Source organism: Mytilus trossulus, chromosome 7, assembly GCF_036588685.1.
Source record: "Mytilus trossulus isolate FHL-02 chromosome 7, PNRI_Mtr1.1.1.hap1, whole genome shotgun sequence".
In the NCBI taxonomy this organism is placed as follows: Eukaryota; Metazoa; Mollusca; class Bivalvia; order Mytilida; family Mytilidae; genus Mytilus; species Mytilus trossulus.
In genome coordinates this window covers 38552086-38624174 of record NC_086379.1, presented here as the reverse complement: position 1 = coordinate 38624174, position 72089 = coordinate 38552086, and the positions used below count along the sequence as shown (strand labels likewise).

The following is a 72089-nucleotide window of genomic DNA, read 5'->3' as shown; positions in this document are numbered from 1 at the left end:
TTTAATCTTACCAGTTTGGAATATATTCATTTTGTTCGGATTCATAGAGATAATTAGTGTATGAATTGAGCTGGCTTCATACAAATTCCTTGTGCATCGAAGTATTGTACAAGTGTCATTGTGTCATAATTGTGTTATTGTGGTTGAATGAACATTCTCAAGGTGATGGTGGTGGATATTGTTAATAAATGGAGTATATATGTGCTAATGTGTACATACATCAATGTACATTTTGTGTGATATTTATCTCATGCGTGTTGCATAGTAATCCATTGGTGACATTGTGTAGATAAGTGTCTAATGCATGTTGCATAGTGATAAATTAGTGACATTGTGAATAATCAGTCCTAACACATGTTGCATAGTAACATTGTGTATATATTCTGTTATAAGACATTGGTTGTTTTTACATTGTGAATGAGAAACTTCACATTGTAATTTAATTCACGTGCATTATGTGGTGCATATATTTGACATTGAGAGTTCATTTAAGGGTGAAATAACAGACAACTTTCGAGTTCGATGAATTTCTGTCAAAAAATGGTTTTAGTCATTCGTGCATTTAGGGGCATCGTCATTTCCATTCCAATGTTAAGCGAGTGGTTGGAAAATTATAATTCTATATTGCACTATGTATTCGGCAAACTAAATTCTAATAATTGACAATCAGCACTGCTGTCATTAGGGAATTGTGCTTAAGTATTTACAAAACAAAAGTTATTTCTAGTGTATCCTGCACAATGACGATCACTAAGAAGCTTGATGAACGTTGATAATGCAGGGATACAGGCAATCCCCTCTATCTTGTAAATGACATCACAAAGGCGCGCCTAATTGAAGAGGTTTTTTTCGGTGACGGATGAACTCGAAAGAGGTCTATTGTTTTGAATAGGACAACTTGTTGTGGTGCAAATTTAAGTTGAACACATTAAAGCCTGATTTATTCAGATACAGATCCATTTATCGCCCTTTAAACGTTAAAATTGTTTGCCAATCCTCGACTTCAAAGAACTTTTTTGGTAACTAATATGACTAACAAACACATTTTATGGTCCTAAATCTTCGTGTAATGTTGGCAAAAAGTAAAATCACAAAAATACTGAACTCAGTGGAAAATCAATCTGGAAAGTCCATAATCACACGGCAATATCAAACAACAAAACGCATCAAAAACGAATGGACAAGAACTGTCATATTCCTGAGGACCTTAGTAGTCTATACGATTATTTACCTTTAAAATTTGAAAGTGATAATTAGAACTCTTATTGTGATGATTGTTGAAGACTTTTTCTTTTGTCGGCTTTATCTCCAATTTAAGGTTTATCATAACAAAGTGACAAAAATGGCTGTTATTAATCATTAAGGACTTTTCTCTTATTTGACTGTGTATTTTTTTCTGAAAGTGTTAACCTTTTTTTTTAATTGGGGGTTTCAAAACTAAAAATGAATAGATGCAAATTTACACAGCAAGTTCTCCTTTATGAATCGCTGATGTCTCATGTTTTTCGACTATATCCTTGATTTCTTTTATCTAATGTTTCTTGTCAATCGTTTGTTTAATAAAGAAGTCAATAATTCAGTACATCTACTTTCTCGACATGTCACAGGATAATATAATGATACACGTCGATGCTAAGATATGTCAGCTGCAACGATTTACGTATTTGCAATCTAGTGTTTAAATAAAAACAGGCAAAACTACAAATGAACTGCGGGGATATTAAAATTGGAGTCACTTTTAAAATGGAAACATCAAAAGCTCAAACACATCAAACGAGTAGAAAACAACTGTCATGTTCCTGACTTGATTCAGGCTTTTCTTTAGGTGAAACACTTCTTTCATAAACAACATCGAATACATGTCTATGTATAGTCTACTGATTGCATGTATTCCTGAACGCGTGTGTTTATCTGTTGATCTGTTCAAAAACCGCACAGAAATAATTAACGTTAATCGAACTTCTAGGCTAACCTCCTATTGCAATTTTTATTATTACAAATTGCCTATCAGGTGTTGCAAAAATAACAATAAACCGATAGGTGCAATACCTGCGTCACACATCAGCGAAAAAATACGACTTATGGTGTGTTTTCGGTGTGCGAGAAGCGTACCTAAGCCTTTACGTTTGCGTATGTCAGGCGTTTGTCAAACGTAGATGGAATGCACGCTGCGAAGGAAACAGTTTCTTAAACGTATTTCAGACGCGTCCCGGTCGTATTTAGAAAGATAATCCCTGCTTTCGGCGTGTCTGGGACGTTTAATAATGGTGTGTTTGTTATACCGGCGTTACATATCAGAGTATAGCTCCGACATACGCCGAGCGTGTTTAAAAATTAAAGTAATGTAAGATGCCAATACGCTAGTAATTTTGGATATCTATTAGTATTATGATGATGCTTTTGCAAACTGGTTTCTTTTCGCCAACGTATGACGCCGGCATTACAAACACACCTACATACGTTGAATTAAGTCGGACGATCTTGAAGGGTATACAACGTGCCCTAAACGTGTCTCAGACTTAACTGTAGAGTTTTAACATGCTTGAAGAGTATGTTTTACGTGCGTGTAGCGTACAGGTAAACGCTAGACAAATGCTTGAGCTGAATGATTTTTTTATACAGCATACAGATTTTCTGGAGTTATAGCGTCCACCAAGCGTATACCTTTGCATTTCGACGAACTTCAAATTTATGCAACGCGTGTTTAACAATTGCTTAGCATTTCTCTGGCGTGCAACTAACGTATACGAACTTTGTCAATTTTCTCTGTACGTCTGGTGCACGCTGGTCTATAAACCAATGTGTGACGCCGACGTATTAAATAAAGTAAATTCTATCTACTAGTATTATGATGATACTTTTGATCAAACTGGTTTCTTTGTGATATTCGGTGATTAATCAGGTATATTCTCTATTTAGGGGACAGCAGTTAATCGATGTCCGAATATTTAAATCAATTTGAATGATATAAATCAAGTAATTAAACCAAAATCGAGACTCGGGCAAGATTGGAAACATGTCAATTTCATGATATTTGGTTTTAACAAAAGGCATGTGATTCCGAAAATAAATTTGATGGCATTCACATATTTTCATGACTTGCTGTATACATTTTGAGGATAAAAAAACAATATATGCTAAATTGATTGATGTCAATACTTGATTGTTAATATCAGGTCAAGATGAACATATTAAATGTATTAAACAGAAAACATTGACGTGACATTATCTATGGGATCTTTTAAACATACTCGCTAACACAAATGAGAAGAATTATAAAGCAGTAGTTATTAATCTAAGAGGTAAGTCATTAACTTTTATTGGATTTGAATTTGAAAAGTGTCACTATTTAAATCATTTCAGCAGTCCTACCTTACATTTAATCTTTTCATCATGAATTACTGGTATATTTGAATTTGAAAGATGTAAATTAACTTATCAAATGTAAGATAATTGAGTTAGTTATATTACTTATGACCGCCGCTATGTTTTTTTTTATCTAGTCCAGCAAGCCATAGTAGGTTTTCAAAAATAACTAAAATCTCTTCTTGAGTAACCTGAAGGTTTTTTGCAGACATGTGATGTAAAAATAATTAGAAATACGTTAATTTTTATTTCGAGTAGTAATAAAAGCGGAACTTCGAATAATACTACGTAAGAAGCAGTCAGTTAGGCACAAATTTTTAAAGGTAAGTATAACACCGCTGTAGTCAATAACTAGTTTGACAGTAACTTTGTTCATGTCGCTTTTGATTCAACCCATTAGATGAAAATTAGTTGCGCATGCAGTTGTTCAGCTATAAAAAGGTTACAGAATACCAACATTGAAACCATTTAGTTTACTGATTCAATCCACAAAAATCCGTCTCAAACAGCTAAAACGATGATTGAAATATTTTCACCCTATTCGATAAAATCAATCCTACATTTACAAAAATCCAATTGCACGTGCTCGCTATCACTGTATATTGATATTTACGTTTATAAAGGGTTACATGACCGTTGACAGTCTTTGAAGGTTATCTCAATTAAATAGATGGCGTCAAGACTAAAATACAAATACAATGCTTACACATATTATCATGTCCATGCATTGTTATTGCAATGTTTATTTTAGACCTTTTAAAATTCGGATCAACGTAATATGAGAATTTGAGAGAAACCTATGAATATTAAATTGACAGCTATGGATAAAAAAAAATCATGACCTCAAGGTTGTTGAGGACCCAAACACAAACATTGCTGCGTTTTAACCCCAAAATAAATGTTTAGTACAAACATACCTGAACCTGTGCTCAAATGTTCAAATTCAAATGTTCTTTTTTGTTTTAGAATATTGAAAGTTATATAGACAGAAGGTGCTTAAACGAAATTGGGAAATAAATATGAGAATTTCCCTATATGTACGTCTACTGTTTTTTTCATTTTATAATCTTCTGCAGGGACATAAAAAATACATTACAAAATCCAACTAAGTTTTTTTTTATTTTCTGAACGTTAAACAAATTTAAATAACATTTATCAAGGGTGTATCGGGCCTTACAACGTTTCCAGATGCAGAGGTTCGTCTGTAATCAGAGTAGCTTTTTAATTAAAAAAGCAACTATTTTAACCATAGGATCGACATTAAAATTCAAATAGTAAAACATACAATTGTAATTCTTATAAGAATGGCGAATGATAATTACAAGTATTCATATACATAATACTTTAAATCAGTTTGTAAACTGTAAAGATATATTTAAGATTTAATTGCAGATTTTATTTCTTATTTGACACTTTAAATTACTTGGATATTTCCCAAGTTAAAATCGTGTAATCCTTAATACACTATAAGTTTCTTTCAAATTCGAAACATTATTTATTGGATGATACTTATTTGGTGATTTTGTTGACATCAGAATAATTCTTCTAATACCAATGCAGTAAGACAAATATCTACTTAAATTTGTCGATAAAACAAATAAAATTGGAATGGTTTTACCTCAAAATACAATGGCTGTAACAACTCTCTAGTGCGCTAGGTTACATTTAGTCTTGAATCAAATGGAATGCATGGCTTGTAATAAAACCGTTATGAGCGTTTCCGTAAATATGAATACTTGATAACGTTTGAATTGAGGTAGTGTCTTGCTCTAATTGTCAAAGAACCAGTAACACTTACGTCCAGTTTAACTGCGTTCCCCGTCATTGGACGGACAAAAAAATTATCATACTTTTCAAACCTCTCATTTAAATCAATCTAAGTGTTTAAGTCGTCCATAATTTAAAACTAGAAACCTTTGTCAGTTCTGCATTCACATAAACAGTAATTGAATTACAGGAAAATAAAGACAACAGTTGAATACCGCTGTTCAATAGTTACAAATCGATAAGTCGATAACAATTTAGGGTCACAAATCAAAACCGCTTAAAACACGTCATTAACTATAAGAGGAAATTAAAAGAACAACAAAAGCACTCAAGTTCTACAGAATTAAACACCAATTAGACATACAAAACGAACTATTTGAAAACAACGGCCTTATTTCTGACTTGGTATATGCCATTCTAAGAAAAAAAATGGATTCGATCTAATTTTATGGCTAGAAAAACCTCCCCTTTATATGGCAATATTACAAATACCACTAAAATGAAACATCACGCCAATACAAATAAGCGCAATCTCACTTAGGTCAGATAATGCATAAATCAATTATAAAAAAGAAGATAACAATATGTTAACCACAGAATAACCCCCAAAAACTTCCATTAATTAACGACAGTACACCGTTCATCACAATACAAGTACGAACTGTGCGTCACAAGAATGTATCAACACTATAAAAAGTGTAGTCATTCCCAAAGTACAATATGAAATAGGGATTTATTTTGTTATGGTGTTATTTCCTCTATATTCTATCAATTGCAAGAATATCAATATAAAATTGTGTTAGTATAATATACGTATATGTGTAATCATCTGTATTTTCTAACCCCGACGGCTTTACTTCTCAATCAGAACTATTTCAAAAACAAATAAATCTTGTTTATATAACGCTTTAAAGAAAAGCATTCCATTTAGTTGTGCACAATTTCTATCCAAAACAAATTATCATAGTGGTAAAGTTTAGGTTTTCTCTTCCAATTATTGACACAATTGATCATTATGAACATCAGATTACGTGATATTCATCTGCAATTTAAAAGGATTTAGAACTGTGTGTTACACCTAACAAATGTGTTCCTATTCATACATGACTTCAAAACAAAACAAATTGTGCCTTCAATTGGACTTTAAACTATATGTTGTTTCGGACAATTAAGTATTTTTAAATTATAATTCTTAATAGGCTCATTAACTCATTAGAATTACAAATTAAAACTGACACAATTTTGGCAATCAAACATATATTCGTACACAGATTAAAGTTCTATCAATAAATTAATATTTGTATTCGCTGATTTGACAGATTTTGATTTCATGATTACCAGTTACAATAATCGGCCATATAGTAGCAATATAAAACCAATCAAAGAACCGAATTATCGTCTGCAACCTTTAATAAATCTACGACATATGTACGCGTATTCGAGTACTTGCGACGAGATACATGACCTATTTTATTCAAATACTTTTAGTAAGAAATAAACTTCATTAATCTTCAATGTGGTTTTTCTTTTATTTTAGTTCATTTATATATATCGGAGTTTAGTATGTCGTCCATTATCACTAAACTAGTACACATTTTGTCTCGGTTAGAGGATTTTATCGCTGTATGACATACCTATTTGTGTTCTTTTGCGGTTTTCCGTTACTAGTATTTGGTCGGTTTGTTGTTTCTTTGACACAATCCGCATTTCTATTCTTAATTTAATTGAAAATATTTTATCCTTTTGATGATTTTTTTTTTTTAAATAATTTCGTGATTTTTCTTTTTGATATTCACTTTCAGTTTAGTTTTCATAGTTTTTCATACAATAACTACTTTGAAATATGCTTTGCACATTACACTAATTTAGGGGATTTGATTCCAATTTTACCTTTTAAAATTTCTACATGCTTAAATAATTTTAGAATATAAAAGACAAATTCAATCTATTTTAATGAGTAACGATTTTTTTTTTTAATCCATATTTTAATATATGTTGCCTAACTCAATGAAGAATTTTAATTTTGCATACAATCATATACATAAGTAGAACTACTCATAATGGCAAGTAAGACAAAACATTATTAGATACCCAAACTCACCTATTGCTTGTCAAAATTAGAAATTTGAAATACTTAGCAACACCTGTCAAGCACACGTGTGTGTCAATTATGTCCTCACAGACAAAAAACGACTTGATCGTCAATTTTTTTTTAAATATTGTTTGTTCGATTTATTTTGATAATTGAAGATTACCCAGGGCTTAGATTTTGTAAATACAATGCTATATCTTGAAATAACCTGACACTTGCTATCAAACACTACATATGCGACATGGCCACCCTGGTATGAGTTCACAATACCATGAATATGAAGATATACAAAATTAACGATACACAAGTTTAGACTCAAATTTTTCATATCATATAAAATATTAAAACTGTTTAACTGTCAAGAGAAAATCATTCATTTGCAAAGCAAATGCATATGGTTGAATGTAACTGACTAAATTGGTAAGTGATAAAATAACGTGTTATTGAACATAGGGTTCAAATTTATTTTGCGGAAAATGTCGGTCCTTAATTTTGAAGATGCTTATTCAAAAATCTTCAAAAACATTAAAGATTTTTAGCAGATCAAGATAAGACAGAATAATTGTATTAACCAATCATTAACCAAACCAACCAAAAATTTAAGCAACATAATAAAATGAATTACAAAATAAAGCAAAGTAAATGATTAGAATGATTAAAGTACATTTAAACAAAAAACCTAAACAGACAGACCATGATTAGTTTAAAGTTCTTTTTTAATTCTTAAATCGATTTTTAATTATACTGTTTTTGGATGAAAGTACGATTTTTAAAATTACAAAAAATTCAAAAACAAATTGCCTTAGATTAATGATTATGATAAGAAAATAACATTCTGTTAATATTAAACTAGTTGAGCAATTTTTAATAAAAACAATCTCTTTTAGTGAGAATATATATTTTTTTAAATCCTTTCAAGTCATAGAACAATTTAAAGATTAGTAATCTAAAATAATCATGATTACTTTAAAGAAATGTTATATCGTTTCATCGAATTGTAAAATAATCGATTAAATTTAAAAATTCCAAAGTAGTTAACCCGATCCTTTAGAGTACACAATGTATTTTATTCATAAAGGCAACTTTTTGTTAAATTGAAGAAGAAAGACAAATAATTGTCAATAGGTTGATTATAAGCCGATAACACAATCCAAAATAGACAAACAACAGACTGCAACACATTAAAACGAGACCAAAATTTAACATCACGTATCTATTCAAAGCAGAACACTTTTAACTATAAAAGGTTTTACCAAGACAACCAGTAAAGACCTTTTAAACCCAGAAAAACTTTTGGACAGTTCTATTCTTAAATTAATTCAGACAGTTTTCCCTTAGAATTAATTCTGACAGTTTTACCCTAGTATAGAATATTTGACAGTTCTATTTCATAATCTGACAACTCTGTATATATTACTATCATCATTTTTCAACATATGCATAATTCAGGAAAAATCTTGTATGTAAACATTCCCCGCGAAAATGATGTGAACACTCTGTTATACTCAAGCTGTGTAAAGGAGGGACGAAAGACACCAAAGGGACAGTCAAACTCGTAAATCTAAAACAAACTGACAACGCCATGGCTAAAAATGAAAAAGACAAACAGAAAAACAATAGTACACATGACACAACATAGAAAAATAAAGAATAAACAACACGAACCCCACCAAAAACTAGGGGTGATCTCAGGTGCTCCGGAAGGGTAAGCAGATCCTGCTCCACATGCGGCACCCGTCGTGTTGCTTATGTGATTACAAATCCGGTAAAAAGTCTAATTCGGTAGGTCAAATTCATGAAAGGGAAGGGGATTGTAGTTACGACGTAAGGAACATATCCGATATCATTTGTGAAACGGTTATTCCATAACGGTCAACCAACTCGTGATGGTGTAAATGTCTTTCTGAAGAAAACATATATCATTGCTATTTTCTAGCATCACATAAGAAAAGTCACTGGTTGACACCTTATAAGGGTATATTTATAAGATGATTGCTTAACACAAAAATTTAAAACTGGATATATACATCAAAAAAATAACATATGTACTGAACTGTGTCACAGTCCTCGACAAACATATCCATATTATAGAACTAACCATTTAAACTTCCATTTGCAGTGTAGACAGTCGAGTGAAATGTCGGATAGCAGTAGGGACAGCCAGGAATTCCCTCTTTCATCAGGGAGACTGTAAGTAAATCAATCATTTATTTTATATTTCGTCTGATATCATTGACCTAATGTCAATATATGTGTGAATGCTTACATACAAACAGAGAGATTTGTCTTATTAACTTTGATAAATGTAGTACTTGAAGACTCAGAAACATCTTACCGGAAAGCACGAACGGATGCCTTAAGCCTCGGTTACACTTTACATGATAAGACGAACTGACGCCTAACGGATGAAAACAAAAGTTGTCCGTTGATAAAATTGTTATCCGCTGGGAGTCCGTTGACCAAATAAAACGGAAGCTAACGAAAGCATGAAGGACATGCAACTGATATGCAACGTACGAGAAACGGAAACGTACCGGACATAACGGATGTCGAACGTTCATCAAACGTATGAGTACCGCATAAAACGGAAGCGTACCGGATAAAACGGGTGAACAAGATTCAAGCCTCGGTCACACCTTACCGGATAGCTAGAACGGACGCCTAACGGATACCTTTTTTTCAATACTTTCATGTCCGTTAGACGTCCGTTCATATCCGTTGCATGTCCATTCTATCCGGTGGAAAAATTTGAGCCTGTTCAAAACTTTGAACGGACGTCCAACGGATAAAATGTTCGTTGAACGTCCGTTAGGCGTCTGTTTTGTACGGTACTCGTCAGTTTCGTTTCCTTTTTGTATCCGTTACGTGTCCGTTATACATCCGTTAGAGGTCTGGAAGATAAATTCACCAACGAACTTGAAATTCAATACCGGACGTTTAACGGATAAAACGGATGTTGAACGGATGAGAAACGGACTGCTACCGGACGTATAACGGATAAAACGAATGATAAACGGATCTGAAACGGATAAATGACAATTGAAAATTTCGCGTCAGAAATGCCAATTATCATTATGTCAGATTTTTTAAGGTTCATGAATTCTTAAGATTCATAATCGGTCTTAGAGTAAAGGCACATCTTCACAATCAAGCAGCTCTTATTCAGGTCAGACACTGCCCTTGTCGGCATTTTGAAGAACAAACCAAAACCAGAAACACAGAAACATAGTGAATATTTTTGCGATTTACATGTATTGTTATTGTCGCTTTTAATTTTTCCGTATATCTTGTTCATCTGTTTTATCCGTTACGCTTCCGTTAGGTGTCTGTTTTATGCGTTACTTGTCCGTCGGGTATACGTTTGACATCCGTTCTGACCGGTACGTTTCCGTTTCTCGTACGTTGCATATCCGGTGTGTGTGTCCGTTATGCATTCGTTACACGTCCGGTTTATTCGGTCAGTACATCAACGGACTCCTAATGAATAATAATTTGGTCAACGGACAACTTTAATTTTCATCCGTAAGGCATCCGTTCGTTCTATCCGGTAAAGTGTGACCGAGGGTATACACAAAAATTAAAGGCGACAATAAAATATATGTAAATCGCATTAATATTCAAAATGTTTCTGTGTAACTGGTTTTGTTTTGTTCTTCAAATTACATGTATTATTATTGTCGCCTATAATTTTTTCGTATAACTCTTTTATCCGTTTTATCCAGTACACTTCCCTTAAATTTCCGTTTTGTAAGGTACTCTTCCTTTCGATATCCGTTGTGTCCGGTACGTTTCCGTTACTCGTACGTTGCATATCCGGTGTGTATCCGTTATGCATTCGTTACGGACAACGGACTCCCAACGGTGAACAAGTTTGTCAATGGACAACTTTTTTTTCAACCGTCCGTTCGTGCTATCCGGTAAGGTGTGACCGCGGCATTTCTAACTGAAAGATGAATACAAAGACGTTTCAGAAAAATTGTCATGCAAAATTGACAAGAAAAGACGTTGTTTTATAACACTTAGAATTTTGTTTAAGAGCAATCAAATAAATACTTAGCATCAATTTTAACATCGTAGCCACAGCTGTAGTAGTAATATATTTTTTTGTTGCTACAATTGAAGTAAATCTTATATGCATTATATCAAATCCAACAGAATTATAACAATCAACAATAAATATAGCATAGATATATTATTGACATAATTCATTATGCAGTATACTTAATTTTGTAACTAGTATTGAAATATGAATACATAAGTAAAGATTGAATACTATTAAATTGGTATGTCTAGTAATTGAGCTCTGAATCACACCATTAGCATTGAATATTTATACCGTTTATAAACCACTTAACATTCTTTGAGACGTTTCGACATTTTTATCAACACCCTCATTGTTTGTACAACATAAATTATGATTCTTTAAATCCATACAAAGACAATGTCTACGGTTTCATTCTTCCTATATAGTGCATAAGTAAAACTTTGAGTCGTATAAGTATATTTATTATGCAAACTAAATCATGCATCTGTATCTTACTAGCATCTTATATATTGCCACAATTATTTTTAAACTTAAAAGAACAACATAGTCAGACCCAAATATCAAATCTGATCTTTTCCACATGTTGCAATGACACTGTGATAGCGCAACTACAAGAATTAAATAGTCGGAACATTAAAAAGTAATATCTCCGGTGAAGGTTTATCAGAAGGAATGACATAGTTTGACAAAAGATATTGATAGAAAATTGAAAAATCGTTATGATATAAAAATAACCAATCAAAACAATCCCCAATGTCTTCGCAACAACAAATAGATCATGGTTTGGGTGAAGGTTTCAAAGAGATCAAAAAGATCATTATTTTACAAAATCAATCTAATTAAGACCGAGATATAAGCTCAACAACAACATGAATAAAGCAATATCAAATCTGTTTTGCGAAAACAATAGAAAATCGTCCCAACAGCCATATATAGATGGTCTAACCGATCTGCATATCAAATTATTAAAAGTTTATAAGGGTTTAGATATCGGAGAAAATGACACAAAGGGAAAATCGAAATTAGTAGTCAAATTTGCCATAACTGGAGTATGAAGGTATGTCCTTTTTCCAATAAGGATAATAGGCTTTTTTGCAAATAGTTTTAAGAACAACGTCAGGGAATCGAATTTTATGTTCTGCCTTGTTTGATAAAGTATAGATAGTTCAAACTAGGTGCAAAACATCATCACATTGTGTTAATTTGAAACCTTATATTTCATTCTTTCTAAGACAATCATTTCTTTATAACATTTAGAAAATAAGATGAAAAAAGAAAATGATAGTCGTCCAGATGCATACGTATAACGTAATGACTGTTTTAATAATGCTAGTGTAATTATCATTGTGTATGATTCTTAATTGTCTTTGATTCAAATATAAGTATTCATTTACATATTCAGATCTAGATTTTCAGTACTACCTGATATTCCTGAAGGCCTACAGAAAACAAAAGATAACGAAGAAACAAATTCAGAAAGAACATCAGAGAATAAAGATCACAATTTTCACAGGTAATAAAGAGAGAATGCTAGGAATGCTAGGAATTCATGATCGAGTTACAGCTACCAGCAAAAGTTTGATCCCCTTTACGTGTTAAACCCCGCCACATTCTATATATTTGAGCCTTTCATTCAATGATTGTCGTTTGTTGATGCGTTGCATACTTGCAGCCTTACTCTGCGATATGGGCTTTGTTCTTTGTCATTTGGTCTGTTGTGGAGACTTGTCTCATTGACAATCACACGAAATATTCTTTTTAATATGTAAAAAAAATTAATTATTACCATTGAGACAATCAAAATCTTAAAATTACATCATGGAATATGACCTTAGATTTTCTTGACATGAACAAAAAACGGGCACATTTTGTAGCATTTGAACTACTCACAATAAGTGCATCATAGCGTCTTTACTTTGAGGTTCGATTTAAAAAAAAAAAGCTGTGAAGTGTTAGTAATCTTGACATTAAATTTTTTCTTTTTTAAATTTTAGCACATGGTTACAATAAATTTTCTTACAATAATCAGCATTTCTTGTTGACATGAATTATCATTGATATGACAAACATTATGAATTGACGTTTTACAAAACTACTAAGTTTTTTCTACCTCAGGAATAGACTACCTTAGCTGCATTTGGCAAAATATGTAGGATTTTTTTTTACTTTTTTTTTATTCCAGCCACACTGATTAGTCTATTATAAACGCGCCTCTGACGCAAATACAAAATTTCGATCCTGGTATATATATATCATTGACCTTCTAAATACCGTTTCGATCCCTAACATCACTTAATAGACATTTATTGTCGAAATCCGGATCTGGTTTAAATAAAAAGATATTGACACCTTATGTTTGTGGCATACCATCTTGGCCACAAGTTTATATTTTTCTGTTTAGTAAATGCTGGTTATCTTCAAACGCAGAACATTTGGTTCTGCTATGAAAACCGTGAGAGGATTTTCCGGTTGTGCTTGAGTGGAGTAATTTTCACCGGTTCAAAAGGTATATACATTTCAAAATCGCAATTTTTTTTTCGACTGATCTTAATATTGAAAACCGGAGAATGCTATGCTGTGGTGAATATTTAAACGAAGAGATACATGTATCATTTACTGTTTTACGTGGAGTTGAACTCCTACAAAATCAGTTGCCGCATGAGAATTTGCCTAAAAAAGTGACATTTAGATTTTAAAATGGTTCTTTTAACAGACCTACAAGTTCAAATTTACTTTTTATTCGGTCAATGGGTATGAATGTCGTTTTGGGCGGCGTGGACCTTGTCCGCTGTTGAAAGACATCTTAATAAATCTAAAAACCTCATATTTTCATTTTGTCATGCGTGAGGGGATCAGTTCTGATTGAGGACATCGTGAATGCGTGAGGGGACTTGAAATCATATCTTGATATACAAGCTATCGTCGTTGAAAGTTGCCTTAATATAGTTAGATTGTTTATGAAAAAAACAAATCTGTCTGCATCAATAAAAATATTAGATTGAGTTTTGAAATAACAATAACTAACATTGTATTTATATGTAAATCGAATTACTACGAGTGTCTAATAAAAGAATTAGGAATAAATGAGCACTCAGGTAATCCCACAGACAAAAACATAGAATTTGACAAGGATGAGATTTTGGCGAATCATAAGTCCTTCATCGCTTCTATGAACATTGCATTGAACAACAAATCGGAGGACTTACCTGGTTTGTATTGGATAACTAAACTTCACAAAATTCCGTACACACAACGGTAAATTGCCGGCTCATCTGCTTGTTCTACTAAAGAATTGTCCATTAGATTGACTTAAATTCTGTCCGCAGTTAAAGAGTGTCTTCAGATATACTGTGAAACTGTTTACTCACGTAGTGGTATTAACCATATGTGGATTCTTAAAAACTCTAAAGAACTTTTGGATAATTTTAAATCTCGGTCTTTTTCTGAAATTAGTTCTATTAAAACTTTTGATTTTTCAACCTTGTATACAACCATTAATCCCCATGTGAAATTGAAAAACCGTCTAAAAGAAATAATCCACAATGCTTTTCATCACAAAAGTGGTAGCATACGCTATAAATTTATCACTTTGAGATACCATAAGGCATATTTTATTAAAAAGGAACAAAAGGGTAAAACATACTACACAGAGGAACAAGTGATCAGTATGCTGGAGTTTCTTATTGACAACATATTTGTAGAATTTGGAGGTAGACTTTTTCTACAAATTATCGTCATTCTTATGGGAACAAACTGTGCGCCTCTCCTTGCCGACCTCTTCTTATTTTCAAATGAATCGGAGTTCCTTTAGACACCTATCAAAAACAAGAAGATCAAAGAAGCCAGGTTATTTAATTTCACTTTTAGATATATTGATGATGTTCTTTCCATTAACAATCCGAACTTTTCTGATTGGTTTCCATTAAAATACCCACCAGAACTAGATATTAAAGAGACCGCAGATACGGCTTCTTTCGCCTAATTTTTAGACTTATACCTCGAATTTGACATTCAAAGTCATCTTAGTACCAGAATCTATGACAAACGAGACGATTTTAATTTTGAAATTATCAATTTCCCCCACCTTAGTAGTAATATACCAACTTCACCTGCAAATAGAATATACATTTCCCAACTTATTAGGTATTCAGCTCCTATTCAGACTTTGTAAAACGTCACCAGTGTCTGAGCAGAAAGTTGATGAACCAGGGGGTATGTCAAAGAACGTCTCGTCCTTTTTCTAAAAAAAGTTCATCGGAAAATATCCAAAACTTGTTGATAAATATTCGGTATCAACTTCACAAATAATACAAGATGGTCTTGAAGTATAGATTTTGCGTACTGACGTTGGTTATCATCTTAATAGCGTGTTATAGTATTCTTTTATTTGTCTTTATTAATATTGCTTGTATTGTTAAGTCAGTTTTTAGAGATATTCTTTTGAAGTGACTCTGTGGATATGTCAAACATCATACTTTGAACGACAAAATTATTTCATTTATCAAAATTACTTTTACTTATGGATCTTGACATAGTCTGAATGACAAAACTATTTTATTCAATTATACTACTTTTTCTGTTTAGTCTGTTTTTTATGATATACATTTGACGTGAAACTGTACTTATGTATCCCGTTATACTTTGAACCACACAATTATTTTATTTATTATTATTACTTTATGTTAAGTCTGTTTTTTTGTTATATCTACTTTACGTGACTCTGCATGTATGTATGCCGTAATACTTTGAACGACAAAACTTTTTTCAAGGTCTACATGTGCAAATTTCAAACGCGCAATTTTACACCAGCACTGAAAACCTTCTATCCTTTACGGGTAGACTTTACATAGATAAATTAAGTCGTATAAGAAAAGCAAAATAAGTATGTTAAATTTGATGTATACCTCTTTTTAAATTCTTCGTTACATTTGTTGTTTTTATAGTGATATTAAGATGATAACATAATATTGACTGCTATACCCCTATTTTTGACATTTTTACTTTTTGAGTATGTTTGTTTTGTTCATGCATCGTTGACAATGTAATGGAATTTGATGCAACTGTCATACAAGTGAGAGGTTTAGCTCGCTATAAAACCATGTTTAAGCCACCATTTTCTACATTAGAAAATGCCTGTACCAAGTCAGGAATATGACAGTTGTTATCCATTCGTTTGATGTGTTTGGACTTTTGAGTTTGCCTTTTGATTTTTGATTTTCCTTTTTGAGTTTTCCTCGGAGTTCAGTATTTTTGTGTTTTTACTTTTCACCAAGTTTTCTTTTTATGAATAAAAGTCTAACCAATAAATTTCAAATATGTCTCCAAATTTGTGGATTTGGGCAAATAAACGGTATAGTTTACTACCACAATTGATAAATGTTATGTCAGTATTACAAATCTAATCCTGAATTCTGTCTATCCTATGTTTGGGATATTGTTTAAGAAATGTCACTCTGTGCGTTTAATTAATATTGTAATTTTTATTGTTAATGATAAATGTTATATCAGTATTGCAAATCTAATCCTGAATTCTGTCTATCCTATTTTGGGGATATTGTTTAAAAAATCATATGTGACGTCACTTTGTGAGTTGATGGTTTTGGCTAACTCGGCTGTGAATTTTTACGTGCTGGTTAAGGTTGTTTTATGTATCCGTTTATATGGTGTAGTTATTCCTTTTTTCGATTTTATCATGTGTATCTATTATATAGTCATTTTATAAAAAATCACTGGTTGCAAAATTATGAATTATTCGAAATAACAAGAATGATCTTATTCCAGGCAGAAACCCTAGCCGTATTATGCACAACTTTTTGGAACTTTTGGTCCTCAATGTACTTGTCTTGGCTTTCGAACTTCTTTTCATCTGAGCGTCACTGGTAAGCCTTGTGTGGACGAAAGACGCGTCTGACGTATAAGTTTTTTTAAACCTGGTACCGTTTTTTAGCTACTATTGGAGTGTTTTTCTGTCCTATATGTTCTCTCATTTATTTTTTATTCTAGTCCTGCATTTTATGTTGTCCTTAAATGATATATTTACCATTGTCGTAGAAGCGGGAGGTTTGGTATGTCACAAAACCGGGTTCATTCTACCATTTTGTCTTAAAATGTCCTGTGCCAGGTCAGGAAAATAGCCATTGTTAAATTGTGTGTGTTAAAGTTTAATGTTCTGTTTCTGTTGTTTCGTAGTTTTCTTCTTATATTTGATGTGTTTCCCTCAGTTAAAGTTTGTAGTTTAAATCAATTTATGAATTTCGAACAGCGGTTTACTACTGTTGCCTTTATTGGAGAGATATTTGCAATTTATTGGTTAGACTGTTAATTCATATTCAAGAAAAATTGTGATGTATTGTATCAATCAAAATATTCAAACAAATATTAAAATTTGTGTTTTCGCTATCCATTCTTTTTGAAATACGCAATACATTTTTTTCAACTTTTGTTTGTAGGTAGTTTCTTGGCAATATTTTTCCTTTTATTGTTCGTAAAACTATCTTCCCACAATGTATTTCAAAATTCTGTCTCACTAATTTTGTTTATGCACACAAATGTGTTTTTTCATGAACAATCAGACCACATTTAAGCAACTTTCAAAGACTCATAGTTTGGATATAATATTATGATTTCACGTCCCCTCACGCATTTACGATGTCCGCAATCAGAACCGATCCCCTCACGCATGACATTATGAAAATATGAGGTTTTTAGATTTATTAAGATGTCGATCAACACCGGACAGCGTACCCGCTTCCCAAAACGACATTCATACCCATTGACCGAATAAAAAGTAAATTTGAACTTGAGGGTCTGTAATTAGAACCATTTCAAAATTTAAATGTCACTTATTTAGGAAAATTCTCGTGCGGCAACTGATTTTGTAGGAGTTCAAATCCACGTACAACAGTAAATGATACATCTATCTCTTTGTTCAAGTATTCACCGCAGCATAGCATTCTCCAATTTTCAATAGTTTAATCAGTGGAATAAGAAAATTGCGATTTAGAAATGTATATACCTTTCGAAGCGGTGACAGTTGCTCCACTAAAGCACTAAAGCACAACCGGAAAATCCTCTCACGGTTTTCATTGCAATCGCCAATGGCAGTCAGCAGGATTAAAGAACATAAGTTGTTCGACCTGTTCGTCAAATGCGGTTTGTTTAAATATACTTTTTTTTTGTCTTTTGAAAAAATGTTGTTCGTGCTGTATTTAGACCCTTCCACAATAAAATTGTTTTACATGCACACGTATAAAAAGTAAAATCCCCAAAATACAGAACTTAGAGGAAAATCAATTCAGAAAGTCCATCATCACATGGCAAAATCAAATAACAAAAAGCGGTTTTTATCCAACGCAATCGTAGGTTTGAACGTAGTTTTTAATTTAAACTTGTATATTTATATATATATACATTATTTTCTGTGACTGTATCTTGTACTAACTTGTAGGGTCCGTTACTATAGATAATTGTGCTAATCTGTAACAATCACGTCTCCATGCCTTATATATCATGTACTGTAGTACGACACTAGATTAAAACTGACCAGGAAAGGTAATACACGGCCACTGAAAGTTTTATTTTTGTGAAGCCCAGGTGGTCGTGTGGTCTTGCGGGACGGCCACAGTGCAGGCAATTTGGGGTCACGATATCTCAGTAGCATGGGTTCGAATGCTGGCAAAGGAAGAACACAGCCATGCATGTATCATCATCATTGCTGGTGATCCGATGGATACATCTGTTGTAGCGTTGTCACTGACTCAGATGTACTTATAAATATAATTCTTTTCTGTGACTGTATCTTGCATTAATTTGTAGGATTCTTACTATAGATAATTGAGCTGATCTGTAACAATCACATTTCAATGCCTTACATATGATCATGTACTGTAGTCCGACGACAGGTTAAAACTGACGAGGAATGGTAACACACGGCCTTCGAAAGCTTTATTTTTGTAAATCCCAGGTGGTCGTGTGGTCTAGCGGAACGGCTACAGTGCAGGCGATATCATAGAAGCATGGGTTCGAATCCCGGCGAGGGAAGACCATGACATTTGCGAAAGAAAATTTACAGATCTAACATTGTTTGGTTGATGTTTAGACAAGTTATATAACAAGTCAAAAAGGGTACCACATCACCATTTAATAACTATAAAATGAACAAATATTAGATATTTCGGATACAAGATACCCTACTTCGGTAATAGCTAGATGTCAAATGAATCATTTCAATATATTCAAATTGAGATTCTATCAAAATCTTGATGTTTATACAATTTAAGCCGAAACCACAGACGCCTGTACAATTTTAAAATTTCCAAACACGGCGCAAAGATTACAACGATACGCCCAATAAAAATAGTTATTTGCGATGTGAACTGGCACAACCCTAAATTTACATATTGTGACAGTTAAGATGTGAAAACTGCATGGAGGGCAGTCCTCAAACCAAAAATTCAAAAATGCCCTAACCGATTCACGTTGGTATGATATTTCAAAATTGACAACGTTAGGTCAATTGCAACAGAAACTACATATGTAAGCCTCCCAAACGAATGGCAGTTAAACAATGATAAGAAAAATAAGTTTTATCTAATAAGGTAAAATAATTGAACGTGGCTAGGTACTTATACATCCATCCGAAATGAACGAAGCCCTGTAATTTAAACTTAATTTGACAAAAATCTTCAATCTGTCAAGCCAGTACAGAAGCCAGAGCTGGGACAGTGTTGTTTATTCTTTGGTTTTCTGTGTTGTGTCATGTATACTATTGTTTGTCTGTTTATCTTTTCCATTTTTATACGCCCGTCAAAATTTTGATGGAACGCATTATGGTATACACATGTCCGGTGTTCGTCCGTCCGTCTGTTTGTCTGTCCGTCTGTCTGTCCGGCGTTAACATGTCGCACTGTAACAAAAGAACGACTTATCCAAATTTCATGAAACTTAATATAGTTGTTTCTTATGATGGTCAAATGATCTGTATCTTTTTGTTGGATATTAGATTTAAATTTTTTGATTTACGGCACTTTGTAACTAAAACAGGGGTGTGTTTATTTCACATATCGCACTGTATCTCAAAAACGATTATTGATTATGGCTTAAAACTTTAAACACTTTTAAGTTATATTAAACTTAATATCTGTATACTTTTTGGTGATGATTAAAAATTTTATTTTTGAGTTATTGAGTATTTTGTAAAAAAAGGGGGAGGCTTTTTTTTTACATGTTGCGCCATATCTCAAAATCGATTTATGATTATTACTACAAACTTTACACATGTCTTTGTTATATTAATCTTAAGATCTATATCCTTTTTGGTGATGATTCAAAATTTCCTTTTTGAGTGATTGATTATTTTGTAAAAAAGGGGGAGGGTTTTTTTACATGTTGTGCCGTATCTCTATAACAATTTATGATTATTGCTTAAAACTTTACACACTTCTTTGTTATATTGATCTAAATATCTGTATACTTTTTGGTGATGATTCAAAAATTTATTTTTGAGTTATTGAGTATTTTGTTAAACAGGGTATTTTTTTTTACATGTCACGCCGTATCTCAAAAATAATTTATGATTATTGCTTAAAACTTTACACACTTCTTTGTTATATTAATCTAAAGATCTGTATTCTTTTTGGTTTTGATTCAAAAGTTTATTTTAGTGATATTTAGTTTTTTTGTACAAAAAACAAACAGGGTGGGGGGTTTCCCGCCGTGTCTCAAAAACTATATATGGTTATTGCTTAAAACTTTCTCAGAAACTATTTATGATTATTGCATATAACTTCAATATAAGACGTCGGGCGTATCATGCGCTCATGGCGTAGCTGTTTATTAGCCATGACGTTTTCAGTTTGTTTTATGAGTGTGACTGTCACTTTGGTATCTTACATCCCTCTTTTATACAGCCTTGTTGGTCAATAAACATATGGCGATGGTTTCCGTACAGTTGTCGATGATACAATCTCATAGAAGCTGGAATTCCGATACCCCAAAGGGCAGATCAATAATTTGCTATCGCCAATGTAAATATAACAGTATGATAAATAAACTCATCATAAATATCAATATTGAAATTTTATATTTACGCCAGACGCACGTCTCGTCTACAAAAGACTCATCATTCACGCTCGATTAAAAAAATGTTAAATAGCCAAAAAAAATGTACGCAGTTGAAGAGCATTTAGGACTGAAAATTCCTAAAAGTTTTGCTATTACAGCTAAGCTCATCTATTCCTGAGGAAAAAGCCTTAGCGTTTCAAACATTTAACACTTTGTTAACAGTAAATTTATAATTATGAATACAGGCATTATAAAAAAACTCAAAGTTAAGCTAGTTAAATAAAACCATCAATCGAAATCGAAAACTGTGTAAGAAGACATACGAATGTTGCTACTTTTTTTCTTTCAGATCTGATATTTCGAAAAAAATCAATCCATATGAAGTACTGGCACAAATTGAAAGCAAGACATATAACAGGTAAACAATATAATATCTCTATCTCTATGTAGCATACTCAGTATAAGACTGCGTCATGCAATCATGGAAATATAATAGCAATGTGCGAAACAAAAGACTGTTTGCCTCTATCATTCATTTGTGTCTAGCCGTTCACAAAACACTGATAACTTGTACATAAAGTTTGAAAAATTTTGATTCATTTAGTACAATATTACAAATTCTATACAACAAATTTATATAAAGGACCAACCGGCGAATTCAATGTTTACCGGATCGTTTAGAAAAGACGATAATGCACAGATAAAACTAAAATATTAGTCTTAAGATTTGCAAAACTATACTTATATGAGTTATAAAGATGATGATTCAGTTAGTACTTTCGGGTGAAATACCACCAAGGCAAAGTACGTCATTCCCGATGCATACGAAAAATAGGTTGAAAAATATATATTCCCCTGAATTTAACAGGTGTAACGAGTTAATCCTTCATTTATTGCAGTAAAATATTTCTGGGTAATAAACCTATATCTCAGGTTTTTCAAACTCTATTTTCATGTGTGCTTTCTATAGCATATTTTGGAAACTTGAGATTATATGATTACTAAAGCTTGTACATATGATGAATAAGGCGGAAAATTTGATTGATTAACTACCAGTGATTGTTATTTAGACAATCCATATTTTTTCGAACAATCTAAAGTTTTGTTAACAAGAAATTTATAAAAATGACCACATTCTTCATATTCATGTCAACTCCGAAGTGCTGACTACTGGGCTGGTGTTACCCTAGGGGACGAAACGTCCATCTGCAGTGGCATCGAAAAGTTCTCAAAGGTACTAGGATTATAATTTAGTACGCAAGACGCGCGTTTCGACTAATTTAGACTCATAAGTTACGCCCATATCAAAATATTTATTTCCCAAACAAGTACAAAGTTGAAAAGCATTAAGGATTCAAATTCCAAAAACTTGTGCCAAAATACGACTCAGATAATGCCTGGGATGAAAAAATCCTTAGATTTTCGAATAATTTATAGTTTTGTAAACAGGAAATTTATGAAAATGACTACATTCTTGATATTCCTGTCAACACCGAAGTGTTGACTACTGGGCTAATGATGCCCTTGGGGACGAAACGTCCACCAGCAATGGTATCGACCAAGTGATAAAAAGTACATTCAGAGGTTTCCCAAACAGAATTTCGTAAGAAGCAGCTTTTATGTTTCTTGTTTCATATAAACAAGAAGCCCTAAATATCATGTGTCGCTCACCTTGGTCTATGCACTTTTATTTATATTTAATGAACTTTCTCCAAATTTTAGACAAAAATAGACTTCATGACACAAACATATTTTTTGTTGAGCATGCATTGCTGCCGAGCACTTTGTTTGTTTTATTTCTTTCCGTATGTTTTGCTGAAGAAGAAAAGCAAAAAGGGTAAAGCACGCCTCATTTCAGGGATGATTTTAATAAAGGTCTATTTGTATCATCTGATGAGTAAAGCCTTTTCAACTGATCGTACCACATCTATTTTTATATTAACAAAGTGTATACTACACTGAATTCACTTCTATGTTTTTGGAAATTGGATACATACGTTTCGTATAAAGAATGGTAAAAAAAATAGGTTTATGAAATATATAGAGACGTACACGTAGGGACCAGATTCACCACTGAGGAGAATAAAATATATAGAGGCGTGCACGTTGGACCAGATTCACCACTGAGGAGAATAAAATATATAGAGACGTACACATTGGGACCAGATTCACCACTGAGGAGAATATAATATAAAGAGACGTCATCTGATGTGTAAAGCCTTTTCAACTGATCGTACCACATCTTTTTTATATTAACAAAGTGTATACTACACTGAATTCACTTCTATGTTTTTGGAAATTGGATACATACGTTTCGTATAAAGAATGGTAAAAAAAATAGATTTATGAAATATATAGAGACGTACACGTAGGGACCAGATTCACCACTGAGGAGAATAAAATATATAGAGGCGTGCACGTTGGACCAGATTCACCACTGAGGATAATAAAATATATAGAGACGTACACGTTGGGACCAGATTCACCACTGAGGAGAATATAATATAAAGAGACGTCATCTGATGAGTAAATCCTTTTCAACTGATCGTACCACATCTTTTTTTATATTAACAAAGTGTATACTACACTGAATTCACTTCTATGTTTTTGGAAATTGGATACATACGTTTCGTTTAAAGAATGGTAAAAAAAATAGATTTATGAAATATATAAAGACGTACACGTAGGGACCAGATTCACCACTGAGGAGAATAAAATATATAGAGGCGTACACGTTGGACCAGATTCACCACTGAGGAGAATAAAATATATAGAGACGTACACGTTGGGACCAGATTCACCACTGAGGAGAATAAAATATAAAGAGACGTACACGAATGGACCAGATTCATCACTAAGGAGAATAAAATATTAAGAGACGTACACGTAAGCATCAGATTAACAACTGAGGAGAATAAAATAGAAAGAGACGTACACGTAGGGACCAGATTCACCACTAAGGAGAATAAAATATAAAGAGACGTACCACGTAGGGACCAGATTCACCACTAAGGAGAATAAATATAAAGAGACGTACCACGTAGGGACCAGATTCACCACTCAGGAGAATAAATATAAAGGGACGTACACGTAGGGACCAGATTCACCACTAAGGAGAATAAAATATAAAGAGACGTACACAAAGGGACCATATTGCTTAATTTTGGCCAAACATTTTGTAGAAGTTAAATTAAACACTGTAGCCAAAATAAGATAAGGCTACAGTGACGGTGTTTCTACAATTTTGTAAGTACGTCTAAGGGAGCTGCCATTTGATTTTTATGGGGGGGGGGGGGGGGGGCTAGGATGAAAAATGTTGTCCTGCATTTTTTTAAGCTGTAATCTCTGTCCTGCATTTTTATTTTTCACTCTGTTCGGTCCTGCCTTTTTTTTTAGTTTATTCTGACTTATATTTTTGCAAGTGTCTCATCCTGCCTTTTTTTTTCTCAAAACTCCTGTCCTGCCTATTTTTTTCAAATTTCATACGGAAATGTTGTTAACACAACTCGTCTAAACATCAACCTAACAATGTTAGATCTGTAAATTTGCTTTCGCAAATTTTTTGTTCTTCCTTTGCCGGGATTCGAACCCATGCTACTGCGATATCGTGACCCCTAATCGCCTCCACTGCAACCGTTCCGCTAGACCACACGATCACCTGGGCTTCACAAAAGTAAAGCTTTCGGTGGCCGTGTGTTACCTTTCCTCGTCAGTTTTAATCTAGCGGCGTACTACAGAACATGATATATAAGGCATGGAGAAGTTATTGTTACAGATCAGCTCAATTATCTATAGTAAAGGATCCTACAAATTAATGCAAGATACAGTAACAGAAAATAGTTATATTTATAAGTACGTCTGAGTCAGTGACAACTCTACAACAGATTTATCCATCGGATCACCAGCAATGATGGTGAAACATGGCTGTGTACATGATATATATATATATATTAAAACTTTTAAATTCGCAAACTATATTTCACATCAAATAGTAATAGTTCGTTGAAACATTGTCCCTCACTCATTCAAAATTTGAATAAGAACATTTTAATTGGATCAATGAAAAGTATAAGTTCTAATTCAGTCTTGCTTTTCATTTAGGTTATATGGTCAAATGTTTTGAATTGTTGTGTGATTTTACGTAATGTCGGACAAATTTGAATACGAGTGTAAATATGTATATTCCTTTACCTTTGTCAGCTCTAAACTTCTTAAATTATATCAGTCTAAATCACAGGGTTATAATCATTTGGCCTAGAAAAAAATATATCATTTAACCGTTAAGTTCATTAACGCACTTTTCTGGATTTACCTTTATTATACCACCAATGCTTATGTTAAAAACCCAAGGATTTTACCAAAAACTAAACATAAGGGTCTTTGTTTATATTTTTTTGTTTCAATTTCAGTTCACATTCCTCTCTTGGATATTTTAAAGTTGAGTTTCCAGGTATGTATTGGTAGTTGTTTAGCCTTTTTTCATCATTTCCGAAATTTTATGGTAAATACGTCTTACGTCAACAATATGGTCGAAACTATCACACGGTGGTAAAATAAACCAAAACTTTATGAGAATTATCAAAAGATTTCTAAACATTAGAAATAATAAATTTGCAATCCCTTTAAAAAAAATATTTTATTATATCAGGGAAGACCGGTATCACTTGATAAAATGCATCATCATTTCGATTGTATTTATATTTAGACGAAGTCTTCTGAATAAATAATTAGATGACCCACATAGGGAAGACCAGTATAAATAAATAGCCAACACATTAAGTTGAATGTTTCTAGGTCTGTTTGATTTCATATTGTAGGTTGAAAAGTATGTATAAGAATGATTTTTATGGATCAAATCAGTCATTCATATGGTTTATCATTGTTGTATGACCATTCTTTTTATTTTTATAGCTGCAACTATGCGTAACTTCTCTCCAGCTAAGGTGTTGAGTTGAAGGTCATATAACTACAAATAATATAACGTCGAACTATTCACTTGCAAGAGAATAATTTCCCTACGTTTTTGTTACTCAACGCTCTTCAACCTACATTTTTGTTACTCAATGCTCTTCAAAAAGGGACAAAAGATACCAAAGGGACAGTCAAACTCGTAAATCTAAAACAAACTGACAACGCCATGGCTAAAAATGAAAAAAAACAAACAGAAAAACAATAGTACACATGACTTTGTACTTTATTTGGCCTTTTCAAGATTTTTTTTTATTCGAGCGTTACTGGTGGTTCTTTTGTAGAGGAAACGCTTGTCTGAAGTATATATGACATCTATGATGAGTTTGTTGACCAGCTATTTTTTTAGCTTAATTTGACATAATTGAACCAAAAATTTGCTGCATAAGGTAAAATATCCTTTCACTTTATCACTAACAATTATAAAAATAAAAGCATATTTTAATAAACAAAATTTGTATCTATTTGCTTCTGTTTTTAAGGGGAAAATTGTGTCATCAGACTTGTTGTTTCACTACGTGTTATGACATATTTTCTATTAAATAAACAGAGAAAATGTATCGTAATCTGAATAACAAACTAATCATAGATACCAAGATTGAAATTTTATATTTCCATCTGAGGTGCGTTTCGTTTACAGAAGACTCATTTATGAAGCTCGAATCCAAAAACAAGGTTTTACAAAAAAGCCAAATTAAGTACGAAGTTGAAGAGCATTGTTGACCAAAATTCCTAAAATTTGGCCAAAAACAGCCAAGGTAATATATTCCTGAAGTAGAAAGCCTTAGTATTTCAAAAATAGTTAATTTATAAATATGATCATATCAATGATAATTCATGTCAGTACAGAAGTGCTGACAACTCGGCTGGTGATACCCTCGTAAATACAATAGATTGTTTACTAAATAATAATATTTCAATTGATATGAAAATGTAGCTCTGATAAAATGATTTTTAAAAAAAACACGCTTTTTCCTGCTATGATATAAATTTAAAAAATTCAAAAAAAGGTTAGTTTGAAATCAATATTTATTTCATGAAGTATGATTTATTTCATGTGGATTATAATTCGTACATTATACTTTCAAAAATTAGTATTACATTAATCAATGAAAAGTTTATCAATTGCTTACGCTTGTTTATAAATATGAAGCGTTCAGCACACAAAGCATTCTAGACGTCGACACTTTTGCATGCGTATAAAAAAAATCAATTCTTAGTCATTTTTGTACTTACCTGGCTAAAAGACGTAACAAAGAATCAATTTAATGTTTACTTATGTTTTAATCGTTTCGCAACAATAATAAACATATATGTTCCTTTCAGATAGCGATACAAAATTTGATGATAGTTCAAGTGGTAGGATGACGTCAACAGTTCAGTATATAAAACAGTTATTGCATGACAACGACACCATACTGCTCGTTGGTGTGCCTGGTTCAGGAAAAACTACACTTGGAAGGCAACTGCTTCAATGTCTAAAAACTGATTATAAACCTGTGCAGGTTTTTTCTGTAACACAATTGGTTCAAATGGTAAAGTTTGATGACAATCAATTCATCTTTTTCGATGATGCATTCGGGAGAGATAAGTCGGATTTCGACATAACATAATGGAAAACTCTTTCTTGTACGTGGAAAGAAAAAGTAAATAAAAAGAAAAGAGATTCCAAATCAACAAAATTAATTTTATCTACCAGGAAAGAGCGCTTACCGTATACCATACCAGTTGCTTCATTTCTTGTTGATATGAGCAACGACAGTATATTCGGACACGAAGATAAGAAAATGTTGATAGAAAATACAAAAAATATAAATAAAACAGAAATAGATAATTTAATTTACCATTTTGATGAAGAGACCAGTAATGAGATTGGTTTTCCTCTATGCTCATATCTTTATACATTTTTTTCTCTAGATGCTTCGGAGTTTTTTGCTGATCCATTAAAGTTCTTGTTAAGCAGTTATCAAAATTTTATTTCTGAATCAGAAATGGCAGATTGCATTTCGAACATTTTGGTTTTCAATGCTGGCACTTTTAGAATTGATGCAAAATTGAACATAAATACCAAGGAGATAATCAATAAAATTACAACAGTAAATGATGTTTTAACATTTTCTAATAGTGTGATGAGACCATTTCTAAATATAATTAATGAGAACGTTATTCAATTTATTCATCCTGTTCTATTAACTGCCGCCGAAATTCATATGTATAACATTGATCAACAGAAAGGATTGGAGAATATGTCAATTAAAACAATTAACAAATATATACAGCTCAAGGGAAAATTATCAAAGAAAAAACTGTTGGGCACTTTGGAAGTGAACTATCTCTCTAGTGACAATTTGTGTCTGTTAGCTAAAAAACTGTTAAGCGAAGTTTTCGATGGAAATATTCGTGATGTATGTTCTCATCCATTTTTAAAAACACCAAAGTTTATTCAGGATTTCCAAGATGCTTTGCAGAAACAATATTGCAATAATGAAGCTAAAATGATTCAGATCTTGAACGAATTATTTACTGTCGTAGATGATATTTATTGTGATGGCATTTTATTTTGGTCTGCACACTATGGAAATACAAAATTCTGCGAGATGCTTCTCAGACATTTTGTGCGTTGTCGTAAGCGTGAAAAGTTATCATTGAATATGTTATCAAGGGCGTTAATAGGAGCTTGTTTAAATAACACGTCACTGATTCTGGTTATACAATTAAACAAATATGGTGCTGACATAAGTTATTGTGATGCTTGTTTTAAATCAAGTGCGCCAACCGTCAAGTTTGAAGTTATAGATGACTTTCATTTTTGTCCGCTTCAAGCCGCCATGCAGTCCGGTAATTTGCAATCCTTTAAATACCTTTTAACAAAGGGTGCTATTATCAGTCATTCTAAATGGATTCACTGGGAATTGTTATGCAAACTTGCTGAAGTGTCGAAAATATTAACTGGTTCGTTTGATTTTGTTTTAGCGCTAGAAGAAACGTTTTCTAAACGCAATAACCTTGATATCTTAAGTAAACGACAAATAGACGATCAAGGTATATATTCAACTTTCAAAGCAATGTTTAAAGACATTTATGATCCAAGTAATATAAACGATATATTTTTCACATTTGTACGTCATAGTTTCATAAATCAAGCTATATGTGCAGTTTTTAATTCTTGTGGATTAGATATAACGTATTGTGATAGGAAAAAACGCAACGCAATAAATGTTTTATTATCCAAATATAAAGAAGATCCGCAACGCATTCCGTTAAACGAGGTATCTTGTCTTCAGAGTCTCATTAAAATTGGTTTAGATCCAAACAATACAGCAGTTGATGGAACATTTCCTCTTTGTCTTGCAATTGGAAAGAAGTCTACTAACATTAAAGTGATAAATATGTTACTTCAAGCAGGAGCAAGTGTTGATAATCGTACCCTTGACGGACTTACACCACTTCACGTGTGTATTAAATCATGCATGTCTCTTGAACAAAAGTTGTCTTTAATATCCCTTTTACTTGAATATGGTGCAAAACGAGATGAAACAGACTTGAGAAATAAAACGTATGCTCAAATTATATTTGAACAACTACCAATACAAAGTAATCTTCTATTAAAGTTGTCAGACTGGCCTCTGCACGACTGCTTATGTAGTAGACTAAGTGATACTGAAAAGATAAAAATAATTAAGGAATTAGTCTCAAATGAAATAGATGTGAACAACAGAGATCAACAAAATCAAACTCCTCTCGCCTTATCAGCTTGCATGTTAAACAATATATCGCTAACAAAGGCGATTTTATCATTAGGTGGGGATGCTAATATTCTTTACGAAGATAGCTGTTCACTAATACAAAAAATACTGTTCAGTCGACATGCAAATGTTGAAGGTGTTTTTAATGTGCTGGTTGAGCGTTGTGAAAACATTTATCATGCAAACGAAGAAGGCGATACCGCATTACTAACGGCTTTGAGGTCCAAAAGAAATCGTTATCGTGAAATAAAAACTTTATTGAATATGACAATGAATGATTTAACAGAACTTGAAACGGAAAATAAAAACCAACAATCTGTTTTGCATCTTGCTACAGCTTCCAATGCCTTATCTGACACGGAAACATGTGATATTTGTAACACATATATTTCTGTTTGTGGAAAAGTTGATGACCGAGACATTTTTGACAAAACTGCTTTGGAGTATGCATCACTTTGTTCAAATCAGCGCACTAAAAGTATGTGTCTGCTACTTCAACATTCGAATATATTTGAAATAGGGAGCAGCATTATCCTTAATCTAATACAAAACAGACATATGTCTAACGAGATATCTAAAATGCTATTCAATGCAAAGTACTATGATTATATTGTTCAAGAAGACGAATATATACTTCACAAATTAGCATCTACATGTCCTGTAACCGTGTCCCAAATTAGTCTACCATTACGACACCTCTGTGAATCCGGCATTGATATTGACTTACCGGACCTGAATGGAAATACACCTTTAATCAAATCATGCTGTTCAACGATCAACGTAGGATTGTCCATGGAGTTAATAAAAAGGGGAGCAGATGTAAATTTACAAAATGCAGATGGGAATACAGCTTTACATGAATGTATTTTGTCGTCCTCTCCGGACCCTGTATTAAATCTTATTTGCAAGTTGTTTGTGAACAATAACTTCAACTTAAGTATGAGAAACCGTGATGGTCTCTCTGTTTTTCATTTGCTAGTAGAAAATTTGTTAATTGAACGATCTGAAACGTTTAATACTATTTTAAAGGCGACAAATGACATCAATTTAACAGATCCAAAAGGAAATACTGTATTACATAAAATAATAATGCTTAGTGAAAATGACATAAATGTGAGTTCATGGGTTGCGGAAGTTCTGAAATCATCGGATAATGTTGATACAGAAATAAAAGGAAGTAATGGTAGAACAGTTCTGAACATGGCATGCTCATATTCCAAATCTAGTAGATTTAGCACAATTTTAGTATTGTTGAATTGCGATGTCGATGTCAATTCAAGAGATAAATTTGGAAATACGCCGATATACAATGCAGTAAAATTTCTTAAAGGACATGACTTGAAAACCGTGTTTGAAAGATTTATTAGAGTTTTAGCTTTATTGTCTTTAGATTGTGATTTGGAAGGAAACAGAACAGACACACCAGTTCAATTATCTCAGTCTTGTCAGTATAATGACATTTATTCTATTCTCACAAAATATGAACTATCAAGCGCTGTTGGGTTTCTAAATGATATTGTGAAAAAACTTTTACGTCGTTACCAAAAACGGATCACTGTTACACATCTAAAACCCCATAAACATCTATCAAAAGAGATAGTTAATATTATAGATAAAGCTTACAGTCGTATTGGTCATTTAAGATTTGACACAGATGACGACTTAGAATTAAGCAGTGACTATGTAAATTTAAATATGCCAATCGCACTATATGCACATAGACAATCTGAAAACTTTTCTACACGGGTCAGAGAATCGTTAAGTGGTGCTAATAGTCTCTCAGAAGATTGTACCGATTCAAAAGTGGACTATTCGCATAATGACGTTTCGTCTAGATCACATGAAACAACTCGAAACACATCACCAAGTGGATATGGTACTGTAGATTATAATACATCAACAGATGACAATTACGGCCAATATGAATCGATGACATATGATGATCAGGAGGAAGATGACGATGACGATGATTGAATAAACTTTGATATAGTTTTCATAGCCTACTTATTTATGTAAACTACTTTATTGATGGTGTATCAGTAAATCGCGTGTCGCTTGTGTAACTTTTTTCAAATAATTTATTCTTACAGAGAACATTCTCTTTTCAAAATAACTAACAAACACTAGTAGCATAACTCGTTTTCGCATTTAGCTATTATCGAAGATATTTTTAGCGGTGTCAGCTCTTCAAACTGGTTTTTTTTCTCAGTTGTTAGTATGCAAATAGTTATATAGTTAGCTTGATTATCAATAAATGGACATACTAGTTTGTCAAGATGCGTATCTGGTGCAGTAAAACTGGTATCGTTATTGATATTCCAAATATTGACCATCAATGATACGACCCGTTATTATTTCAATGATAGTAAAAATATGTGGATAAGTTAGGTATTTTAAAAAAGCTCTCACATTCGTTTATATTATAGAAAGACTTGACATATACCGTAAAATTCATCGTAAACTATTTTAGTTCGTTCTGAAGGTGGTACAAAGTTTCTGGCATGATAATATATGTTTTCCTCCTATTTAGATTCGTTTGATTTAATGATTTAAACCATCGTTTGATTAAATTAATCGGGTTTTATGGACTCCCTCTTTTTTTTAATATAAATTGGTTTTCGGTATTTTTGTTAATATTCTTTTAATGCATGTCTTTTTTTTTCGAAATGTAAAATCTATCGTTAGCAGTTACCTAAATTTTATTAATCAAATACAATTAGTCTCCTCATATATTACATGTAGTATGTCTTAGTTTTATATTTTCTTCTTTATCTTATCGTAAGTTACATATTAATTATCATTATTTCTGAAATAAAAAGTATTTTACCCTGCCTTTGATTTCATTAGATACTAATCGTTATGTCAATGTATCTTTAAATGACACATCTTTTGGATGGCATCCGGGTTAAACTAATATATAAAAAAGAAGATGTGGAATGATTGCCAATGAGACAACTATCCACAAAAGACCAAAATGACACAAACATTAACAACTATAATAGATCACCGTACGACCTTCAAGAATGAGTATAGCCCATATCGTATAGGCAGCTATAAAAGGCCCCGATAAAACAATGTAATACAATTCAAACGAGAAAACTAACGGCCTTACTTATGTAAAAAATGAATGGAAAACAAATATGTTACACATAAACAAACGACATCCACTGAATTACAGGCTCCTGACTTGGGACAGATATACACATAAATAATGTGGCGGGATTAAACGTGTTAGTGGGATCCCAACCCTCCCCTTAACCTGGGATAGCGGTATAACAGTACAACATAAAAAAAGAACTATAAAAATCAGTTGAAAAAGCTGAACTCATCAGATAGACAAAAAATACAAGGGGATGTGGATACGCTTGGTTTTTAATCTTATGACATTGATAACTAACTACTTAACAAATGTAGTTTTGAATAATGATCAAATGAACTGGGGCGAACAATACATGATGTTTACAAATTTTCTCGAAAAATTAGATAAATAAAAACTTTCATATTCTATAGAGCGAAAACGCAAAATTGTGCATTAAAAAAACACAAAAACGCGAAGTCGAAAACGCGAAATCCATTTCGCCATTTCGACTTCGTCTTTTCGCGTTTTCGCGTTTTGACGATATACAGGTTATTATAACACATATAATTGGAGACAAAACTACAAAGTATAAGTCATTCAAATGATTGTAATAAATCATAGCTGTGCTTTACTTTAAATATTTTCATAAATTAGACAATAACTCCTTTACATTCATTGTTTCAAATACTCTTACAAGTCATTATCATTTTAAGAGTGTCAAATGTATAAGTTAAGCCAAAGTGTAAACTATAGGCGGTTTTTGTTGTTGTAATTATATTTTTTTTATATACATCTTTTTTTTTTCATGCTTATATTAGTAGATTAAATATATTTTAGTCACGTAGTTGATATTGTATTTATAGAGCCTTATTCAAAATTGGTTTAATCCAAATGAATCACTCTCTTTAAATAAAGATGTTATCATTATTATTATTAATATTATAACTATTATCATTACTGAACAAATCTAAAAACAGATGCATTTGTATAAAATGCTTTATGTATACAATTTACTTAAAATCATATTTTCTAACGTTTTAAAATATATTTGTTAATTGATCAGATTCAGTTTCTCTATTTGTTTTCTTAATCTGGTTCTGACACGGGAAGATTGTTGCTATTGTCTACCGCATTCAACAGTATATCCCTTGTTCCTTGGTGTACATGTATCCTGGCTGTAGATTAACAAATTTAGTAATATATATGGGATATACATTCTACATTGACATGAATGTTCATTCAATAAATCCAGGTTACTTTTTGTTTAAATTCAAAGAACATACGACAAGTTTATGACATCTTTGCTAAGATCAACCTACGACGGTTTTGAAGCGAGGTCTTGGATAGTCATAAGAGGATCATTAACATGTCATACGATATTTTTGTATCTTATAACAGGTGTAGGATAGCTTCACGAAAACGTCCAAAGTTTTATTTGACAAAAGTCTTATCTCCACAATGTATTAAATTCTAAACTGTTTTCACACAAGCTAATTTAAATATTAAATTCCTTTGTTTCCTAAAACTGATAATAACTGATAATAACTCTAATGTAGCCGATGTTAGCTGTTAAAACTTCGACTGCTACTGTCCTATAAAAGTTACATTTATACATGGGTACAATATTTCAAGTATTTGCAAAAATAAAACTTAAAGGATGCAAAAACAAATAAATTGGATTAAGATAGAAAATTGAGAATCACTGATAACGTTGACTTTAAAAATCATCTAAAAAAGAGAAAAATCTTCGAAATTTTTATATGAATACAAACAAACCATAATTTGTAGATTCTACTGGCCTTACAAAACTAGAATTGATATATAAAGCTACAAAGGGAACATTGAGACTGAACCTGAATTCAAAAAGGGGTTATCATAAATATGACAATCTGTTAAACAAAGAATGGTACAATGTTGATTGTAGATAACCGAAACGTAAACTGAGTAAATGCAAAAAAAGATAACATAAGTACCGAACTCCTTGAAAAATCCAAAAAGGAAAGTCCGTAATCAAATGGTACATAACTCTTTTTCAACCATCAAACTTGAAAATGAGGATTAAATAAAAGAACGCTTAACAAATAATCGCTGAATAAAGAAAGATTACAAGAGAAAGCTTAAAATCTCTCAAATCTAAACATCCGAAAGAGTACTTTAAAATCTTATACAGGGTACAAACTTTACTGATGTATTTTGAGTTTCTAATAACCTTATGTCATTATCTGAATTCAGAAAGTAAATCATAAGTGTGTACATTGCAATTATGTTGGTAAAGATAAAAGCGGTTTAATTGTGACTTTTGAACAGCAGTGTACAACTGTTGCTTTATATAATATTTTTTTTGTTATTAAAACTTCAAATGTTTTGAACAAAACCAATCTTCTATCGGCACGAAACAAATGTACTTACTTTAAGATATATAATTATGCCTTCAACATTTCTAAATTATGTTTTGATAATGTGATTTAAAATCTGTTACGTATATAAATTTGTGCCTTTGATGATTTTTAACTGCAGAAAGTTTTAAAAGCTACGAACCTGATGTTTTTAATGTGAGTGACATTTATAGTCGGTCATGTACCTAGACAAAAATGGTTCTTATATATCATTTTAGGCTACACTTTGTAAATACAGGTGCCTCAAAAGCCACGTCTTATTTCATATATATTATTGTTTTGTTTACCCACTGGTTTCCATATGTGATCTCTATGTTTCATGGAGAAATAACTTAGGAATGTTACCAGTATAAAAAAAAACATATTTGCTTTGAAAAATAAATTCTGAGGAAGACCCAAAAGTACAGTTAGTACAGAGCTTTAGTGTAAGTTTAAATTTTTAGAAGTTCGAGGCATAATATTATACATGTTGAAACTGTGCTGTACAGTAGTGCATATCAACTTTCCGTTGAAAAGGTAAGGTGGCACAATTTGAGTCGCAAAGGAAAATAGCATTGTCTATCGTTTCAGAAGTGCACACTATTAAATATAATAATAATAATTTTAACATGTCGTTCATTTTTTTAATGTCCACCTATCTATTCTATTTTTTTCTGCATTTCTGTTAATTATCTTATATCTAAATTTATATCAGAAAATTGGATTTATCAATGTATTATCTATACAAAATTTGACAATTTTGTAAAACCTGTAGCGTGAAAAAAAAGTAAGGTGACCCATACTTATTATTATATTTTGGAAAAAAGCATGATAAAAACAACATTTTTGACAAATGATTCAAAAAATTGTATGGATTTGAATTTGATTAAAATCCGACCTAACATAATCATTTGCAGTTAGATAGTACAACACAATTTCGGGTTCATTACGAATTGATGAACTTGTGACACTCAAATTATGATTGCAGATGAAATGTATTTTATATTTTTATGTTATCTGATTGATATACTTAGTAGTTTCGATTACGCAACAAATACATTCTAACCTACTACACTACTAATCCATCAGTCCACTTTGACATTGACCAGTGGTCAATTATCATTGTACAACATTCCCTTCATGAAAAAAACTATAAATGTACATGATTTTGATTTAGAAATTGATATAAACTTATACCATGTAGATGTATATATTATAACTACTTTTTATTCAAACAATATTATAATTTTCATGTTATTTACATTTCGCAACATTCTGTATTATTAATTATGCAGTCTATTATTAGACTTTATGTGATGAAAACTGCCTATGCAATACAAAAGTGTCAAGTAGGCCAATACAGAATAACTCGGCCAATATCTGTTCTGTATCGGCCGAGTTCTAGTCTGGCCAATACAGGATTTCGGAACATCTCTACTTTTTAGATCGAAAGTATGTGATAAATACAAACTTATGATGTTTCTAATCCTCTGGTTTAATTCATGTTATGCCATTAAAAAAAATTACACGCTAACCCCAACTTTTATTTACAAAAATGATAACGGAAAAGATTTCCGGAAACAATACTTTTATTACAATAGTTATCTAAGGTACCAGGATTATAATTTAATACGCCAGACGAGCGTTTCGTCTACATAAGACTCATCAGTGACGCTCAGTTCAAAATAGTTATAAAGCCAAACACGTACAAAGTTGCAAAGCATTGAGGACCAAAATTTCTAAAAAGTTGTGCCAAATAAGGCTAATATGATCTAATCCTGGGATGAGAAAATCCTTAGATTTTTGAAGATAGATAATATATGGATTTCATGAATAATTGTGGCGTTCCATAGATACATATATATTTGTTTATTTCAGAGTTGATTTAAATAAAATTAGCTATGAATAAAACTAATATCTAATATGATTGTATTCATAAGCAGAAAACAACCTTGTATTTTCGCTAAATAACAAACAGACTACAGGGACCGTTCACTAGAGCTAGATTCAGTTCTAACCTGGTGAAATAAATTGTTAACACACGTTGTCCAAGAAAAAATATTATAAACGTACTAAAAAGTAAGCTGTCAAAAATTATGCAATGTACGAAACTGCAACTAGAGAATCATTATACGATTTGTTAACACCGCCAATGACAGCAGTCCAAAATAATCTTTTTCCAAGTCGCTTTGTGTACGATAAATATGGCGTTGTTTAAAGTAATGTACGAAGCGCACTTGACATATGTTTTGAATTAATTTGCTTAAGCATTATCAAAACCATCGCGTTTTTTTCCTCGACGGCGTCTTCTTTCTTGGACAAGGTTAACTTCCCACTGGCACCATTCACTTTTAGCAAAGTTATTTGACATGATGACAACAATTTTCCAGCTTTTATTCATAAACCTTTCATTGTTTTCAACAATACCTTCGCCCAATTCGAAATCTCGAAAGTGAATACAAACTTTCAATCCTTCATCTTCTAGGCGTTTCAAAAGAACCTAGTGGACCCATTTACGATCATCCGCGCAGTATACAACATATACATCGAATTCGTATGTTTTCGGTAAGTCAGAGCGAACCGATCTACGCTGGCGACGTCGACGGAGGCGATAAAGGTATATCGCATTGCGAATATTGTTTTGACATTTCAAAGCCACACTTCCTATTAAAATTACAGGAAAGGTACCTAATAAAACAGCTGCAATGATGGTGTTGGTAGGATCTGATTCATTGCAAGTTTCCTGGAACAACCGTTTCACAAATGATATCGGATATGTTCCTTACGTCGTAACTACAATCCCCTTCCCTTTCATGAATGTGACCTACCGAATTAGACTATTTAACGGATTTGTAATCACATAAGCAACACGACGTGTGCCACATTTGGAGCAGAATCTGCTTACCCTTCCGAAGCACCTGAGATCACCCCTAGTTTTTGGTGGGGTTCGTGATGTTTATTCTTTAGTTTTCCTTGTTGTGTCATGTGTACTGTTGTTTTTCTGTTTGTCTTTTTTTTCATTTTTAACCATGGCGTTGTCAGTTTGTTTTAGATTTATGAGTTAGACTGTCTCTTTGGTATCTTTCGTCTCTCTTTTCGTCTGTTGGCATGTAGTTTATCAATTTAACACGTTTAAGTTTCTCTGGAAAAGCACATTGATAGTATCCTGGCCAATTTCTCAGTTTTGATGATAATCTGGAAGTACGAAGATAATCCACAAATCATTTATGATTGCAAATACACCAAAACGGATTGAGTGATAAGTCTAAACTTTCCAATGATGCTAACATACTTTCGGGAAATGAAGTTTGATTGATGAGATTAATTGAATTACCATTGAAGTTTAAAACTTTGAGAGATGAGTTCCATCTACTTTTGCTATTTCCTTGTACATTTTGTAACATTAAAGTATGAAGAAAAGGTTTGTTTTGGAAAAATTGTCTGGCAGTGAAGACAACAATGTTTTTTGCAATGTTAATTTCTGTAAATTGTTCAACGGTGAAAACATTTTAAGAAGAATATGTTCGTCTTTTGGCAAATAGTTCCTTGTCATTTGGAGGGTAGTGAGATTAGGTAAAAATCTAAAAATTGATTTTGCGTCAAATCTCTTGTACTCTTGTATAAACTCCAACTTTTGCAAAGAAACACAATTGAAAGCACGACTTTCAAGTTTTATCAGTTTCAAATGATTTACTGCAAGCCTTTTTAAGCTTGTCAATGGTAAAAATATATCAATCCCGATTTCCTTTATTCTATTATTGCACAGCCAGTTTTAATTCCCGCAATTTGTTCAAACACATGAAAGATCTAGTAAGCGATCGAATAGCATTATCATTTAAAATCAACTTTTTAAGTTTTGGAGCAGCAGTTGAGTTATTTTTAAAAACAAAAGTTCGGAAGCTGCACGATGTGATTCGAAGTCATATCTAGTTCTTCCACTGTCTGTAAACCGTTCGTGATAAACAACTTTTCAATTGTATTATTTATACATGTGATCTTTTTCACTTGATGAAAGAGCTCTATTGAAGTTGCATCAAAAGTAGGAAGATGGTTCGAGTCCAACGAAAGTGTAGAAATATTAGCTACAGCTAAATTCTTAAAAAGAGTTTTCGGAACAGTTTCCCATCCATTGTTTTCGAATTTCAATTATTCAATGATAGACGAATTTACGCTGCAAAGGGATGTTCCAAGAGTTTATTGGTTTAATTTCTCTTCATATGAAATTTCCAGTTCTTTCATGATATTCAGAAATTCAAACGTTTCATTGGCAACGGTTATAATATCATTTTCTCGCAATAATAAATGTTCAATATTAATGTCTGTTACATTATGTACGTATTTCTGTCCAGATGTAAGAAGGTATTCGATTTTAATTGTAACGTAAAAGAATATACTGGTATATTTGGAATGAACGTTAATGAAAAACACGACGTATTATTACATTTTTTACTGCAGTGACAGAAATTTTTGAAACAACTTGTAGATCCATCGACAAAACAATAAATAATAACAAAATAGAATATCGTCCAACAAAGCATTGTGGACTCCTCAGTAAACTGACGGAAACTCTGTGCAAAAAAAAAATATTAGATATAAGATAAATATATGCTTCCGCAACCTGTTCAAATTAAAATTGTACACAGTAAAACATATAATCTTTTATATGATTTATGTCAATAATGAATTCAAAGTTTATCTTCCTTTTAGGTCAAATGACACGTTTTGTGATGATTAGAAAGTTAAGGAAATTATTGAACCACTTCATAGATATATATGAAATTTAGTACGTACTATTTGCAAGTTTTTTTTACATTTGATACGAATCAGTAACGTATAATCGGCAAAACCATATTTCATTCGGGTAATATTGATCGAAATCTTCGGAAGATAATACACTTTTGAGTGTTGGTGCCGATGTTTGTCAATCGTGTCCTTAATAGACAATCAAAAGAAACACATGGAACACGTAGTAAACTAGTAAGACGATAGCACGATAATTGGTTTTTCTTATAATATGTCATATAAAAAGTAAAATAACAACAATACCGCACATAAAGGAGAACTCAAACCGAGAGTTGTCTTAATAATTTGTTAATGCAACTTTGTCAGAACGACATTAAATTGTTTAAACCCGCCGCATTTTTGCGTCTGTCCCAAGTCAGGAGCCTCTGGCCTTTGTTAGTCTTGTATTATTTTATTTTAGTTTCTTGTGTACAATTTGGAAATTAGTATGGCGATCATTATCACTGAACTAGTATATATTTGTCTAGGGGCCAGCTGAAGGACGCCTCAGGGTGTGGGAATTTCTCGATACATTGAAGACCTGTTGGCGACCTTCTGCTGTTGATTTTTTCTATTGTCGGGTTGTTGTCTCTTTGACATATTCCCCATTTCCATTCTCAATTTTATTTGGCATATTAAACTGTTCTTTTAGAATATGTTAATACTGAATGCCCACTGAACACTTTTGTGAACTTTTTCTTCCGTTACTTGTGTTGTGTTTTTGTCGAATTTCTAGCGATAGTTAAGAGCACTGCTTATGGAAAAGATATATAGATCGGAAAGACAAAAATTCAAAGGCAACGGCATTTTTGCAGATGTTGATCAAATTAAGCCCAATACTTTCTTTAAAAAGAAATGTAAACATGCTTCATAGTAACACTTAGCCATCGAAGTATTTACAATATATTCATTTGTTTTCATATATTTGAAGAATCCCAGAACTTTAAATGTTCGATAAATCTATATTCTACAGTTTAAGTTTCAATTTTAAAACGCGAGGCACGCGTTTTTAATGTTTAAAATTTAACTGTCGAAAGTGAATAAAGATGGTATCACTAGTTATCAAAGATACCAGGCTTATAATGTTATACGCCAGGCGCGTGTTTTGAATACATAAGACTCATCAGCGACACTCAGATTAAACCAGTTTGAAATCCAAAACAAGTACAAAGTTGAAGAGCATTATAGATCAAAAATTCCAAAATGTTGTGCCAAACGCAGCTATGATAATCTTTATCTGGGATATGAAAATCCTTAGTTTTTCGAATAAATTATATTTTTTCAAACAATAAATTTACAATAATGACCATATAATTGATATTCATGTCAACACCAAAGTGCTGACTACTGGGCTCGTGGACGAAACGTCAATCAGCAGTGGCATCGATTCAGTGGTGTTAATAGTCATAAAAGGTTCCAGGCTTATAACTTATACGCCAGACGCGCATTTCGTCTACATAAGACTCATTAGTGACGCTCAGAACAAAATAGTTTAAAAGCCAAAAGAGGTTTCAAGTTGAAGAGCAATGAGGACCAAAACTTCAAAAAAGTTGTGCCAAATACATCTAAGGTACTAGTAATCTATGTCTGGGATAAGAAAATCCTTAGTATTTCGAATAATTAATATGTTTTCAAACAGTAACTTTAAAATAATGCCCATATAATTGATATTCATGTCAACACCGAGGTGCTGACTACTTGGTTGGTGATACCCTCGAGGACAAAAATCAACAAGCAGTGACATCGACCCAGTGGTGTAAACAGTTATTAAAGTTACACGGCTTATAGTTTTATAACGCCAGGCACGAGTTTCGTCTACATAAGAATCATCAGTGACGATCAGTTCAAAAAAGTTTGAAAGCCAAAACAAGTACAAAGTTGAAGAGCATTGAAGGCCAAAAAAGCCAAAAAGTCGTGTCAAATACAGCTAAGGTAATCTATGCCTGGAATAAGAACATCCATTTGCTGGTGGAGTGATTTTTAATCAAAACTCAGGCAAACTTAGTTTATTCCTTATTTTCAAATGATCTTCAAAAAAGATGTGTTCTTTATATGTGACGTCATCAGGCATGGTTGCCTTTATTCACGCCGTCACAATAGGAAATTCAGAGATAAGCAAGAAAATTCGACGTCATAATTAAATATTGACCAATGAAGAACTGATATCAGACGAACCACACGTTGATTAGATAAAAATAATCAACATATTAGGAAAAGCATAAATCGTGTAAGAATTAGAGAAATCTACTTATAATATTTTATCTTGATAAATGTTTACCATAAAGTAAGTTTTTGTTCAGAAAAATACCCATACAATTTTCCGATTATCAATTATTTGTTTAAATGTTGTATTCATAGAACTGTACTTTTTGAGAAATTATCAGCGGTTGCTAGAAATTATCTTCCTTTTTCTAAACTAATTCCAGTTTGTAAATAAACAAATTTTTTGTTTCATGAAATATGATAATATTGGTAAAATTACTTCGTCTATAGTGTACTGATCCTCCATCGTTCTTATTATTCAACGAAAGACTGAACCGTTTTTGAAAGGTAGCACAGATTGTGCTTAAACCAGCGCTAACGACAGTCTTGAACTAGAAAGTCGTTCAAAGTATTAACCTATGAAAAAAATAAAAAAATTAGGCCAAAATAGCACTCAACAAATTGGTGACGTGCGGAAAACGAGAAGAAAAGGAATTCCTAAGAGTCTTAGTAGCACACCGGTGAACTTTGATAAAAAAAAAACTATTGATGAAACATATTCTGGTGATCACTCTTTCGGGATTTATACAAGTCTGCCGTACATCTTAATCCTCCATTTATGGATTTATTCAGATTTAATTATATTAGAATTGTTGATAACTTTCCGGAGAATCTAACCTGTGCAATACAAGATACCAAATTATTAGTACATATCATAACCAGTCAATATACATTCTACAGTTGACCAATTAGTTAAAAATGTCAATACATACATCCATAACTTGCATCATTTAGGCAGCAACCATTTGATTTTCGGGGGGGGGGGGGGGGGGGGGCTATGTATTTTTTTTGAGAAAAAAAAAGTGTGTTTCCAGTTTTTGAAGAAAAAAAAAATAGTTTGTTTCACCATCAGCTGCCACTATATGTAATGCTAAAATTGAAAGAAATAAATTGTTTGCGACTTGTCACCAAAAAAAAAATAATTGTCGAAGGCGGAAAAAAAACAGTTTGTCCAGAAAAAAAATCCATACCCCCCCCCCCCCCCCCCTTGTTATTGATAACAGCTACGGCGTAGCGGCCTACGTAGCTGCTACGATATTAAACTCAATCAAGGACAATGAAGAAAATGGCTGATAACAGGAATCGTATGAAAAACTATAATTTTAAATGCAATTAGTTCTCAACACGTTTCTAAATTAAATGAAATGAAAACAATTACCGAAGATCACGTTAATGATGATTATTGGAAATAGTTCAATTTGAGAGAACTTTTAGAAATCACTTTGGATGTCCAAGCCACTTCGCCTAATTGAATGTATTACGATAACAGATATAGATTTGTTTATGAATATCGTCAAGAAGAAAAGAGATTGATTGTTTCCGTGAAAAGAATGTTTCTGGACAAAATCATCAATGATAATTTTGTATGTGACTCGCGCGGTTTATGGACCTTAAACTCATCGCTGACACTCAAAAAAAAAAAAAGTTCAAAGCAAAAAGTAAGAAGACCAAAGAAACCAAGATGTCAAAATATTGCAACATTATATAGCAGCCTTTTTCGTGGTAGTTTACAGAATAACAGATAACAAAAATTCCACTTCGAATGACGATAAATTCACACCTTCATATTCCAGCCGATTGAAATTACTAAATAATTCATAAACAAAATTGTTCTCGTGACCGACCGTGCAAGGGCTGTATAGCCAGTCAAGGTCGTTAAAAACTTCCATTTGTTGTTGTTCTCGTGTGCCCCGGAAGGGTGTCCGTCCTATTGATCATAGTAAGGACATAGTTGGTGACGATCGAGTCTCATTCAGTGGTAACGAATATTATAAACGTCCGAGGTGCTTTAACTGATTCATCCTCCATCAGGACCGCTCAAAGCTGAATAGTATTATGTGAAATTCAAGGATGTACATGTATAAGAACTGGCATAGATTAAGATATTTTGTACCAAATTTTGTAGGTCCTTTTGGTCAATTTACTTTAAGGCCAACTTCAGTTAAAACATTACTTTTTTATATAAATTATGAAAGTTTAAAAGTCATGTCAGCGCCTAAACACGGATATTTCATAATGGTCAATCGACTCATGACGATGTCCCTTATAAAAGTGCGAAAGATATCAAATAGACATTAAACTCATAGATCGAAAACCAATGTCCTGGCTAAAAACGAAAAAGACAAGCGATGAACTAATAGTAAGCAAGCACAACGTAGAAAACTAAATGACTAAAGTCTTGGAAGCACGAACCCAACCAAAAACTAGGCGGGGTTGATCTCAGGTGCTCCGGAAGTGTAAGCAGATCCTTCTCCACGTGTGGAACCCGTTGTGTTGCTCATGTTATTACAAATCCTGTAAATATTTTGATTCGATAGGTCATATTCGTGAAAACGGAACGGGATTGTAGTTACGACATAAGGAATAAATCCGACATCATCTGTGAAACTGATATTCCATAACGGTCAACCAACTCGTGATGTCGTCCGTAAAATTTACGAAGCGATAATTTCAACTTCGCCATTTGAAACTCTTGGTTTAAAGGTTTCCTTGTGAGCAGCAACATGAGCAACCTTCTATCCAGAAAATCATGATAGGAAATACAAGCCCGGTAATAACGTATCAATTAGGAGATATATACTCCGTACATGTATGTACGAATTTATCATATATTTAGTAGTTTTGAATATTTGATAAATATTTTGCTGTTTACTAGTAATCCATTTCGCGCAACTTTGATGCGCACTCTTTATTATACCAATTATCACACCCTTAATCACACCCCTTAAAAAAATGTTTTTAGTTTTTTTTTTAATTTTTTCATATAAAGTCCGTTTTAGTTATGCAAGCTTCCCGAGAAATATTTTCCGAAAAATGGGTCATAAATGAACGGTCATTCGGGCGTGGCGCAATTTATTGAATGACCTCATTGTTAGGCATGTGACGTCACAAACGTAGATTTTTCATATTTTCTGGCACACGAAATGCAATTATAAATAAGAAGTACCATACAAAACACACAAAAAAGTACAATAAACAAAACATTTTTACAACAACAGCACGCAAATTGTAAGGTAACCCAGGTGAGTATTGGAGCAGTTCTTATAAAGGTTTTAAAACAAGACAAAAGAAGAACTGGCGGTAAACCAGGTGCTAGGGATTAGAAAGCAACTCTCATGTAACCTCGGAATGATACGGCATATGATACAGATTTTGCCATGTATTATTCTCTATGTATCGAACGGGTGACCTCAATTTTTCCACTATTTTTTTTCTGTAGCTTTCATTTTAAAACTTTAAAACTGCAGCACTACAATATGTATAGATCTCTGTATACTTTTCTTTAGAGGCGTTGATGAGACATATACATTGTATATCCATGCATCAAAGCAAAGTTTCTACTTTTCTATGAAGAAATGTATTTCTATATAAAGTATCAACATACATGGCCTCTGCTGTGTCTGCAATTAAGAACTTCGAGGAACCTAGAGAGTAATGGGAGAACCTAGAAAGTAACGAGAGGACCTAGAGAGTAACGGGAGAACCTAGAGATTAACGGGAGGTTGCAACTAATCGTAAACTGAGAAACGAGGCAAAATTCAAGATTTTTGCAAAACAAACACAACATAAAAATCTATCTTTCTTTCCTCCATCATTTTGTTTAAGGTATCATGCGTATATAATTATATGTGTAATGTGTGAATTGTTTTTACTATTCTATGTTTCTTTTCCAGCTATTTTAAATAGAGAAAACAACAGAACTTAAAATTTCCCTATCAGCATATGGGTAAACGATTGAAGTATAAAGGTGTTTTTTTCTGGTTTCTTTAGACTGTTGATGTCGGTTAATGTTTTTATATCGATAATGTTTCTATATCGATAATGTTTCTATATCGATAATGTTTTTATATCGATATTGTCAAGACTAGTAATAAGTGTGATTGCATACATGTTGAGACTGACGGAACTCTAAACTGGACCCCTGCTGTGTTCACTTATCGCTACACTGACTTTGGGGCAAACCTATAGATGGAACGGCGGACCAGTTTCACGGAACTCGTGTATGTATATCGTTCATACAATTAATGTTAGTTTATAAATATACATTCCAAAGGCCCAGCCGGTATTTAGGGAAAAAAATTAATTTGTCTCGCATTGTCCTAAAAATGAACACTTGTCACAATGTTGAAATGGTTTAAATTTTGCGCTTTACTATAACTATAAACTAAGTAATAAGTACATACATGTACTAGTATGTAGTTTTATTGCCAATTTAGGTAATAAACTACTTATGGATTTAATTTAGTTTATACTTGCGTCACACAAGTTAAGTGAAAATATTGGCATAAACACACATTTATTCATACCACTATATAATTATGATAATGAATGGTCAAGTTATTCGTCTCACGCCATTTAATAGTACTGACCTGAAAAAAAATAATTTTATAAGTGTAAATGAATGCGATCCAAGATAAAATTACTTTTAATATATGAGATTTAAAACTTTTTCCAACGATGATTTCATATTTAGTGAAACCAGTTGGTTACTTTAGAAACATGTACAAACGCCATCCAACGAACTGGAAAATGACCTTTTTCTATTCAATTTGGTCAATTGATGTTTCACACTTTATAGATGGTACAGGTGATCGTCTGATGACCCTTAGGCTTGTAAACATTAAAAAAAAGTTTGTAAACTTAAAAATGTGTATGTCATTTCACACGGTCAAAATTAACTCTTAATATTATTTATGTATGGCGGGATTACTTGTAATATATGCTTTCCTTCAGACTACGATTCCTCTCTGCACGGCTAATGTACAAAATGTTTTACCTCAAGGCTCTCGTGAGTATGATTTTAACTAATTTTGTTTACTACATGTTATCTTCATTTTATTTTAAATATTTAGTAAGCAATTTTTTTTAAGTACACAAAGGTAGAATGAAATGTGCCATAATTCTATCCATGCAAATAATGGGTATGGGTTCGATTAGCTACTGGGTTCGTTTAAGCCTCTCAGAAACATTCTGATGCTTCTTTAGTTGAAAAAAGTTTGAAAATGACGTAGAAGTTAACATTTGGATCGTTCAAGCGGAGAACAACCAAAAATATTCTGAATCAAGATTGCCCCATACCTTATACTGTTAAGTTTTGACTTTTGAATAAAATAATGTGATTGATAGCATTGAAAAACTAAATAAAAATGTGTGCGCTTTGTGCGAAAAAACATTTCTGACTTAGACAAAAATGCATTCCACCCTTTTTAAGGTCCCTAATTGAACCCCTTTCGATTATGATAATTTTCAAGACTTATGATAACTTAAAATTAACCAATCCAGCGTTATGGGACTTTTGCATAAAAACAAGGCCATTTCTCACTGTAGACCTGGAATTTGGTTTGCTTTCAAGTTTCCTTTTTGAAATTTTATTAGCTGGTCTCATTTTTTTTTCAAAAACATATTCTAAATCGATTCTCACTGATTTGTCGTCGAGCGGTAATAAAGACGATAAAAAAATTGATAAACAATGTTTCGCAATATTTTTTTTTCGTATTTCCTGTCTACTGCTAGTATTTGTATTACAGTAGTATCGTCTTTTACGTCGGCATTAATATTTCTTTGTTTTCTAGTAATGTAAAGTTTACTTTGGTAAAAATCTTTATCTGCTTACCAAGTCCCTGTAATAAATCAAGACACGTTTATACATAATGTACATTTACATGTATAATATTATAGTACATATGCATAATATTATAGTACATATGTATAATATTATAGTACATATGTATAATATTATAGAACATATGTATACTATTATAGTATTACTTTTTGCTTTTAGCATGCTCTGGAGAACATCTAATCAATATTCAGTTAGAAGAAGCCACACTTGAAGGTATTGTTTTATGTTTATACATAGCTAACAGCCCTTAGTCTGAAAGATATTTGTAGGGTTAAACGAATAAAAAACATGTGACAAACAGCTATACAGTCTCTGTGTACAATATACATGTCTTATGTGTTTTGATTCATAACGATTAACCAGGAATTTGTCTTTCTCATTCATTTGTTTCACATTTTGTCGTATTTATCAACTAGCCGGATATGCATAATGAACTGCGTTTTCTAACAAGACAAATATTTGAGGATCTCAAGCAGTTATTACAATAGTTAGTTTGTATTCAAAACGCAAACATGTGCACTCTCCTTTCATGTAGTAAGAAAACAAAAAGATGAGAGAAATGAGCACCAATAAGTAATAAAGACACTCAAACAGCTCAAAGCGTTCTATTGCCAAGTATTTGTTCAATTAATTACAAAATGAGAAATTATCAAAAATATCAGAAAAATAAAAATGTCTATTATCAAATTTTTAGGAGTTTATTCAGATTAATCCAATTTCGGTTTGATTAAATATATTACAGATATTTCGTCTTATCCAGACAAATACACAGCAGATACTCATATCAATGGTATTCCGAACGGAACAGATTCTGCTACGGGGATTATTTTACAAATACAAGGATCTACTGGTTCAAAGATTGATGTGAATAATCTGTTTGTATTGGAATCAAAACCAATTCCAACCTCACAGGATGGATATACAAGAAGAACTTTTATTAGACTAAATGCACCACTAGACAGAGACGTAGGAAAAGTTTTATTTTAGTACAACAACACATGACAAAAGTATCAACAACACATGTCAAAAGTATCAACAACACATGACAAAAGTCTCAACAACACATGACAAATGTATCAACAACACATGACAAAAGTCTCAACAACACATGACAAAAGTCTCAACAACACATGACAAATGTATCAACAACACATGACAAAAGTCTCAACAACACATGACAAATATATCAACAACACATGACAAAAGAATCCAAAGAAACTGTTTATGTGTTCAGTAGGGAATTGAAAGGGGATCAGATAAACACCCCTAGATGTATCACACATTTAAATTCAGTACTGCACTGGGTCCGCTTTAGACTGCCAATAAGACAATTATCTTTTAGAGATCCAATGTCGTGGTTGTTAGCAACTCTTTTAAACCAACTCACCTCCCTTTCAAAAACTGTATTCAAGAACAAACATTGTAATTTGAACAGAAATATCGATTCACTATAGTAAAAAAACAACATAAAGGTACAGTAACTTACTAATCAATACATATGTATAAATATATTAAATACAACAAACGATATACTGACAACAGCACATACGTATAGTATTCAACCTTATTATATAAACTTGTCGTCAAAAACTATTCCGCAATGCGACATCATACGACCAATGCAGTAAATTTGTTTATTTTGAAATTCACCTCATACTTTGATTACAAATACTAGTCAGAAAAGTTTTTTTGTCTTGCGTAAGTCTGAAAACATTAAAAGAGAGATGAAAGATACTAAAAAGTAAAAACACAAAGATACTGAACTCCGAGGAAAATTCAAAAAGGAAAGTTCAAAATCAAAAGACAAAATCAAAAGTCCAAACACATTAATTGAGTCATACTCCTGACTAGGTACAGGCATTTTCTTATGTAGAAAATGGTGGATTGAACCTGGTTTTATATAATAGCTGGCTTAACCTCTCACACTTATATGACAGTCGCATCAAATTCCATAACATTGTCAAAGGGCTGTTCCAACTCGTTAGTCAAAAACAAACTGATTTTAAAAATCCTCTACATTTGTTTGCACCTGACAGAGTCCAAAGGCGTGAACCTTATGTTCGGTGATTGTAGTTTGTTGATGAAGTTTATAAGTGTTTCTAATTTTTTGTTTTTATATAGATAAGAACGTTGGTTTTCCGTTTGAATGGATTTAAACTAGTCATTTTTGGAACCCTTTATGACTTGCTGTTCGGTGTGAGCCAAGTTCAAGGTCCATGATGAAGACCGTACTTTGATGGAGAGTTTCCTCATCGGCACTCATACCACATCTCTTTATATCTAATGACAAGTACATGGTCAGAAATGGAATACAAAAAACAACAAAAAAATAAAAAAAACTTAGCAACACGAACCCTACCAAAAAAAACAAAGTTAATCTCATGATTGTTTAAAGGGTGAGCAGGAATAAATAAATTGCAGAACTAGTAACATTTGGGTCCCTTAGCAAAATTAATGTCAAAATTTGTATATTTTAGGGTCGTTCATTTGAACCGAACGATGATCTAAACAGCATACAATTTATGCTGAAGTGTACACGCCTGGTGAGTAAAAAATAATGTCAGGGTTCCATAAGCATTGACATATTCAGGGAAAGTTGAAGATGGCTTCTATTCTGAATTATAAAATGGAAAATGGAAATGGGGAATGTGTCAAATAGACAACAACTCGACAATAGAGCAGACAACAGCCGAAGGCCAGCAATGGGTCTTTAATGCAGCGAGAAACACCCGCATCTGAAAGCGTCCTTCAGTTGACCCTTTAACAATTAAGTTTACTAGTTCGTTCTGTGATAATGGAAGTCATGCTCAACTCCGAATTAAACCCAAGAAACTAAAATGAAAAATCATGCAAGGCTAACAAAGGACACAGGCTCAGACGCAAAAAGTGCGGCGGGGTTAAACTTGTTCGTTTTCAGAAGGATAGACCCATATGCACTTGGTATTTGAATTAAGAAAAAGCACTTCTTTCAAACTTAGAATCTTGGACTTGTAAAATAATGATCTTAAATTATCTTGTCAGATAGTAAGAATACAGACTCCAACAAGATAGTTCTATTTGCATTTTCGAGCAGCAACTTTCTCATCATTTGACGTCCGTCGTCCGGTGTCGTCTGTAACTTTTACAAAAATCTTCTTCTCTGAAACTACGTATACTAGGCCAAATTGAACCAAATATGTCCATAATCATCAGTGGGGTAACTAGTTTAAAAGATTGGTCCGATGACTTTGCGTGTTTCAGAAGTGTTTTCTTTGTTTCACCAGCACACAAAAGATGACTTGATAAGTTCGGGTCAAAGTTATTAACGTCGGTTCAAACATTATGACGTCGCTGACACGTCCGGGTCAAAGTTATTAAGGCCGGGTCAACGTATTTGACGTCACAAAGACATGATACGGAATAATATTTAAAAGAGCTGAACAGAGTGATATAGACAGTGGGACGACCGATAATATTGTTTATCAAGTCAGGATCTATCAGCCCTGAAATTATCAGATGAATCGGACAACCGGTTGATGGGTTGCTGCCCCTAAATTGATACTTTCAAGGAAATTTTGCCGTTTTTGGTTATTATCTTGAATTATTATAAATAGATACAAACTGTAAACAGCAGTAATGTTCAGCTTAGTAAGATCTACAAATAATCAATCATGACTAAAATGGTCAGTTGAACCCTTAAGGAGTTATTGCCCTTTATAGTTAATGCTACCATTTTTCTTAATTTTTTGTAATTTTACAAAAATCTTCTCCTCTGTAATACTGTGTGAAACTTAACTTAACTTAGCCATTATCATCATTTGGGTATCTAGTTCAAACAATGTGTCCGATGACCCAGCCAGCCAACCAAGATGGCCGCCATGTCTAAAAATAGAACATAGGGGTAAAATGTAGATTTTGGCTTATAACTCTGAAACCAAAGCATTTAAAGCAAATCTAACATGGAGTAAAATAGTTAATCAAGTTAAGATCTACATGCCCTGCAATTTTCAGATGAATAGGACAACCGATTGTTGGGTTGCCGCCACTAGATTGGTAATTTTATGGAAATTTTGCCGTTTTTGGTTATTGTCTTGAATATTATTATACTATGTAGATAGAGATAAACTGTAAACAGCAATAATGTTCAGCAAAGTAAGATCTTCAAATAAGTTAACATGAGCAAAATGGTTAATTGACCCCTAAAGGAGTTATAGCCCTTTATAGTGAATTTTTACAATTTACATAAATTTTGTAAATTTTGGTAAATTTTTACCAAATGTTTTTTTCTCTTACAATTGGACACAGTGCATACTACTTTAATAGATAGATATATTTTTAACAGCAAGAGTGTTCAAAAAAGTAATATTTTCAAACACATCACCATCACCAAAACACAATTTTGTCATGAATCAATCTGTGTTCTTTGTTTAATATGCACATAGACCAAGGTGCGCGACACAGGCTCTTTAAAGCCTCTAGTTCATGTAGATAATATGTTTCATTTGACTTCAGGTTGACTCAGTATCAAAGTATTTTACCGTGAACGTGGAAATCATTGACGTGAATGATAACTATCCTCAGATATTAGGGAATCCTCGGCCCATATCAGTGAATGAGGTAGGTACTGGTTGCATGATTTTCAAGTCTTTTAATATTTCTTTTCATCGTAAACATAGGCTGTTTGAAAATATCAAAAGTATCAACCAACTATCAGTGAATGAGGTAGGTACCGATTGCATTCTTTTGAAATCATTCAATGAGGGTGGTAAAGCGATACTGAACACGGAAACACGTGAACTAAAAATCGCAAAAACGTAGCACGAAAAATAAAAAACGGGAAAAACGAAGCTCGAGAAATAAAATTGTAAATATTAAGAAAACAAGTACTTAGTCTAGCGGTTATTACTCAGCCGTTCTTGGAGATCATGCAGGCATTGTTAATGGACATAAAGACCTTGTGGTCACCTTTTAGTGTATGCTACTTGCATCTGATTTGAAAAAAATATTAATCGATGATGGACTTTATTACATGTATAGCAATATACAATAGAAAGTAGCAATATACAATAGAAAATAGAATGGTAACAATATACATCAATTTCTTTTATATAACACAGGTTTCAAAAGGTACTATAACTCACTGACTTTGAGTTAGTTCCAATTTACTTTTTAATCAAATGCGGAACCATGCAAAAACAAGAAATTAAGAGCACCGACACGAAACACGGAAAATAAATAAGGGGAAATACGAAGCACGCACATCGAACCAAACACAAAAAAACGAGAAATAAAACACCAAAACACCAAAACACGTGAAATAAAAAGGCCGAAAACGTTGCACGAAAATAACCCTTTACCACCCTCTTCAATCTTTTCTTTTCATCGTAAACGTAGGCAGTTTGAAACAATCGGCAATCCTCGGTTGAATCCGCTACTCTTCTTCGTTAAATGAAGTTACGGAATCGGCCGAGTTGTGACGAATGCTGTTTTAAAAAGTCAAAATCGTGTAATAAATTCAATACGCATTGACACTACCTTCCTCTATTTTCTGGATCCCGAGTATTCCTTGGCTTTCGGCATTCGAAGCAAACTGACAGTCAATACTTTTAATTAAAACTTATGGTAAAATAATTGAGATCTTTTCTTTTTGACTTTTCTGTTTCTAAAACGATTGTGACCATAAATTTGAAACACCACATGATTAACTATTTTTACAATGTACCCGTAGATATTTTTGTTTCATATAGTACTTCTTGGAGCACATGATAAAGCTAGTAGAAAAATACTATGTCGTTTATCGATAACTTCAATGACAACGCTAGGGTCATCTTGTTATCAACGAAACTGTAAAATGTCATGTGTATCCTTGAAAACCTTTCAACAACTATGAAACATAAAACAACCATCAATTAAAGACTATTAAGTGAATACATAAAGGTTTTTTTTATAAATAAGTAAGTAAGTTATAAGAAAGTAATTTAATTAAAAATAAAGTCCAGACATTGAACTATCATCAAATGAACATATACATACATTATTGTACAGTCATGTGTTTTCACAATTGAACAAAATCATTACTCAACAATATATCATTTTGAATAGGACGATTAACAATATATATGTATTTATAAAGGTTACTCGGGAACACGTGTATTTGTTTACTTTTAACACGTGTGTTTAAATCAAAACATGTTTATGTTTAATTTGATTGGACCATCAGTAAGTTATTACCGGTTTAAGTTATATCAATCATGATAACTTCATGCTAGAATTTTAGCGCTAAAATTATAATAAGATATCTAGAATTGTCATTCGAGGTTCGCCTATCCGACAGAAAGGTTCGTTTCCCACCCACCCACCCCTTTTTATTAAGACTTCATAGGAATGTGAATCAGTATGTTATGTAGAAAATAGTTGATAAAATACATGTATGTAAATCGAAATGATTTTTTCTTCAACTTATAGAACATTTTTCTATTGTAGATTGTGTTTATATGTGATGGCAGCGGTCGATGACAGCAAATTGGACATTTGTTTATTGTTTATAATAAAAATAAGCTTTCTGTGCTGTCGGGGCGAGCTGATAACCAAAAACTGTGTTGAGTTTTTACTTTGTAAATGCTTTATGTTCGTTTGAAGTATTGAATAAGAACATAAATGAAAATAAGTAGACGTAGTATGATTGCTAAAGAGACAATTATCAACCTGATTTAAAACGAATAAATGTAAGCAGTTATAGTTCCCGAACATCCCTTAACAATGAGAAAAAATACATACCGTATAGTCGGCTATAACAAGCCCGACATATTAACATGAGGGTCAATTCAGCGAAAACACAAACGGCTAAACTTAGAATAAAACATTTGACGAAACACAATTATGACAGACATGAACGAACAAAATCCTATGAACTATAGTCGCCGTCACGTAAAATTGGCACCATGATTTTTGTCAAAATTTTCTGAAATATCGACCGCGTTTACTCGAGATCATGTTTTTCAATTAGCGAAATAAAATCCAATCCAAATATATACTACTGTCCTACCTTTTATTGTGTTTGCACTGTATAATCCTGACCTTCACAAAATCCAGGATTATTTTGTATGGTGGAATCCGACATTGTTATTACCGGAAGTGTTGCCGTGGAGTCCACGTGCTCTCAATTTTCTTGTGTCTCTCGGAGCTGTGCGTCATCTTTATGTAAAAAGCGCGGGAAATCGTATTATCAATGACAATGATATTACCAGAGAGTAACGAATGTTATGTAGTAAGGGATCCTCATAGAAACCAAGATGGCGGTTTTACAATGAAAACAATCTTGAAAAATGTGAAGGTCAGGATTATACAGTGCAAACACAATAAAAGGTAGGACAGTAGTATATATTTGGATTGGATTTTTATTCCGCTAATTGAAAAACATGATCTCGAGTAAACGCGATTGATATTTAAGAAAATTGTGACAAAAATCATGGTGCCAATTTTACGTGACGGCGACTATACAGGCTTTTGACTTGGAACAGAAACACAAAGAATGTGATGGGGTTAGTCATGTGTGTATTGTTGGTATATTTCAAAAAATTAGGAATTACGATGTGCACTGTCAACATCAAGTATCACTGAGAGCCGTCAAATAATCAAATTGTTCTATATTTAGAAATCGTATGACGATTTCAATTAATACATTTAGTTCAATGGCTGAATTTTTTATTTAATTACAGCATTATTTTATATTCTTATATGACGTACTTCTTTCGCTTTGTGAATAAACCCATGCTCTAAATCCAATAAAATGTGTTTGCACATGCGTATATTGACAAGTACAGAATAATGAGTTTTATCAAATTGGCAAGCATTTAATGTATTTCATTAACTTAATACACTTCTAAACTCTTTAATAATGCACATGTTGTTACTAATTCATTTATTAGGGCTGCCATGTGTTGCAATTCGAAATTGACATATTTGACCTAGATACGACAGCCGTTCATGTTGGCTGTTAAATATCCTCCCTCTGAAAAATCACATTGACAGTCGTAAAAACAGGGAGGTGGTTCATGGAAGAGCCTACACAAGCGCTCTACACTTATACACATCGGACATTGAAATTACCAGAATCGAAATCATTGATGCAAGCTATACTTTTTTGTAGTAAACTGTTTTAACATGGGTAGGCATTATATTCGTGGTTTTTTTTTTAGCCATAACTATCTCTCGGGCAAAATAATCATGAATATATTGCCTACCTATGTTAAAACAACTAGATCAAGTATAGCTTGCATAAATTATTTCTTAAATTCATTCATTCTTGCATGATATAGGAATCAGTCCCGAAGAATGCATTCCAGAAAGAAATTGAACTACTTGTGCAGCACAACACTTTTTTTTTTCTTTTTTTCTTTTTTTTTTTTTGATTGCATGCATACATGCAAGTGTATTGTTTTAATGATAATCAGACGTTTCTGGAATGTTTACAGTTGACGCCAGTGGGCGTTGTCATTGGTGAAATGGTACAATTGGTTACAGTCATGGACAAAGACACTGGTTTAAATGGTGAATTTGAATTTACGATAGTTCAATCTGATATTTCGGTAATTAACATTTTATACCAAATTATTGGAAAATTTACTAAAGGCAGAAGTTTAATATTTGTAAATACATGTTAGACAACTCTGTTTTGTGGCTGAAATTTTATATAGTTTACGTACCAACAATCACAAAATGTAGAAGTTTTGTTCAAGTATTGAATAACACGTATGTTAAAACCCGTGTTAATCTAATTTTGTAAAATTATATAAGCTATATCAGCACATAATAAAACCTATGATTTACATTTTACTAAAAAAAAAAAATATTGATTTTTTTTCCCCAGGGACAACCTATTTCTTCTTTTATTTCAAACGATGCGGCAAAGAAATTTACAATCATATCGCCGCGACGCGGGTCTATTGCAGTAAAGTCAACGCTGGATTTTGAAAGAGTCAAAAAATATTTTCTTCCAGTTTCTGTGACAGTAAGTCAATGTAACAGTATTACTTTAGAAACATTATAAATGAGAAACTTAACTATAGTACGCACATGTAAAAGCTGACTTTTGGTTACATATACAACACAAAAAGCTAGGTTTTATGATATGTATTAACCAGTGACATAAAACACCCAACTCAGTTATGGATTTATTTCAAATGTACATAGTTGTAAATTACACAGTGAAATCCTACATAACAGTTTACAAATTGTCAAAATGTCAAGTCTGTCATTTTAAAAATATGCAATCTATAAATTTATCCAATTATAACTATAACTGGACATAAACATCCGTCCATTATAAATTCATTACTCGTTCTCTTGAAATACAAAAAAACGCGCCTTGTCAGCTCCATCTTCAGACCAACCAATCAGATTACTAGAAATCCAAAGACTATGAATATTCAACAACATGTCATTAATGTATGGGAAGGTTTTACAAACTTTTAGTATAGTGAACATCAAAAAAGACGACAAGTTTGTAGTTTTATTCAATACTGTATTTACTTAATTCTAATTCTTTATTTTACATTTTAAATATTCACAAAATAAAGATGGTATCACGTACACACATAACTGAAATCGTGACTGAAAAATACTTTTTTATCACTAACAGAAAATATTATCCGTACTTTTAATGATACATATAAACACATATATGTCTTATTTATTATGAAATCAAACTAATTTTCGAATCTCTATATTTTGTGTTTGTCAATTATGTAAATTGTTTCGCAATAACAATAATTAGGACCTGGCACAAGTAATTTCTGAAAGACGAACAAGTACAGTTACCATGACTATTGATGTAAGAGATGGTGATGACCTTGGTCCTGTTTTTGAGTATCAAGGCTGCTTTCGGGTTGATAATAATTGCTTTAATCCAACATATTCGACAGACATATCCCCCCATTTAACTGTAAGTATTGGTAAAAAGTAAAATCACAAAAATACTGAACTCCGAGGAAAATTCAAAACGTAAAGTCCTTTATCAAATGGCAAAATCAAATGATAAAACACTTCAAACGAATGGACATCAACTATCAAATTTAACAACCACATTCATTCAGTAGTGTAAACTTTGTAAGCGAAATACAAAATGAAAACACATATCTTGTCTTTCTTAGTTGACCAGAATTTGAGAATATAAATGCTCCGAAAGACCACTTTTTACCATTTAAATTTCATGGAATGAAAAAGCAAGTAATTCGTCACGATTTGCTATACAACTATATAATCATTAAAACTGTCTATTACGACGTTTTGGTGTACACTTTTGAAAAATTATAACCCAGGATGCATTATATTCTGAAAGCGAATTAGCTTGCGGTCAATTCAATATTGGTGAATAACTTTTCTGACAGTTTAAAAAAAAATACTGAAAGACAACATTACTGAATACATTTTTGTTCTATCTTTTGAGAGCTGTTCTGATAAAAAAAAAAAAGTTGTCTTTCTTTGACTGATGATTTCTATATACTCTTTGTCAAATGTTTTGCTACATAAAATAGTCTATTCTCACGTTATTCTGTGGTACAAATTTAAAGAAATACATGAAATCTTAAAGAGCATTCTTATATATGTCTTTATTTAAATTAAAGATGGTATGACCCAAAACACGTTCTTTTCAATGGACATAACAAATGATGGGGCTCAGAACATTGGATTACTATCATTCCCTTTTTTTAATTTTCATTTCTACAAAAATCAATATCTTTCAGACTTTATATCATCGTGGCAGACATTTTTTTGGCGGGGTGAATTTGCGGATATAATGAAACTACGCTGTCTGTGTACTCCTTATAAATGGCTAGAAAAATATTAATAACACAGTACAAGAACACTAACAGAGGGTGTGCACTAGGGATTTAATACTGGTTTAGCATGTAATATTAACTCCACACTGATACAAGTATTGAACTTTTGTACACCAGTTGTGAGTTTCGTCTACAAAAAGATTCATCATTTGACGCTCGAGTTAACAAAAACACAAAAAGGTTAAATCAATTACGAAGTTAAAGAACGTCTATTTCTTTGGTAGAAACTTCTTAGTACTTCGAAACAAAAATATGGCAATTTCAGTGACAAATCGCGTCAACCATGAAGTACTGACTACTTGGCTGTTGGTATCGGAAGATGATCTAATCAACTTTCATCAATATACTAAATAATTATTGGGCGGAGTATTAACCAAGATATTGATATGAAAAGATGACATATAACTTCATACTTTGGTTTAAAATGCATAGGCTACAAGCTTCTATCAACAATCCCAATTTGATGTTTCCTTAGAGTTTCTCAGTGATTTACTCCAGACGTGTTAACAGTATCGCTGCTTTTGGATTCCGTGGGATTCCCTATGATTTGGTTTGTTACAGCGATTTGTCTCTACCTTATCGATTTAAAAGATTAGGACATTGGTAAACTATAGTCAGGGCGCCTTGATTTAACTTGGTTGTAGACCAAACATGTACATTATGACTCGTACATGGTTTTGGTAATTACACTTGCTTCTGAATGTGTTACTCTTTCACATACTCAACATGTACATTTTCCCCTATAACAACATAATCAACATGGTTCAGGTCGTTCCACTTGATTTAATATTGGATGCCGGTGTTTTGGATCCCTTTGCTAATATCAGCACAATGATATGGCATCAGTGACTTACATATGTATACTCCTTATACAAAAACTGCTCGAACAGAGTTATGAGACGAACGTATAAAATCGACACAATGTAATTATCACGAATTGACTTATACTGTACGTATATAAACTCTACTGTACTGTGGATTCATTGATATTCGTTGGATACCAATTTTGTGGATTTCGTGGGTACAGGAGAACCACGAATTTAAATGTTCAACGAATTACAAATTTTCTAAAGGAATGACTGAAGACTCTGCCAAAACCACGAATTTAAATATCCACGAATATGTAAGTTTTCCTCAAACCACGAAAATTGATACCCACAAAAATAAATGAATCCACAGTATTTTGTCTTTTCATCTAACGATAGCACAAGAAAAGAGTTCTAGATACTATGTTAGTAATTGTTTTACCTATTGTGTTATATTCCATATATAGTCCTATAACATATGACTTCGCATTCTTATTCTATTTTTAACGTTTTATACTGATATTTTCATTTATTTATTTTTAATGCGGGTGACACATTGATAGTAAAAAAGAATATTAGAAACAGTAAATTGAAATAGTAAATATTGCCCCCGAGGTCATATGTTATAGGACTAATTACATATAATGACTAATGGCTGAGTTAAGATTTTTATGGGTGATGGATAAAATAAAAGAAAACGTTTATTTTGTCCATGAATCTGTTATTGATCCTTTTTGAAATATATGCGATTCCCCTAGTTTTATTACCCCTAAACTTAAACTTTGCACATAAATATAAACATCGACACATTTCAATTGATGTTATATAACTAAAAACTGGAAATTCAATGTTATTAGAGAAATAATCAAACTTAATATCCGATGTACCAATAGTTCTTATTTAAGTGATTTTCCTTAGGCATCACAACTAATTCTAAGGGCAGCCGAAGACCAGGGGATAATAGATTCCATAAAAGCTAGAGATCAGGATACATTAAATGCTCGTATACAATTGAGCATTGTAGAAAGTAAGTATTGAAGAGTAATAAATGAAATATAAATTTGTACTTATCCCCTATTATGCATTGCGGCTGCTGCGTATATTGCAATCTTATATGGTATCAATGTTACTTCATATGTCATAAACAGTCAACAGATAGTAAACTTAGGTTAATGAACACGCCAATTCTTTTCCTCTCTTTGTTTGAAACAGCGGTATACTACTGTTGCCTTTAAAACAAAATTATCTTATAACATTTCCAATTTTTCATAGCTTTTTGCATGATAATATTGTAACCAGATGCTTCGCAGGGCGTAGCTTTATACGACCGCAGAGGTTGAACCCTGAACGGTTGGGGCAAGTATGGACACAACATTCAAGCTGGATTCAGCTCTAAATTTGGATTGTGATTAAATAGTTGACACAGCATAGGTTTCTGACACAGAATGAATGTGTTCTAATGAACTTAAAAATTTTGTTTTCTCTAAGAGCAATTCACTATGCTGTTCAATATTAATCCTCTCAAAATAATGTTTGAGGAAATTTTCTTTTTATTTATGAAATTTCAAATGAGAAAAATTGAACCCAATTTTTAATCAAATCCCCCTTTCCCTTATTCCAAAACTAATCTCAATTAAAATATTCTAATGGAGTTTGGAACAATAACTACTCATTTAAATACATCATAAAATAAACTAAATAAAATGTAAAAAAACTGCTTGTTATCACTGAATGGTAAAGATTATTTAAATTTATCAGTTGGTAGTAAAAAGTGAATATACATTGTATATTGTATATAACAAAGATTTAAGTTGATTCTGGACAAAGAAAGATAACTCCAATCAAAAAAAAATTTGCAATAAGATATTTCTTGCTTACTATTTTGGACAAAGAAAGATAACTCTAATTGAAAAAAAATTTGCTATTTCACAATATTGTGAAATTAGATATTTCTTGCCATTGCACAATACTGTGCAATTGAAAAGACTTGCTATTCCACAATACTTAATATAATAATTTAGATCCTGATTTGGACCAACTTAAAAACTGGGCCCATAATCAAAAATCTAAGTACATGTTTAGATTCAGCATATCAAAGAGGCCCAAGAATTTAATTTTTGTTAAAATCAAACTTAGTTTAATTTTGGACTCTTTGGACCTTAATGTAGGCCAATTTGAAAACGGGACCAAAAATGAAAAATCTACATACACAGTTAGATTTGGCATATCAAAGAACCCCATTTATTCAATTTTTGATGAAATCAAAAAAGTTTAATTTTGAACCCGATTTGGGCCAACTTGAAAACTGGGCCAATAATAAAAAATCTAAGTTCATTTTTAGATTCAGCATATCAAAGAACCCCAAGGATTCAATTTTTGTTAAAATCAAACTAAGTTTAATTTTGGACCCTTTGGACCTTAATGTAGACCAATTTGAAAACGGGACCAAAAGTTAAGAATCTACATACACAGTTAGATTCGGCATATCAAAGAACCCCAATTTATTCAATTTTGATGAAATCAAACAAAGTTTAATTTTGGACCCTTTGGGCCCCTTTTTCCTAAACTGTTGGGACCAAAACTCCCAAAATCAATACCAACTTTCCTTTTATGGTCATTAACCTTGTGTTTAAATTTCATAGATTTCTATTTACTTATACTAACGTTATGGTGCGAAAACCAAGAAAAATGCTTATTTGGGTCCCTTTTTGGCCCCTAATTCCTAAACTGTTGGGACCTAAACTCCCAAAATCAATACCAATCTTCCTTTTGTGGTCATAAACATTATGTTTAAATTTCATTGATTTCTATTTACTTAAACTAAAGTTATTTTGCGAAAACCCAGAATAATGCTTATTTGGGCCCTTTTTTGGCCCCTAATTCCTAAACTGTTAAAACCAAAACTCCCAAAATCAATCCCAACCTTTCTTTTGTGGTCATCAACCTTGTGTCAAAATTTCATAGATTTCTATTAACTTAAACTAAAGTTATAGTGCGAAAACCAAGAAAATGCTTATTTGGGCCCTTTTTGGCCCCTAATTCCTAAAATGTTGGGACCAAAACTCCCAAAATCAATACCAACCTTCCCTTTATGGTCATAAACCTTGTGTTAAAATTTCATAGATTTCTATTCACTTTTACTAAAGTTAGAGTGCGAAAACTAAAAGTATTCGGACGACGACGACGACAACGACGATGACGACGACGACGACGACGCCAACGTGATAGCAATATACGACGAAAATTTTTTCAAAATTTGCGGTCGTATAAAAAGTAAAAAAAAAAAAACACACGCACTACAAGGTAAATTTTGAAACGAAAAGTCCATTCACAAACACATCAAACGAATGAAAAACAACTGTCACATTCCTGACTTGATACAGGCATTTTATATAAGGAAAAGTCCTTCTCAGTTTAATTAATTTGTGACTTGTCCTTGTTCTTTTGTTTTCGTTGGTAAAAAAACGAAAACAATAAATTCCTACGCGCTATACCACCCTCAACTCAAAAAAGGAAAAAAATATTTCTTTTCATTGCCAGTATTTATATTTCTTGTAAATTTAGATAAGGAATTGTAACTCCTACAACAGATATAGTTTATCCAGATTTATTCAAACAAAAATTATTATATTATTCATAAAATAAAAAAAAATATTTGTTAAATAAAGTTAGGTTTTTAGTTTTTGCATGATGATTATCGAAACAATATCAGTCAAAGAAGATAAACTCAGAGATAACCCTATCCTCAGGGAAACGCAATGTATCTAAGATTTCCAAAGAAACCAGGTGAAATTCAATTCGAAACCCAAAAGCCGGATATTTGGCATATCAATAAAATGAAAAACAAATATATAACAGACAGCACTCAAATAGCAAACTCGGGGAGGCACGTACATAATGTTGCGAGGGTTTTACACATATTTGTGATCGCTCAACTCTAGAATCTTAAATTTTTTCAAACATAACATAGAATAATAGTGACAAAATGCAGAGCTCCATATCAGTCTTGTTCGGTCTATCAAAATCGAAAAAAATGAACTATGCTGATTTAGTTGAATATCTGTGTTAACATTTACTGAGACATCATTATTAGGTCTTTCCACTTTTCCGTGGAAAGACCTATTGAATTTGTTCTGATTATTATTATTATTATTTTTTTTTTTTTTTTTCTTCCGCCTAATTTTTTTGCTTGCGTATTATTGATGTTTCAAAAGATGTCGCTTAGATATTTGGAATATGGTATCGTATAGTTTATACGCTTTAAAAATTTACAACTGCGTAACAAAATACTTTACGTTGTAAGAGTTATCTCCCCAAACACTGTTTTTCTTGTGGCCACTACTCCTTCGCAACCGTTAAAGATTACGACAAATTTATTTTACCAAATTGCTCGTTACATCTTCAGGATTAGGATATTCATTTGGACCGAAGCTTTACGGAGACTCCATATGAGAGTTATTCCCCCTTTTCCATTTAAGAAAGTGATATGCATTTCTAAATGGTAAACCATAAGTGATAAAGACATAGGGTCTTTAGATTTGAGGTCCTTGGTCCAAAATGATAAAAATGAGGTCAAGGTCAAAGGTCAAGGTCATATTCTAAATTTTTTATTTTGGCTTATTTTCATTTATTTTCAAATATCTTATGACATATCGACAAATAATTTTTCATAAATTGTTAGTTGGGACATGTCCTTACTTGTATATTTTGGTTGATAGGGTGCGCAGACAATAAATGGGAGTTTTTGACAATCTTACATTTACAATCACGCGTAAAGTGATATTACTAATAAACCAAACATATTAAAGACCTAGGGTCTTTTGATTTAAGGTCCTTGGTTTGTGAACTTGAAATTGAGGTCAAGGTCATAGGTTAATATGACGTTCTAGATTTTGACCTTTGCTTTAAATTCATATAAATACATCATAAAGCCATCGGAACTAACATTTTCAACTGATTTTTTCATATTTCAATATCAAAATAGATCTTTACTTGTGGAAAGACCTACAATTGTTCTCTGAACAATTGGTTTTTAATTTTATTTTTTTTTCTTCCGCCTAATTTTTTTTCTTGCGTATTATTGATGTTTCAAAAGATGTCGCTTAGATATTTGGAATATGGTATCGTATAGTTTATACCCTTTAAAAATTTACAACTGCGTAACAAAATACTTTACGTTGTAAGAGTTATCTCCCCAAACACTGTTTTTCTTGTGGCCACTACTCCTTCGCACCCATTAAAGATTACATCAAATTTATTTTACCAAATTGCTCGTTACATCTTCAGGATTAGGATATTCATTTGGACCGAAGCTTTACGGAGACTCCATATGAGAGTTATTCCCCCTTTTCCATTTAATTAAGTGATATGCATTTCTAAATGGTAAACGATAAGTGATAAAGACATAGGGTCTTTTGATTCGAGGTCCTTGGTCCAAAAAAATAAAAATGAGGTCAAGGTCAAAGGTCAAGGTCATATTCTAAATTTTGATTTTGGCTTATTTTCATTATTTTCAAATACCTTTTGACATATCAACAAATAATTTTTAATAAATTGTTAGTTGCGACATGTCCTTACTTGTATATTTTGGTTGAAAGGGTGCGCAGACAATAAATGGGAGTTTTTGCCCATCTTTACATTTAGAATTACTCGTAAAGTGATTTTACTAATAAACCAAACATATTAAAGACCTAGGGTCTTTTGATTTAAGGTCCTTGGTTTGTGAACTTGACATTGAGGTCAAGGTCATAGGTTAAGATGACGTTCTAGATTTTGACCTTTGCTTTAAATTCATATAAATACATCATAAAGCCATAGGAACTAACATTTTAAACTGATTTTTCATATTTCAATATCAAAATAGATCTTTACGAGTGGAAAGACCTGAACAATTGGTTTTTAATTAGGTCTTTCCACCTTTCCGTGGAAAGACCTATTGAATTTGTTCTGATTATTAGGTCTTTCCACTTTTCCGTGGAAAGACCTATTGAATTTGTTCTGATTATTATTATTTTTTTTTTTTTTTTTCTTCCGCCTAAATTTTTTTCTTGCGTAGTATTGATGTTTCAAAAGATGTCGCTTAGATATTTGGAATATGATGTCGTATAGTTTATACCCTTTAAAAATTTACAACTGCGTAACAAAATACTTTACGTTGTAAGAGTTATCTCCCCAAACACTGTTTTTCTTGTGGCCACTACTCCTTCGCAACCGTAAAAGATTACGACAATTTTTTTTTACCAAATTGCTCGTTACTTCTTCAGGATTAGGATATTCATTTGAACCGAAGCTTTCTGGAGACTCCATATGAGAGTTATTTCCCCTTATGCATTTGATATAAGTGATATGCGTTTCTAACTGGTAAACCATCAGTGATATAGGCCTAGGGTCTTTGGATTTAAGTTATTTGGTCCAAAAAAATGAAAATAAGGTCAAGGTCAAAGGTCAAGGTCATATTCTAAATTTTGATTTTGGCTTATTTTCTCTTATTTTCAACAACCATGAAAGATATTGACAAATTATTTTTACTAAATTGTGAGTTGCGACATGTTGTAACTCATAAATTTTGGTTGGAAGGGTGCGTAAACAATAAATGAGAGTTTTCGCCCATCTTATATTTAAAATTATGCCTAAAGTGATATAACTAATTAACCATACATATAACAGACCTAGGGTCTTTTTATTTGAGGTCCTTGGTTAGTGACCTTGAAATTGAGGTCAAGGTCAAAGGTTAATAGGACGTTCTAGATTTTGACCTTTGCATTAAATTCATATTTATACATTATAAAGTCATGGGAACTGACATTTTAGATTGATTTTTAATATTTTTATAATAAAATAGAACTTTACTTGTGGAAAGACCTTCAATTGTTCTTTGAACAATTGGTTTTTAATTTTATTTAGTTTACGATGAGCTCTGCATTTCTTCAAAAGGTGTGACTCTTAACAGGTACATATATGCAGAATAAGAACACTGGATAGTTAAATCTATTCATGAATTCGAATTGATTTATTTTTTAAATGTAGATCGTAAATAATATATTAGATTTGATATAAAGGATTTTAAGAACCGATTTAGGCCCTCAAGCGAGTCTAGGGAAGTTTTGAATTATGGGGATGGTTTCGTATAAATACAATTGCCATGATCTTGATTTTGTATTTTATTTTTCATAAAGCTTTGCCTCCTGGGTATAAAGACAGGTTTGCACTGTATAGTTTGACAAATAACGGAACACTTTCAAGTGCTACAGTATCGCAAATCAAACCTATTGGTCCGGATGACGTTAATATTTTGAAAATCATAATAAAGGTAATCAATATCAGTAGAACATCGACACATATACCAGTACAATAAAACTGAATAAACTTTACCATAAATAAACTAAAAAGTGAAATCATTAAAATACTTAACTTCGAGGAAAATTCAAAACGGCAAGTCCCTAATAACATGGCAAAATCAAATGATAAAACACATCAAACGAATGGACAACTAAAAGACTCATTTTCTATATAACATATTAACCCAACTACATATAATTAAGACAGACAAGTCGTCAAAAAATTCAAAACTATGGTAGGATCGCATATAAAGGGAATAATGCCATTACTCTTTTGTTTCTTTTTTCATACATATATTTGACTTTCTTTGTATCGTTGCTAAATTCAATATTTGATATTTATAACTCACATTTTCCGATGGCAGGCGAATATTTCTGTGATTATTTTTTTATTCTACTGCAAAACGACGCTGTTATTTCATGTTGTTTTTGTGGTTTATCTTGCCTAGTACTGTACTATTCGGAAGCGTCAATTCACTCTTTTTCTTTATTACAGGCTACTGAGTTGACAGACAATGGACGGTTCAATCGAGCTGTAATTGACGTACACATAAGACAATCCAATATTTCTTGCTCGGAAAAAGGTGATTTATATTTTAGCTAAACTGAACTTTTTTAACCTTGTGATTTATGTAGGTGTAAGTAATTGATTTATGTACATACATATTCATAAAGCTGTGTCTAACAGTATTTAGCAGAAAGAATAAAAAAAATACATACAAATCTTATCCCACCCATACTATTTTTTCAACTTCAATTGACTTTTTTTTTGGTTGTATGTTGCTATATCATGCTATGTATGCTGTAGTTCAATAAATTAAATTTCTGAACATACTTATGAAGGTCTGAAAGCCAAAAATAAGACAAGTCATAGAACAAAAAGCTTGCATTTTTTAATTTAATGTACCTCATGTATTCTGATTCACAGTGACTACAACGAAACCATGTAGTAATGCTGCCCTTATAGTTGGAGCTGTTTTAGGAAGTCTTTTGGCAATTGTTATAACCATTGTTATAGCTCTCATAATAAAACAGAGAAAACAAGGTGATTATCTAATATTGATCTTCTACGAAAAGTGTAATTTTTATATGAATTGGATTTTGAATAAAACGGCCTATTTACCTTTAGAAAAGTGAACCGCGCTATTATTTATGTGCCATCACACATATAATTCAAGTAAAATATTAAATAAAGGCATCAGTAGTATACCGGTGTTCAAAAGTCATAAATTGATTGAGAGAAAACAAATCCGGATTACAAACCAAAACCGAATGAAACACATCAACTAGTATAAGAGGAAAACAAAGGAAAATAAAGGAACAACAGGGAGTCAGACCAAACGTCCACGTGTATAATGTAAATCTTTGTTGTAAATTGTTGCCATATATAAATTCTTTTTCCTTGGGATGTGGAATAATTTTATTACTGATTCCTGCATCGGGTGATATGTGGTTTAATATGCAATTAACTTCAGAGAATATTATTTTTTCAAAAGTTAATAAAATCACATATTTTGAAAAGTCTTCTTAAATGTATATCAAAATACATGAGACGAATTTTAATTTTTCATTATCAAATCATAACAACAGCAACAACAAGTCAAGTTCTCACAATACAATACTTTATCAAAAAAGAAAAGGATTGTATCTGTTCATTAGAACAATAAACCATAATCATTTAAATGTATGAATCTGGTGGGAATAAAATAAACACATGCCCTCTCCTACATGAAATATGCATAAATAAGCATTCAAAAATACAGACACCATCAACTCTTGATTCCATCATCGTTTATGGTTTAAACATATAGCTAGTCACGTATTCAGATTTTCATACGTCCTTGCTTTTCAGTTTTTTCGGTTTGGGCGTTCCTGATAAATGTTAGTCCAAATGTTATTTTCTTTTTCGATTTAGTAATTTGTTATGCTAAAAGATCAATTCCACCTATGCGGTTGCTTATTTTTATATTGTTACCCTTTTTATCTGATATTTTTGTACAGGTGACAGAGATATGGTTACACCAGAACAAAGTACTCCATCACAACAGAACGAAGGTTGGTTATTAACCAGGGATGAAGTGAATTTCTATTTTTCTTATAAGAAGTTTTCACAAATAACATCAATAATTATTAAAGAACATGATTTCTACATTCCTTATTTCTAAATTGATGTATCATATATCTTGATTCTATTTTAAAATATCTTTTTTACAAACATGCTTTGAGTAATTGTACATTAAATCAGGGTTTTTAATCATACCAACCAGGTATTCCGTTTCAATTGAAATAAATGTGAACACTGTCAAATATTTGGTTATTCCGAATAATACGACTGGGAATTACAATAATGATTCTATAATTTTTGTCCTTTCTTTAAAAAAATCGCATAATAAATGCATTCTAAATGTACTGTATTGAACGAAAGATATATTATTGTCTTGAACATCTGAATTTTGTAAATTTGGTTAAGTATTCTATAAAAAAAACAATGAAAACATGTTCAACAAACTTTTTAGACATGTAAAATACCATCATTTAGAATTGACAGTTATCAACAGATTTTCACAAACAAAAACAACTAACAGTATGCACAATATTTTATTTTAGATGAAAGATAAATGTGAACTGAAAAAATCGTTATAACCAACCTAATCCTTCCTTCTCGTTCTTAACCAAAATTTCATCAGTTTCTTATCTTTCAGGATTTTCTAATGGTAATACAATTGAAAGCAGACAAACATCCAGGTAATGTATGATAAAAAGTAAAATCACAAAAAAACTGAACTGAGAGGAAAATCAATTCGGAAAGTCCATAATCACATGGCAAAATCAAATAACAAAACGCATCAAAAACGAATGAACAAGAACTGTCATATTCCTGACTTGGTACAGACATTTTCAAATGTAGAAAATGGTGGATAACAGTATCTAAGAATGATAAAAAATAGTTTTGTTAATTGATGATGTTTACCTTGAAAATGGGAAAAAAGAAAGTATTTACAGTGGTGAATGCTGATGCTTCAAATGAGATTGATTGGTTCACTATGCATTTTAGAAGATAAAGAGAGTGAAAGAATTTTAAGGAAAAATAAAATAATTTATCAAAGATATTCTGATATGATCTGTCAGATATGAAGTAATACACATTTGAATATTCGTCTCACATACCAAATTTTTAGTTTAAACAATATTTTATTTTCAAAAAATGCACGAAATATAATTATACAATATAAATACAGGGATTCGGAAACGAGAAAAAAGTAAAATCACAAAAATACTGAACTTAGAGGAAAATAAATTCTTTTCTTTTATATTATTGTCTATGTCGCTAAGAAATATGTAAATGTTTCTAAAATGAGGTTCCTTTAAATAGAGTTATCTTAATCGACTTCGACATAAAAATAGAGTGCTATAGTCCAAATCTCCCTGTTTCTAAAATAAATCTTTGCAACTTTAAAAATATTTTCGTTTTCCTCATCATTGATAAGTTCATTACCTGATAATAATGTGTATATAATATATCAAATTGGAAGTGTAGAAATGGTGTCCTGATGAGTCTATAATTATGACATTCTAGCAAATAATGTTTGCTGTTCTCAACTTGCCCACATATACAGAGGCTGGAAAGAACAATATTTTTCTGGAAAAGGTGTTCATTTAAGCCACTGCAGTTCAACCGGAGTCTGGCGTGAAGTATTTGGCCTTTTCTACAACCAGCATTATAATAAGTAGGGGCTTTACCAAACTTTTGTCATTGAACAGAAAGTTAACATCAATTTTAGCACATTTATACGAGAACGGCTTAAGATACAATGTGTTCGGGTATAAGATTTTAAAGTTCAAATATATGCGTCTGAATTGTTATTTTAATGTTTGTGTCTTATTCCCGATTATGATATTTTGATTGAGTATTCATGCATAGCCGTTAACACATACCATGCCAATACACTCGTCTCGCTTCTTTTGGAGTTCAAATGATTTCCTCTGATTTGTATTGTTACCTCAACTGTCTCTTACTAATTGATTTACAAGATTTGAACATGGGTAACCTATTGTCGCCTTAATTTACCAAAAAAAACGTATCTTGAGTAAAATAGGAAGTAGCTTCTTATCATTTAGTCAGTAACTATATTCATAATACTAGCGCTACACAATTTTTTTGCTGCACCAGATACGGTTTCTGACAATAAATGCCTTCCGGTAATGCCAAGCCTTGACATAGAATTAAAACTACATTGTGCATTAGGGAGATACTTCCTAAATTTAAAATGATTAACAAAGTTTTACAACAGCAAATATTATTAAAACAGTATCCGTATTTTCATGTCAGTGCCAAAACATTGAGCAACTCCAAAATGCCAATTATGAAATGTTTATGGCATAATAGTTGAATCACTTATGACATTTCTGCATTAGAATAATCAGACCATCCTTTTCATTAACAATAGAATCAACTATTTTAGAAAGGATTAAAGATATCTTAGCAGTTGTTTGCGTCAATTTTAAATAATGGTTGTGGTGTTGCTTCTTTTTTGCAGGAAATACGACGAAATCGGAATGCAATCACCAGACAATGTATATGACGAGTTACACAATGACCAGTATTTGGAACCAATTTGAATTGTTCGATGGAAAACACCAAGATAATTGACATTATTAACATTCAACTTATTGCAAAAATTGCAATTTGGCAGATAATTTTGATTAATAAAACTCGGAGATGGCAATATGCGTCTTAGCCTACGTTACATGCAATCATGATGTATTTAGGTTATTGCATGTGATGAGTTACACATTTTTGTGTACACCAACCATCTATCTAGAATACATCAGAAAAAAATATAATTGGTTACCTTATGGAATAACCCAGTTTAGTTTAGTTTAAACATATTTATTTATAGTGGATTGGGAAACAAGTTTTGCAACTTATATTAATCCCTTTCCACTTTGCGGGTGCTA

The 72089-nt window shown here is 32.2% G+C and overlaps 1 protein-coding gene and 1 pseudogene across 2 annotated transcripts; one reads left to right on the top strand and one right to left on the bottom strand.

The window, feature by feature from the left end:
* Positions 1 to 37594: 37594 nt before the first annotated feature.
* Positions 37595 to 42791, bottom strand: LOC134726391 (toll-like receptor 1; annotated as a pseudogene).
* A 4328-nt stretch (positions 42792 to 47119) lies between these two features.
* Positions 47120 to 71873, top strand: LOC134727014 (cadherin-99C-like). 2 transcript variants are annotated; one of them, XM_063591399.1, is made up of 15 exons: positions 47120 to 47333; positions 48327 to 48380; positions 48910 to 49133; positions 50645 to 50710; positions 52659 to 52763; positions 56621 to 56734; positions 57016 to 57156; positions 57922 to 58089; positions 60712 to 60820; positions 66969 to 67102; positions 67627 to 67714; positions 68059 to 68175; positions 69132 to 69185; positions 69833 to 69875; positions 71669 to 71873. In XM_063591399.1, the coding sequence occupies exons 1-15, from the start codon at positions 47243 to 47245 to the stop codon at positions 71748 to 71750; spliced, it is 1590 nt and encodes a 529-aa protein (XP_063447469.1). In that variant the 5' UTR covers positions 47120 to 47242; the 3' UTR covers positions 71751 to 71873. The 2 variants fall into 2 exon arrangements, with proteins under 2 accessions (XP_063447469.1, XP_063447470.1); XM_063591400.1 differs by having other exon boundaries at positions 47120 to 47337.
* Positions 71874 to 72089: the final 216 nt, after the last annotated feature.

Coding starts and splice junctions, on each gene's coding strand:
- LOC134727014 (XM_063591399.1), top strand. CDS start 47,243: ATGGCGGGATTACTTGTAATATATGCTTTCCTTCAGACTACGATTCCT. Junction 67,103..67,626: donor TTTTGAAAATCATAATAAAG/GTAATCAATATC, acceptor TCTTTATTACAG/GCTACTGAGTTGACAGACAA. Junction 69,876..71,668: donor GAAAGCAGACAAACATCCAG/GTAATGTATGAT, acceptor TCTTTTTTGCAG/GAAATACGACGAAATCGGAA.